This window comes from Megalops cyprinoides, chromosome 2, assembly GCF_013368585.1.
Source record: "Megalops cyprinoides isolate fMegCyp1 chromosome 2, fMegCyp1.pri, whole genome shotgun sequence".
In the NCBI taxonomy this organism is placed as follows: Eukaryota; Metazoa; Chordata; class Actinopteri; order Elopiformes; family Megalopidae; genus Megalops; species Megalops cyprinoides.
Genome location: NC_050584.1, coordinates 64,444,379 through 64,505,154, shown reverse-complemented (window position 1 = coordinate 64,505,154; position 60,776 = coordinate 64,444,379). Strand labels below are relative to the sequence as shown.

General features: G+C 42.7%; 1 protein-coding gene across 1 annotated transcript; it reads right to left on the bottom strand.

The window, feature by feature from the left end:
- Positions 1 to 5,709: 5,709 nt before the first annotated feature.
- On the bottom strand, positions 5,710 to 51,393 carry LOC118772160. The gene is made up of 13 exons (XM_036520453.1): positions 50,670 to 51,393; positions 47,922 to 48,632; positions 44,855 to 45,565; positions 42,107 to 42,817; positions 39,042 to 39,752; positions 36,943 to 37,429; positions 22,569 to 22,792; positions 16,823 to 17,530; positions 13,136 to 13,843; positions 10,548 to 11,258; positions 8,764 to 9,471; positions 6,904 to 7,668; positions 5,710 to 5,945 (listed from the first exon to the last, which is right to left on the bottom strand). Exons 1-13 carry the CDS (start codon positions 51,391 to 51,393, stop codon positions 5,710 to 5,712), a joined length of 8,115 nt encoding a protein of 2,704 aa, XP_036376346.1.
- Positions 51,394 to 60,776: the final 9,383 nt, after the last annotated feature.

Sequence of the window (60,776 nt, the reverse complement as noted above, 5' to 3'; positions counted from 1 at the left end):
AAGGTACATCAACTTTAATCTGAATATGAGCTTTAGCAATCTAGTGACTTTGGAGAGAAAATGACAGTAAAGGTTAAAGGACACTACAGTGGGAGGAAGCACATGTTCCATTGGCAGTAGGTGTGCTATAAGCTTGATGCGATTTTGAACATTTGAACACAGTTTCATTTTGGAATTCTTCAGAAATGCACTAAAAATTCAAAATCCAAAATTCAAAACATCTTGATTCCCTAGAAGGTCCTCAGTCAGTACACATATCAGTTGGAGGAGTAGGGACCCAGCAAAAGGTATTTGGTACATGGCCCTATACCAATCCCTCCCCCAGCTATGGGTGAAATAATGCTGCTGCCTTGCAGTTCGACCTAGTCAAAGGCTGGGGGGCTGCGCCAACAGAAAAGGGTAGCTGAAGGAGCTGCACCCTCAGTTTCACAAGAAAAACAATGTTGTGAGCTTCACAAAGCTGATATTTATGGTAGTTCTGCCATTCAGAAATTCATAACCTGGAGTGATGAGCACAAAACTTGGACTTTTGTGGAAGAAAGTAATGTGGTCTGATAGGTCATCTTTTACTCTTCTTCAGACATCTGGATGGGTTTTTATTTATAGACAACTAAAGGAAGCCTTCAACCCACTTTGCCTGTTCCCAGCTGTTAAACATGGTGATGGATCTGTTACATGCTAAGGCAGCCAGGTGCAAACATTGTTTCCCCAAGATGATCCCATATTCCAAGATGATAACACCCCAATACACACTCCTAAATGGATTCCTGATAAATGCTTTCATTTTCACCAGGATTAGAACTTATACGGCCTTCCCAAATACAAAATCTAAACATCATTGTACTTTCAAGGGAAGTTCAATCACAAAAGCTAATGTTCTTATAAAGGAGTATATTTCTACCTCCTTCAACTCTTAAAGAACTGGAGACTTTCCTTCCTCAGGAATGGCTGTATACAGTTTAGAATATATTTATATATATAAGTGATGAGTGTCTGGTAAAAATGTAATCATATGATTAGATAAAATTGGAACAGCCTTGAATTAACAATTGATTTACAATACTGATTGCAAATACTAAAGCCCATATTCTCTATTGTCTCATACTGTCTCAAACTTACCAAGTTGCGTGATGAATCCCTGTGCTCACTTCTCTCTCTGTACAAAACACAACTTCAGTTTCACAATTTCCTTTCAAATCCACATCAATAGGAAAGTGATACACACATTTTTAGAGATTTGTATCTATAAACATAATACAACTTGATTTGTTACTGGATCCTTATTTTTAAAAACAACAAAACCATTGATAAAAACAGACAGTAGCATTGCTCAGTATTTGCCTGCCATGTTTTCCTGTGATCAGACTGGCACATGCACATGAGAACCCAAACTTCCTGCTGACATGAAACTGAGCTGCCAGCCCACAAACTGTTGAAAAAAACTGCAAAAACATTTTCTCACCAAAGTGCTGATGCTGTCACTACTTTACTAATGTGATTCCTAAACCTGTACATCCCCAACCCTCTAAACAATCCCTCTTCTCAAACGGGTGCAAAGACAACCCTCTTCTCAAACAGGTGCAAAGACATGCCTTTTCATAGATCATGTTTCAACTTATCCGAAGAGTAAATTACCAGTTTAGAACACAAATGAATTAAGTAGGAAAGTGCAAAACATGCAAACATTTTTGATCATTTGTAACAAAATGGACAAATAAGATACAACTGGATTTATTACTGGATCTTTATTTTTAAAATGACATAACCTCTCACAAAAAGATGCACTAGCACTGCTCAGTGTTTGCCCCACTGTTTTTCGTTATCTTTCTGTGGTCAGGCTGGCACATATAGATAAGAACTCAAACACAGGGGACTTCCTGCTTAAAACAAACTTATTTAGTGAACTGCCAGGCCACAAAGTTCTGCAACAAAACTGCAAAACATCTTCCCATCAAAGTGCTGATGCTGTCACTGCTTTGCTCAATCTGATTCCCAAACCTGTGCATCTCCACCCCCCTCACAACCCCTCTTCTCAATCAGGCGCAAAGACATACCTTTTCATAGATCATGTTTCTATATATCATAAGACTAAATTAGAGTGAATGAAAGTGTAAATAAGATTTAAATGGCTGACAGTAATATCACCACTGGCCTCTCTGTATCACCCTTATACCAGCTTAGAGCACTAATGAATTAAAGAGAGGGTTTTTTTTTGCTGTAGATGTAGTGTGGTCCCAGTGTGGAAAAGGAGATCTGAGGTTCTCCTGCTCACTCTATGAGCACATGAAATGCAATACATTTCTATTTTCATGAGTGTGTTCTGATGTATTTAAAGCAGTGAAAATTTTCACAGAGAAAATGGTGCTATCAAGCACAATGCTGTGCTCTGAATGTCTCCTTCCTGTGTTGGTTACCCACTCTGTGGTCAGGCAGACTCACAAGTGCATGCACACTTATCAACAGGGGTATGTGCAAACAAGTTTCACTCAGCCATCACATGACAAAGTCATGGGAGTTTCAGAACATATTCTGACCTAATGTGTTTTTAATGTATGAGTACAGAACATATCCTGGCCTAATGTGTATTTATTAACTGTATGATAACAGAAAGATATTCTGATATGATCTAATTACTAATGACTGTATTATTAATACTTATTTTCTTTTACCCCTGATACAGCCAACCTGTACAGTAGTGTATGTACAGTGGCTGTAGAAAGTATTAACTCCTCTTGGATTTCACCACATTTTGTTCTGTTACAGCCTGAAATCTTGATAGATTTACATTTTTGGTCCGATCTACACGTAATGGTGGAACGAACTCCCTGTCTCGCTACGGACAGCTTCTTCACCCCATTCCTTCAGACGGGGCCTGAAGACGCACCTCTTCAGACTCTACCTGCGCCGTTTGAAGTTGTTGAAATCCGCCGTTTGAAAGTGTATCGTATTACTTCCCCTATAGGCTGTAATTGTACAAATCTAATAGTACTGTGTCAGTATCTAAATTTGTGCTCTTATAACAGATGAAGGACGGATGCAATAAGGTCTAGTGCAGTAGACTTAACGTGCTATTCCATTCTTGTTGATTTTAACATATTCTTGTGCTCAGAAGTTATGAACAAAATGTAAAACTTATAACACATTGTAGTGTAAACAATGTAATTGTTACCTGAATTGTGGTGGATAAGCATATGGGAACTACATTTACATTTATTCATTTGGCAGATGCTTTTATCAGAAGCAGAGTGATGCAGAGTACAACATAAGCAAAAAGCCACACAAGGAGTCAACAATATCAGAAGCACTGCATGACCAGGTTTCAATAGTGGCCAGACAAGGTACAAGCTAGCTGGTAGAGGCATGAGTACATGAAACCTTTAGTTTTGAATTTTTTTTTAAAGGAAAACAATGTTTAGGACATAAGAAATTGCTTAGGTGGTAGTGTTCCAAGGGATCAGGTGAGCGCAAAAGAGATATGTCAGGTCAAGTACAAATACCATTTTTTTAGATGATGTGTTTTCTGAGAGTGAACCTAAAACATTTTATATGTGGGTTCCTGTACAATCAGTCATGTCAGGGGCCTCGGGGCTGAAACACACAAGTTTTGAAAGTGTGCAGTGGTGGTCTAATTCACCACCACAGGACTCTGCAAGAATGTCTGAGTCAACCAGTGCCACCTACTGGCCATTGTTGCTACTGTACAAGAATGATCAGCTTCCATATGAGACAGTGGCGTTTGCATAGTGGCACAGTATGGCATCCAGAAAGCACACTATTGTTGACATATATGCAAGAAAACAGAGGTGTGGTCTGTTTCCATCAGCAGCTAGAGGCAAGCAAAACTTGAAAAAAAAATGAAATGATTGCAGAATCCAAGTACAATAGCAACTTAGCTAAATCTTTCCCAAATAATGTCAGCCTATTTTTTCCCTTCATGGGAACTAATACACATTCTGAAATGACTGCAGGTACCTATTGACATACATGTTTGTGTCCACTGTTGCTCCACAGTCACATGATACAGCAGGGTTGTGCAAGTTCCAAATGAATCTGGAGGAGTCCAGTGCTGATTGACATAAATGTTAATTAACAGCTACACTAAGATTTTCATTTATTTTTACATAAGAGGCATTTTTTCTTACAATTGAAAGTATTTAAAACTTGTTAAATGTTGAGTGAACGTGAATGTATGATCAGTAGGTTAAACAAATCTGACCCAAAATACATGGTTTTTAACTCCTGTAGTTCTTGATTAGCACACGGCCTGCTAGTCTCTGATCTCAGATCAGTGGAAGGTGAGGTTATGTTCTTCCTGAGGAACAGTCATTAGGTGGCTGAAGGAAGTCAGGTGATACGTCTGTACAAAGGAACTCAGGAAAACTCAGTAAAAGAGGAGCGTTATGTAGCCAACCAATCACCGCTCAGAACTAAACCATGTGATCTATGTGGTAAAAAAAAAAATAATAATTTTCTACATTTTCCTGTTGATCATTGAAAATGAGGGTACAGCAACACAACTTACACACCCAATATTTCACTTAAAGTATTAAACACATTTTCTGTTTCATTTTTTTATCTATTTAAATATTATGTCATTTTATCATACCACTCTCTCTCTCTCAGCTGTTACTGACCCCAGTGACTGCAGCCTGGCTGATGTGAGTATGAATCTGGCTTGGAGGAGAATGAGAGCTCACTCTGCCTGCTGTTCCTTAGGGAAACACTGTTGCCATCTGAGCTCTTCTGTTGCTCAGTCTGGTGACTTTTCTGACAGTGAGCAGGCCCTTTTCTCAGGGCTGATGTTGAGCTACTTCATACTGATGACTACAGACTGGAATGGTGCTTAACGCTGGGAGCGCCTCATTTCCAAATCCACAAATGAGAGCTTGAGGCTCCTGGAGTAACTTCTCATGTTGGAAATATTAACTTGATGCAGCACTAAGCCCATGTTTAAGATGTCACCACAAATGCAGTAGGAAAATATTATTTATTTCTACATTTAGCATTGCAAGAACAGTATATATTTATTTGTCCTCTCTCAATAAATGTGTTTGAACTGAAGGGTAAAAATTATTATCAGTGACAGCAATGATCAGGAAATGAGTCATTCCTACGTATTCCCATCCTACAGTATACAGATAATCAAAGAAGGAGTGGTAAAGACAGCAGCAAAGCTTTGGAAAAAGCTATACGTATTTAAAAATATCAAAGAAGTTCTCTTTGGACTAAAGGAGAATAAATCATAATAAATATCTGGCTACGGCTTGTCATTTGAAATGGTGAAGATAGGCAAAACAGTTTGAACCTTGTTGGTGTTAATACAGGCTTTTTAATCTTCATGCCTCGAAAAGTTGTGCTGGCATTCCCTTTGTCCTGTTGTCAGTATGTGAAATTACAAGCCACAGCCAAATATTTATTAGAATACAGATTAAGCTTCACAGACACTGACAATATTGCTGCATTTTGGATTAGCATGAAAATGTTTAAAAATTATTTATAAATTGTCATTTTAACACTTCATTATGACAATCCATACACACAATAAAAACAACTAGTAAAACAATGTATTCAAGCAGTCTGTCATTCTACATTCAAGGTAAAGTGGGATGGGTAGGTGTTGTAGGTAGTGTTGTATTTAATTTTTTTGTATTCTACAGTTTATGTATTAGTTATAAAATCTACCACATGGGGGGCATTGTAGAGCTGTGTTTAGTCTATGTCACCCTCCAGAGTGTCAGCATCACTGTTCTCTTCCGGTCTCATCTGGTCAGACGTCTCTGTCTCACTCAGTACAGAGCTCCCTGTTCCATATCCAGATGATACTGAGCTCTCTGGCTGATTCTTTCTCAGCCACCATGACACCTTCCCTCTGACCCGTTCATGAGCCAATTCTTCATCCCACACAGAGCTGCCTGCTTCAGAGGGGGCTGGAGTCCCTCCACTCACTGTAACACAACAACAGCAAACCGGTTACAGTGTTTTAAATATTTGCTCCAGACAGACTCCCTGTCCCCAGCTGTTACATTACATTTGATGTGCTTGAGCCTATTTTCAGCACAGTTCAGTATTTGTGGATGTCTCCTTTGTTTGGGATCTCAAGAACTTACCCTCACAAATACTGAGGGTCTCTTGTACTGATTAATTAATACATTTTGCACACACAGTATCCTGACATGATTAAGCCATCTTCATCGCAGAAAACTGTATATTGATGAAATGTGTTTCCCCATGAAGTATTTAGATATATCGTTTGTCTGTGGAGAAGCATGCCCAGAAATGGGAGGTAGAGGTGTGTGATATACCGATAAGCATCAACGTCTGTGTCACATCTTAGAAATATATGCATTAATCACAATGACACATTAGCTAGTCTGTTATGACCCTAAAAGGGGAAAACATGGCGGATGAGATAAGTAATGGAACTGAGCATGGATGCTCAGAGAGTCGTTTGAGGAATGAGTGTTTAAGTAGGGTAGTGAGGGCGAGAGTGCAGATCTGGGCATTTGACTTCTGCCAATAATAATACCTGAAGATGATAAGCAGCAAGCAAGAGAGGACGGCGGTGAGCAGAAAAAAAAACAAAATACACTTAAAAATGGATAAAAGCATATAAAGAGTACAAATAAACTGAATATTGTTTTGCTGCTTTGTGAATGCAATGAAAGGGAATCATGTTGCTGATGTAAAAAAGGGATTGTAACTGTAAATGTACAGTGGGAAGGTATTGAACCAAACTCACTGGAGGGTTGAGGTAAATCTACAACATTTAGGAAACAGAGACAGGAGTGAAAGTGAAAGTGTTAATAAATTGTTTTGCTGTTCATTCATTGCAAAGTGAGACTGTCAAAGTCCAGCTAAACTGTAAATGCTGTGAAAAGTGGGAAGGTAATGAACCAAACTCACAAGAAGGGGGATTATACTCCATGCTGTTCCTCCTCTTCCTGACTGGCAGAGTGGATCCCTCTGTCTCTGAGTCGACCACAAACTTTGACATCCTCTCTATCAGCTCCTCCTCTCTTCTGCTCCATTCCTCCTCAATGCTCTTTTCATTCTTTTTCTTAAACCACTGTGTCAAACTGAACCCTCTCTCCTGTATAGTGAAGTGTCCACCTCTGTTTCTGGTCACCATCTCCTCTATCTTCTCCAGCAGCTCTCTGACCTGAGTGCCATCAGCCCTCTTCTCAGTGTTGAGAACATGATACCTGTTCCCACATTTCTCTACAAGCCACTGAAGGGCCTTCCCTTCAGCCTCAATGTGCTGCTCAATGCTTGTGTCTCCCAGCCAGTCTCCCCTGGTGAACAGCACTATAGTGTGTCTCCACACTCTCTCACTGAGAAGCTCCAGGTGTTCCTCCACTGATCTCCTGGTTGTGTCTGTGAATGATTTGCTCACATTAATGACCACGAGGAGAGAATGGGGTCCTGGGGGACACAGAGACACACTGCGCACAATCTCCTGTTTATTTAGCTCTGAAGAGTTCTTCACTGAAGAATTCCTCCACCAGCCTGGTGTGTCGATCACAGTGAGCTGCCTCCCAGCTACTTCACCCTGTCTCTTCACACACTGTGCGGTTCTTATTCCAGACTCAAACTCCTCTCTGCCCAGGATGGTGTTTCCCGCTGAACTCTTCCCAGCATATCTCCCCCCGAGCAGCACAATCATCAGCTCTGAGAGACGGTGTTCCTCTCCTATCAGAGATAAAGAACATAATATATTCCTCATCAAAAGTCTTAACACACATTCAGGTCTGAGATGAGCTGCTCCCTGTAAGAGTGGAGCAGTGTGGTACAGTAGTGAATTCATGATTAACACTGTGGACTTCAGCCAGGAGGGCTGTGCATTTATGTCTGCAAGAAAAATGAACATTACTATAACAGGGGGCTGATTTTTCCATTGAGATTTATAAATTCTAAATGACCCCCCTAAGGAGTGATTCTGTAATCGTACTGTTGCTGTGTGTGCGTGACTCTGTTTGTATGTGTGTGTCTCCAGTAAAATCTGCTGTCCTATTACATGGGGGGGGGGGGGTTACAATTACAATTGGAAACATTCCTCATCTACCCTGGTGACATCATCACAATCCTAGGCAGAGTTCTCAACAAAAGCATGATCACAAAAAAAAAAAAAAAAAATCAACTTTGTCTCCTTAAACAACTCCATGACTAAACAGCTCATGGGCTGGCAAACACTTCATTAACTGTCATAACTGTCAGCTCAAATACATCCAGACATTATGGATTACCATATTTACACAGCACCTGCTCTAAAATGATAAATACTTTAAACAAACATGATTCATGAAACTAAGAGGCTACTCACAGGTGTGAAGGAAAAGGTTCTGAAAGTAAGTAAATGTACTCATCTTGCATACTCTTCTGTATAAGAGCATCTACTGCTACATGCAAATGTCTTGTTTATTTTACTCATCTCTTATATTAGCAGAATGCTCTGTCAGCTTGTTTGTTTAATTTCACTGTTTTCTCTGTTTTAGTGTATGTTGCATGTCTGTGTCACAGTCTAAACATCCAGGTATGTCATCAAGGTGAGGGGAAGCAAATTGAAATGCTTCTTCTCTCTAGATTTAACAGAGTCATAAAAATAGAGAAAAAAAAAAATCACAAAATGGAATCTTAGGGAGGTATTTGCACCTCCATACAGAAAGCAATAAAATTGAGGACAAAATAAGGACAGGAATATCTTTTTATAAACTTACATTTCACTGCAAATCATTCAAATTTAGTTTAAACAGGAAAGGAACTCACCTTTAAAAAGTGATCTGAGAGTCTTCCTCTGTTTCTGCACCTTCATCAGCCTCTGTTTCGCTCTTTCTTCCACTGCCCTCCTCTTCTCTTCCACCTCCTGTAAGAGCATTCTGTCCATTTCATAGTGACAGCCACCATGTCCTGCCACCATCTCCTCTATCTTCTCCAGCAGCTCTGTGACCTGAGTGCCATCAGCCCTGTTCTCAGTGTTGAGAACATGATACCTGTTCCCACATTTCTCTACAAGCCACTGGAGGGCCTTCCCTTCAGCCTCAATGTGCTGCTCAATGCTTGTGTCTCCCAGCCAGTCTCCCCAGGTGAACAGCACTATAGTGTGTCTCCAGACACTCTCACTGAGAAGCTCCAGGTGTTCCTCCACTGCTCTCCTGGCTGCGTCTGTGAATGATTTGCTCACATTAATGACCAGGAGGAGAGAATGGGGTCCTGGGGGACACAGAGACACACTGCGCACAATCTCCTGTTTATTTAGCTCTGAAGAGTTCTTCACTGAAGAATTCCTCCACCAGCCTGGTGTGTCGATTACAGTGAGCTGCCTCCCAGCTACTTCACCCTGTCTCTTCACACACTGTGCAGTTCTTATTCCAGACTGAAACTCCTCTCTGCCCAGGATGGTGTTTCCTGCTGAACTCTTCCCATCACATCTCCCCCCGAGCAGCACAATCATCAGCTCTGAGAGACGGTGTTCCTCTCCTATCAGAGATAAAGAACATAATATATTCCTCATCAGGAGTGTTAACACACATTCAGGTCTGAGATGAGCTGCTCCCTGTAAGAGTGGAGCAGTGTGATACAGTAGTGAATTCATGATTAACACTGTGGACTTCAGCCAGGAGGGCTGTGCATTTATGTCTGCAAGAAAAATGAACATTACTATAACAAGGGGCTGATTTTTCCATTGAGATTTATAAATTCTACATGACCCCCCTAAGGAGTGATTCTGTAATCGTACTGTTGATGTGTGTGCGTGACTCTGTTTGTATGTGTGTATCTCTAGTAAAATCTGCTGTCCTATTACACGCTGGGGGGGGGTTACAATTGGAAACATTCCTCATCTACCCTGGTGACATCATCACAATCCTAGGCAGAGTTCTCAACAAAAGCATGATCACAAAAAAAAAAAAAAAATCAACTTTGTCTCCTTAAACAACTCCATGACTAAACAGCTCACAGGCTGGCAAACACTTCATTAACTGTCATAACTGTCAGCTCAAATACATCCAGACATTATGGATTACCATATTTACACAGCACCTGCTCTAAAATGATAAATACTTTAAACAAACATGATTCATGAAACTCAGAGGCTACTCACAGGTGTGAAGGAAAAGGTTCTGAAAGTACATAAATGTACTCATCTTGCATACTCTTCTGTATAAGAGCATCGACTGCTACATGCAAATGTCTTGTTTAATGTCTGGTTTATTTTACTCATCTCTTATATTAGCAGAGTGCTCCGTCAGCTTGTTTGTTTAATTTCACTGTTTTCTCTGTTTTAGTGTGTGTTGCATGTCTGTGTCACAGTCTAAACATCCATGTATGTCAAGGTGAGGGGAACCAAATTGAAATGCTTCTTCTCTTTAGATTTAACAGAGTCACAAAAATAGAGAAAAAAAAAATCACAAAATGGAATCTTAGGGAGTTATTTGCACCTCCATATAGAAAGCAACAAAACTGAGGACAAAATAAGGACAGGAATATCTTTTTATAAACTTACATTTCACTGCAAATCATTCAAATTTAGTTTAAACAGGAAAGGAACCCACCTTTAAAAAGTGATCTGATAGTCTTCCTCCGTTCCTGCACCTTCATCAGCCTCTGTTTCGCTCTTTCTTCCACTGCCCTCCTCTTCTCTTCCACCTCCTGTAAGAGCATTCTGTCCATTTCATAGTGACAGCCACCATGTCCTGCCACCATCTCCTCTATCTTCTCCAGCAGCTCTGTGACCTGAGTACCATCAGCCCTGTTCTCATTGTTGAGAACATGATACCTGTTCCCACATTTCTCTACAAGCCACTGGAGGGCCTTCCCTTCAGCCTCAATGCGCTGCTCAATGCTTGTGTCTCCCAGCCAGTCTCCCCTGGTGAACAGCACTATAGTGTGACTCCACACTCTCTTACTGAGAAGCTCCAGGTGTTCCTCCACTGATATCCTGTGTGTCTCTGTGAATGATGAACTCACATCTATGACCACGAAGAGAGTGTAGGGTCCTGGGGGACACAGAGACACACTGTGCACAATCTCCTGTTTATCCAGCTGTTCAATGTCCAGTATAGAATTATTCCTCCACCAGCCTGGTGTGTCGATCACAGTGAGCTGCCTCCCAGCTACTTCACCCTGTCTCTTCACACACAGTTCAGTTCTTATTCCAGACTCAAACTCCTCTCTGCCCAGGATGGTGTTTCCTGCTGAACTCTTCCCAGCATATCTCCCCCCCAGCAGCACAATCGTCATCTCTGAGAGATGGTGTTCCTCTCCTTTCAGAGAAAAAAAAAATCACAATTTATTGTTCATTGGGAATGTTCATCTCTGAGGGGAGCTGCTCTCTATAAGTGTGGAGTGGTTTTCAATAGCAATGAAGTTGTCAGGGAATGATGATCTTCACAATTAGCAGTGCAAATGTGCTTGCTTTGCACTAATTATGATTGCACTTTCTTAGGTCTATCTACATATGTTTGACATTTAACATTTTCCTGGTAACAACTGAAAAAATACCCCCATAATTTAATTTGTCAGGTTTAATTTTTGGAATATAAATGCTAAAGCAAGGAAACATGTGGTACAGCATTTCAAACAAGCATTATGAATTTCATTATAAAATGCATATTGCTTTACCCTGTGCTGAAGGGTGATAGTTAGTGGTCAACCATTGTTGCAGTGGGTTTTAGGGGTGCAATAGTAGCATTTGGCACAGTACATGTGACAGTTTTGCATTTGCGTTTATGCTCCTTGTGTCCTAGCAGAAATCGTGCAGTAGCTTTTGCCCTAACAATATAAGAAAATAACAAAAATTTAAGAAAAAAATGGTAAATAATCAAAGTCGCCCGAATAGACACCAAAATTTAATTCACACTGTGTAAGGAATATTGGCCACGTGATTTTCTCAGTGTCCCTATATGTTATTGTAATTCAAACCAGTTTACAGACGATGGAAACTGCAGGAATTTCTTTCTACAGGAAACCATATGGTCCATACATTAACATAACAGTGACACACTCAAGTCATATGAGAGTGAGTCAAATTATCAGCCTTTTTGTTCCTGAACTGTGGGTGGGCTATCATGGTGGGCGATCCTGTGAGGTATAAACACACTCAGTCTGTTACATTTCTGGCCTTGCAGTGCTAGGTGTGCCTGTACATCAAGATCATCATTTATTCTCTTCAATAAACCACAGCTGGCTGGGATCTGTCTGAGCTCAGAGATATTACACAAGTGGTGATTCTTACAATTCTTAATCATTTCAACTACCCCATTACTTGCCTTTGAACTGGTGTTTGAAAATCTAAACTAAATGTAATCAGCCCCCAACCAGGCAGAATGAATAAAACAATGTTACAAACCATTGATGAGAGCAGTTTTCTCTACAGAAGAATTATGGATAACTGCTCTCATCAATGGTTTGAAGCATTGTTTTATTCATTCTGCCTCCTGTATGAACAGTGATAATAAATCCAAAAAAACACTCAAATACTAAAGCACGGAAAACCAAGAGCAGTATAAACAAGGTTCAGGTAAACAGGCCTCCCAACCACACTGAGAAAGAGAAAACCACCAATGCAATGGATGGAACAGACAATCAAATAAGAATCAACTGTGACTTAAACATGGCTAAAGACATCTCAGTTTCTCAGGGGATTTCAGCTGTATCCTTAATATTTAACCCATACCCATTTTGACCACTTGTTTCTGTAAAGGTGACAGACATCTTGTCATTACATAGCACTTGGTAATTCCAGCACATCGTGGGTTAGGCCTGCTTCCCAGTCAGCTGTCAGTTCTGCTCTCTGTGAGTTCACAATAACGTCACCCACAGCACCATGTAGGCAACACTGTCAATCACTGTCGATCAATGCACAGGGACTCTACCACAGGAACAACATACATGTTCTAATGATGGGAATAGTATGTAACAGATTCCTTCCATTTAAGCTGACAAACAGTAGAAGTTCTGAGTAGAAACCCCAACAGCACCAGGATGAAGCTAAAAAAGCAGAGAACTGTGTGATACTTCCATTCCCAGTACTAATCAAGCCCAACTTAAAATAGTCTAAATTGCCCTTATAACAGTAGCTGGATGTAGTAAATATATTTGATGGTAAATCATTGAAATTCAATGTTAAAAATGAACCCACCTTTGTAAAGTGCTCTGAGAACATTCCTCCGTTCCTGCACCTTCATCAGCCTCTGTTTCGCTCTTTCTTCCACTGCCCTCCTCTTCTCTTCCACCTCCTGTAAGAGCATTCTGTCCATTTCATAGTGACAGCCACCATGTCCTGCCACCATCTCCTCTATCTTCTCCAGCAGCTCTGTGACCTGAGTGCCATCAGCCCTGTTCTCAGTGTTGAGAACATGATACCTGTTCCCACATTTCTCTACAAGCCACTGGAGGGCCTTCCCTTCAGCCTCAATGCGCTGCTCAATGCTTGTGTCTCCCAGCCAGTCTCCCTTGGTGAAGAGCACTATAGTGTGTCTCCAGACTCTCTTACTGAGAAGCTCCAGGTGTTCCTGCGCTGATCTCCTGTGTGTCTCTGTGAATGATGAGTTCACATTAATCACCAGGAAGAGAGCGTAGGGTTCTGGGGGACAGAGAGACACACTGCGCACAATCTCCTGTTTATCCAGCTCTGGAGTGTCCTTTGCAGAATAATTCCTCCACCAGCCTGGTGTGTCGATCACAGTGAGCTGCCTCCCAGCTACTTCACCCTGTCTCTTCACACACTGTGCAGTTCGTATTCCAGGCTCAAACTCCTCTCTGCCCAGGATGGTGTTTCCTGCTGAACTCTTCCCAGCACATCTCCCCCCCAGCAGCACAATCCTCAGCTCTGAGAGACGGTGTTCCTCTCCTGTCAGTGAGAAAGAACATAAATCAGGAGTGGTAATATATATTCACCTCTGAGATGAGTCTGTAAGTATGGAGTGGTGTGGAGTAGTAGTGAAGTCGTGGGGGGGTAATCATGACCTTTACTTTGAGCAGTGCAGATCTTGGCTTTCCAAATGCTGGTGCTTGGTCCTAATTATGAGAGCAGTTTGTGTGGTCTATGATTAGGGCTTACCTGTGGTTTACTGAAAAATGCCAGCTTAATTTAATCCATCAATTTTTCATTTTTTTATAATAATAAATTCTAAAGTAGAGCAATACATGGTGCAGCATTTCAAAAATGGATTACAAATTCAGTTCCAAAAGGCACTTTGCCCTGCATGGAAAAGTATTGGGTAGTGAACTGATTTTGCTGGTGGTTGTGAATATTTGGGGCACAGTGGCACCTCACATAAAATATGGAAGTAGAAAAAAAAAAAAGTTACTTTTTAGTTACTTTACAGCTCAAGCCAAGAGCCGGTACTTGGTCAGTGCCACAGACAAAATTGAATGCTCCCCAGACCCCCACAGCAGCATTCTGCTACACACACAACCCAAACCTACTGCAACAGGTAAGGCTGTTACCCAGTCATGGTATTGTACATTACATTACATTATTGGCATTTAGCAGACGCTGTTATCCAGAGTGACTTACATAGCTTACTGTACAATGTTATCCATTTATACAGCTGGATATTTACTGAGGCAATTGTGGGGTAAGTACCTTGCCCAAGGGTACTACAGCAGTGCCCCAGCAGGGAATCGAACTGGCAACCTTTCAGTCACGAGTCCTGCTCCTTAACCACTATGCTACACTGCCGCACACAAAGATTTTCTCACAAAGACAATTACACTGAGAATAACCATTAAGCTTGCTGTAGGACTACACATGGAATCTTCACTGCTACATTTAAACATGTTTAAAGTCAGTACAGTGTTTGTGGGGGTAGGGGAAGGTTAATACTGCACATCCCCCTCCTCTTCTTGAAATTTGTAGCTTTTGACAGCTGTGCATTTATGTGAAGTGTCCACACGTGTCCAGGTCCTGAACTCTGTTTCCTTTCTTTAAAAATTAATGGTTTAACGCACTTTGTGTTTCTACCAGCTGGCTTGTACCTTGTCTGGCCGACTATTGTTACTTGGTCATGCAGCACTACAGCACTGTGTATTATTCTTTGCCTCACTTGTAAGCCACTTTGGATAAAAGCATCTGCCAAATGAATAAAAGTAAATCTAACTGTAAAGCTCCCGAGACTGCAGCACAGGAAAGCATCCTCCTTGGACTCCAGGCTTTTCCCCTTTTACCACACAAACCGCTCCTTTTCTACCAGCACCTCTGCAGCTTCCGAGTACCTACAAGCTCCTCCCACCCCAAGGCTTCTCCGAACGGTCCTTTTCAAGTCCTGTTCAATCCACAATGGTTGCAATAGTTTGCCCATTAATAAAGCTTGTCTATAACTATCATTTGACAAAGTATTTGGCAAAATAGCATCAACACATCTTAAAATCCCCTCTTGTTCAGTTCAAGTCAACCCACAGAATCTATACTTCCCATTGAAACAGACTAGAAAAATGGATCTCAAAAATGTCTCTGACTCAGACTGGAGGATCATAACATCATGATTCTCCGAGAATTTAGCCCTGTCTGGAACCCTGGCTTCACGTCTACTTATGCAAAGCTTGGTCTGCAGGGGAGTTAACACAGGACCTCATGATGTCCAAAGGATTTTGCCCACATTCAGACTCCTTATACCCAAGTAATCACACCTTCTGATGGATACATCTCATCACTTTTTCCCCTAGTACAAGGTTTGTACATGCATAGTGAACTGAGGTGACCACTAAATAATAGGACGCAAGAATGGTTTATCTAGACAGTGGAGTTAAAATATTTGTTTTATTGTTGTTAAGTTGGAGGATCTAAAAATTTGTGTATGTTGTCAAGGGTTTATTTTTTTGGTTTATACAATTACAGTTTAATTCTGTTGACAAACTTAACTGCTAGCTTTGCTAAATAGTACTTAGCTAGCTCACTATTTTGACTAGCATGCTAACAAGAGTTAGCTAATTGCCAACATTTCCCACATGGTTGCAATGGAGAACATTGTGGACCAGATTTTACACAAATCATTTCAATCCTTTAGTTACAAAGACATATGAACATATCAGTGTAGAACTCAAAACCTGATAATGATTTGGTTCAAAACTTCATGTTTTCACTTATTCTGATATGAGAAGGTAGAGTGGCTTACTGGTAGTATGGTGGCTAAGACAATGTACCGCTGGCCCAGAATATACCACAACAACTCAGAATACTCTTGCTTCAGTTTTGTCTATGGTATTCCAGGATATTAAAATCAAAGTGGACATGGCTCCTTTTTTGCATGGCAGATATCTGAAATTAATGACATTGCCTGTCACACCCAGGTCACCGTCATCCTACATTATGCAGATATTATGGGAATAATTCAAAAGCATTCTTTTTTATTGGACATTTGCTTTTTTCCTGATATTTAGTCAGTGCTTACCTTTCTGGATTCTTTGACCTATTTGTTATTATTGGCAGCAGGAAGTAGGCAGTGAGAGGACAGTTTTCAGTTCAGCAGAGACACAATTCTTATACGAACATGAGACAAGGGACATGATTGACATCAGTTTGCAGATGTAATTCTGATAGTCATACCATTCCTCCAGGTATGCAATACAGCAGGCTCTCTCTACCTCCTCTCATCTATATTTTTGCATGTATATTATCAAATTTGTCTATAATAACCTATGGGAATAGAATGTTTGCCTAGTCACCATCTCTAATATTTTGTAAGAGGAAAACAGTATACCCATGTCAGACCTACCCTAACCACATAGTATAGAACACATAGTATTCAGATATAAATGATGATTCACAAGTGAAAAAAATAATGAAAAGAATAAAAGAATAGAATAAAATGGTACATGAACTCACTTTTGAAAAGTGCTTTGAGAGTCTTCCTCTGTTTCTGCACCTTCATCAGCCTCTGTTTCACTCTTTCTTCCACTGCCCTCCTCTTCTCTTCCACCTCCTGTAAGAGCTTTCTGTCCATTTCATAGTGACAGCCACCATGTCCTGCCACCATCTCCTCTATCTTCTCCAGCAGCTCTGTGACCTGAGTACCATCAGCCCTGTTCTCAGTGTTGAGAACATGATACCTGTTCCCACATTTCTCTACAAGCCACTGGAGGGCCTTCCCTTCAGCCTCAATGTGCTGCTCAATGCTTGTGTCTCCCAGCCAGTCTCCCCTGGTGAACAGCACTATAGTGTGTCTCCACACTCTCTCACTGAGAAGCTCCAGGTGTTCCTCCATTGATCTTCTTTCAATCTCTCTGAAAGATGTGCTTAGACCAATAACCAGGAAAAAAGCGTAGGGTCCTGGGGGACACAGAGACACACTGCGCACAATCTCCTGCTTATCCAACTCTGCAGTGTCCTTCACAGACATGTACCACCAGCCTGGTGTGTCGATCACAGTGAGCTGCCTCCCAGCTACCTCACCCTGTCTCTTCACACACTGTGCAGTTCTTATTCCAGACTGAAACTCCTCTCTGCCCAGGATGGTGTTTCCTGCTGAACTCTTCCCACTCTTTCTCCACCCCAGCAACACAATCTTCAGCTCTGAGAGACGGTGTTCCTCTCCTGGTAAAGAGAAAGAACACAATTTATTCCTCATCAGAAGTATTAACATAACTACAGAATGGTGTAGAATGGTAGTGAAGTCGCAGTTACTCTTATTTATTAGTCTCATTTGGAGTAAAAATAGATACTGGATTTGATTTATTTCTGTAATACTATTCCGTCACACTTCATAACATGCATATGCACATAATGTATGGAAATTTGCATAGTAAACTGAACAATATGATGTACAACTAATATGTGGATGTTTTAGGTTGGAGACAAATAAACTTTAAAATGTTTATCTTTGTCCCTTTCCTTTATTAATTCCTTTTTGTATCTTGGAAACTTGACTGACGATAAGGTGCCAGTTCTTCTAAGTCTGTGTCTTGGGAGAATCAAATGTACAACATCTACCTGAAACCTGAAAACTCAAAAGTCGAGTCAAAAAAGAGTCCAACTGCTTATCACAAAGTTTTTGTCATGTCCAGTATTTGGCAAAACGAGCACTGTTATTCAAAAGAAGTCGCTATAAGGTGATTTTGAGAATAAATATTTTGAGAACAAAATAACCTGCTCCTTGCTATATGGGGTTGTTCATCCCTCTGTAACAGAAAGAGTCCAGACTGCTCTCACACTCAGGGCTCTGATCAATGTCTCTCAACAGAGGCCGATCTAAACACAGTGAGTGTTTAAAGTGAACGGCAGGGCCTCCATGGACTACATGTTAGTGTAGATTTCTTTTCTTATTCATCTTATTCATCCATCAAAGCAGTCACTACTTTGTTGTTGGGAATTTTCATGCACACTATCCAACCAAAAGTCATGGGACTCTGCATCTGTTTGCGGGTAAACCAGTGTGAATAAAGGTGTGACTACATGTGGTTTCACAAGAATAACATCAGAACATTGCAGCGGCCAGCTCATAACCCCAAACTCAATCAGACTGAACATCTTTGGGTTGAACTGGAATACTCAGGGAAAGGCCAATATAACCTTCTTCAGTAGAGGAGCTTATAAATACTTTAAATAAAGAGTGGAAGGAGGTTGTTTTAGATTAGAGATGTGCCTTCTCATCTGCCTGATCATACTGTATTAACTAAGTTAATTCAATGATGCATACCATAGCACTAAAGAATTTTCAAGGTATATACAACCGTTTAGATGCAGATTTGACTTGCTGGTCTGCTCTTCCAATATCCTTGTAAGCCTGGATTTCAGTAATTAAGATGTATGTACTACCCTGTGTTAATTTCTTCTCCTCCATTGACAATTGGGACAAACTACAGGCTATGGTTTCCAAATTTGTATGGAGAGGAAAACATCCTTGCGTCAAATTCTCAACCATCCAGCATAGTAAGCAAGCCAGTGGCCTTTCATTGCCAGATTTTAAGCTTTATCACTGGGCATTTGTCTTGCGTCCTCTTACAGTATGGTTTCATCCTCGTGCTGCCTTCTCCTGGCGACCAATTGAAGAACATCTAAATTGTAGTTTAAAAAGACCCAAACTACGCTTGGGCTTTCTGTATGGTACTCGGTAGGAAAATACTCCCATACTGAACATAAATGGCATACTCACTCTCCAATATTCCATAATTATTCATTTCTCACTGATAATAATGTCAGGACTGCGGCTTCTTAGCCGGGTTTGTTTTTGTTTTCCCTGTCCATGTGCTCTTGCCTGTTTTTCTCTACGATCTCTATGTCTTGGATTTTGAATTTTGGTTTTTGATTTGAATGTTCGCTGTGTTTTTCTGGTTCTGGACTTTGCGTGTTTTGACCCTGTTTTTGGATTGGATTTAATAAACCCTACGAGTTCCAGTCTTCCCTGTCTGCGCTTGAGTCCCTGCCCGAGTTCTGACAAATAAACCCTTTTCACTTCCAGACTGGAGTAAGAGAGGTATCCACACATTACCAGATGTGTATGGGGACAGTAGCCTTCGAGCCTTCAGAGACTTACGTGCTGAATACAATTTACCAGGGTCATCTTATTTCTTTAAATTATGCCTAAGATCTGTCATGTGTGCGTATGGAGTTCCTGGGGCTCAGCTATCCCTTCCCACCCATTGCCCATAATGTTAAATACAGCAGGTCACACAGGGGGCATGGTGTCTCCTTTGTATTTATTCTTTTTGGAGGCTTCTTATAGATGTTGGATGTATGGTGTAGAGACTTATCCGCTGCAGGAAATGAGGAAAGTAATGTTTGCCTGGACACAGTGTGGATCAATCTTAGGTACACTTCAAAAATTCGGATCTCCAGTTAATTCAGTATGAATTTGTTCATAAGATGTACCCCAAGAAAACGCCATTTAATGAAGCTTGCTCCATCCCCTACTTGTGACCCGTGCTCCCTGGGCTCTATAGGCACCTTCAAACTCATGTTCTGGGATTGTCCTGATGTGAAGAGGTTTTGGAAGCATGTTTCATCCACATTAAGTGGCATTGTTGGCACTTGCATTCAACACTGCCCCAGACTCTTAATGTTTAATGATGATTCCTCCCTTAATCTCTCAGTACAACAGAAACAATTGCTGTTTTCTAGACTCATTGCTGCAAAAAATGCTTGCTGTGCACTGGCACCCCCGCATTTTCTTGCCTGGACACACTGGATGTACTCATTTCTTGTACATTGTACATATGGGACTGTCAGTGGCTAGAATACATGGGGCTATTCCAAAGACTCATGCAGTGGTGTTGTTACTGTCTATCATGTATTTTGTCAAAATCAATAAAAAATTTGGTAGAAAAAAGTTAATTGAATGAAATAAAAACCCAGTTTGCCTTTTAAAGCCATTGCTAAATTAATTAATATACACTTGGTACCAGTATTTTAACTGTCCCCTGAATGACAACAGGTATGATTTTATAACCTTTTATAACAGAAAAAAGAACAAATAAAAGGCAGTAAATTAAGTTACTCTCTTGCTTCTAACTGTATATCTGTTACCTCCCATAAAGCAGCTCAGAATCTAGAGTCTTTCTCTCCTATTGAGCCAAAAAAACTCAAGATTGATGACATCATCTAAACAATCAACTAATTCATTCAACCCAATATCAACCAATCTTTCTTCCTGCACATTTTGGTGAAAATCATAGCATAACAGTTTTTGGCATTCCTCAATTTAAAACAATATTTTTGCCATCTTTCAATCAAGGTTTTCGACATCATTGTAGCACACTGCTAGTTGTCATTAAGGTTTGTAACAACCAATACTGAAATAACACTGTATGATATAACTTCTTATAATAAATTTTGCATTCATAATGTAGTAAAACCAGATAATGCAATAACTTGTAATAAACCTGTATGGGTAACATCATAATAAGTTATAAGGTGAGTACAATTTTTTTCTTGACTAATATGATAACTACAATGAATAATGTAGTAACTTAAAACGGTCACGGTCATTATGTCCTCTTGGTCACTTTAAGGGAACATACACAGACACACACAAGCCCACATACCTAAAAGCATTCACACACAGAAACACTTGCACAGATGCATGCAGGTACACGCACACTACAACCACTACAACTCGAGGAACATTTTTGTAACAATAAGAGAGGAATGAAGGCCTGGATTGTGCTTGGACAAACAGATTACAGGCTACAGCAGCTTGGCATTCTGTCTCATCTCAATTGCGTTAAGAACACTTTTAGATTTGGAAGTGGACAAGTTGATTGCTATCGGGCTATAGGGTTTGTTTTTATTTCAATTCTATTTCATTCTCAAGAGTCTAACTTCTACATGTGGCCTTAGGCTCCAAGTCAATGGAATGCAATATTTAGACAATTGCCCGACTACACCACCCAAGGACTTGCACCTTAGGAATAACAGGCTTAAAAAGGTTACCCAGTATACGGGCATGACTTGTAATAAATGGCAGAGAAGCGTATTCGCGTTGGATGGGCAATTTGGTTGATAAATATTGAAGTAAAAGCCTAAAACAAAGCATTAAAGACATTCACTTTCTGTAAATAAACAACCATTAAAAGCTCCAATAAAACAGGGCTAAAACAAGCAGAACAGGATAAGACAGGGTACTGGCTGTCAAGGAGAGACAATCCTACAAATGGAGTGCGCCAACCATATGGAGCGGTTAACTGAAATGGGGGGGGGGGGGGGGGGTGTGTATGCGTGTGTGTGAGCGTGTGTGTGAGCGTGTGTGTGTGTGTGCGTGTGTGTGTGTGTGTGTGTGTGTGTGTGTGTGTGTGTGTGTGTGTGTGTGCATGCGTGTGTGTGTGTGTGTGTGTGTGTCTGTTCTGTCTCCCCTTCATTTCACCCATCTTACTCCCTCTCTCTCTTTCTCTCTTCTTCATGCACCTGCAGACCAGCGCCCAGCTACCCAGAGGTACCATTGTGCAGCATTAACCTGCATCACAGTACCACCCTGCACCACTGGATAGGGAGAAGGGTCATGCACTGGAATAGACTGGAAAACCCTCAATATCCACACCCTGGCTACTGCTGTAATGGAAGCCCTCACAGCCTGCCAGAGCCCAACTAACTAACTGATGGATATTTTTATGCACTTGTCTTAAAAGATTCTTTTTCATTGTTTGTTTTATTTTGCATAAATCTCTTGACTGCCTTTTCCTGAGGTCAGGACATAGTTTTATAGTTCTTCCCTTAGTGGCTCAGGCTTTTCCATATTTTGATTTCCTCTTGCAAACACACTATGTCCAACTATTCGTGATAGTACAATATATATACAAATATACTATATATATACAAATATATACAAATCTGCTATAACAAATGCAATTTGATGTATTTGATTGAATGAATAAGTGTCTGTGCTGTATCTGTAAAACATAGACACAAGGTTGATGCTCCTGGGACCAAAGTCTCTGTACTTCAGTGTACAAAACAATGGAAATTAAGCAAAAAGGGACAGATATATGTCTATGTGCAACTACACACAAATTGTTATGTTGTCAATAACTCTTCAAGGATGAACACTAAACATACCATAAAGTAGTAATATGCAATACGAATACATGATTGAAGTTACATGAAGTGAAATGCAAATTTAGAATACAAAAAATGAACCCACCTTTATAAAGCTCTCTGAGAGTCTTCCGCTGTTTCTGCACCTTCATCAGCCTCTGTTTCGCTCTTTCTTCCACTGCCCTCCTCTTCTCTTCCACCTCCTGTAAGAGCATTCTGTCCATTTCATAGTGACAGCCACCATGTCCTGCCACCATCTCTTCTATCTTCTCCAGTAGCTCAGCGACCTGAGTGCCATCACCCCTCTTCTCATTGTTGAGAACATGATACCTGTTCCCACATTTCTCTACAAGCCACTGGAGGGCCTTCCCTTCAGCCTCAATGTGCTGCTCAATGGTTGTGTCTCCCAGCCAGTCTCCCCAGGTGAACAGCACTATAGTGTGTCTCCAGACTCTCTTACTGAGAAGCTCCATGTGTTCCTCCACTGATCTCCTGTGAGTTCCTGTGAATAATTTGCTTACATCTATGACCAGGAAGAGAGCGTAGGGTCCTGGGGGACACAGAGACACACTGCGCACAATCTCCTGTTTATCCAACTCTGAAGAGAACCTCAAGATACTATCCTTCCACCAGCCTGGTGTCTCGATCACAGTGAGCTGCCTCCCAGCTACTTCACCCTGTCTCTTCACACACTGTGCAGTTCTTATTCCAGACTGAAACTCCTCTCTGCCCAGGATGGTGTTTCCTGCTGAACTCTTCCCAGTTCGTTGCCCCCCCAGCAGCACAATCCTCAGGTCTGAGAGACAGTGTTTCTCTCCTATTAGAGAAAAATAGACATAATTTATTCATTATCGGGATGTTTGTTTACAATTGGCTGTGAAACTTTATACTCCAAAACTAAACTCTGACAGGAGCTCAATGAAGGATCAACACATCGGATTTTGCACTGGTGAGTATTACCACTGGTATTCCTAATGTTGAAGGAATTGCACTTGAGGTTTTAATGTTTTTTGTTCGAGTCAGGTCAGAAAGAAAACCATGGAAGGACTCACTGTGAATGGAGGTCACACCACTAACTGCCATCTCTGTGCTTCTTTGTTCTTCTCTTTGTCCACAGAGCCCTCTTCTTTCTCTGTGATCATAATAATTATAACATTAATCATCATTACTCAGACAAGTAATCAACATTATCATCATTTTTTTCATTTTGAAAATCAGCTCCTTGCTGTCTGTTAGATATGTACAGCCATTTTCCTCTCCTGTGTCAATACACAGAAATACAATGGATGTTTGAAGTGATCACACTTTGCAGGTGTAGTGGGAACAATGTATGATAACACTAAGGCAACATGTCTTATGCAGTGTTGTACTTTAGAGAGGGTGTGGAGGAAGACACACAGATAAGGCTCCAGGTCAATCAAGTTTTCATCTGATATTCAGTTTTGTATTAATAATTCATGTCTCCTCATGAGGCAAATTGATTGTTAAATGTTGAGTGAATGTGTTTTAAGTAAAGCGGTGGGGTGAAAACAGTCATAACCAGAATTTTCTTGTTATTATTTGAGAGAGCTGTTTACTTGCTGAGACTGTTGAACAGCATGACAGCAGATACTGTATCTTGTCTGGCACCTTGAGGAATAAAACCTGAGTGGACGTGCCAAGACAAGCCAAAGTGTGCTGCCACGGTATGCAAAATCAACAAAGAGACAAGTTGCAGAACAAACAAAACCACCTCTTATCAGCATGGAAGAACCTGCATAAAAGAAGGAGAGAGGAGGATTTCACTGCAGCTGTAATACTCACATCAGTAATGCCTGAAAAGAAATATTATTTATCGTATTTATCACAAACAATGTAAAGCAGACAATATTCAGATACATTATTTTTTAGGCAGTACTGCAGTGCAGCAGGGAGAGACTCCGAGTCCGCTGCAGACCTCTGTACGGGATGGAGGCAGTGGCACCCAGCAGGGTGCTAAAAAGACACTGAAACTTACCTCTTCAGGAAGAGCTTGCAGAACTCATGTGCAAGACTCTCAGAAGTTGTCTGAGCTCTAATTAAATTATTTCAGCTACTGTTGGTCAGTCACTCTGGCAGCACTGACACACATTGTCCCAAGCATTGGCATTGTGTCCTGTGCTTCACAGAGTGCCAGTATGACTGCCAGTTTGTGCCTTATTTTTTGGTGAAACAATTCAAGTCAAAGTGATAGCTGTAAGCACATGAAATCTTGCTTCATATTTATACAGGTTTAATTACATAAAGATAAGTTTAATTTTTAGAGGAGACTTGGCTTACTAATATACCTCCATACCTGCTTCAGCACTAATAGCAGCACCAGTCCGGTCTGTAGCCTGTTATTTACAGTGACAGCAAACCTCTCCCTTTCATACTGTGCAAGCAAATGGTCTGTGGTCTCTGCAATTCTGAGAAACCCTTAAGTGTGGCAGTTTCAATTACCTTTCAGGTGGTGGCTGCCTGGTGTCACCTTCCAGAATTTGCGTGTGATGCAAACTGAAACCACAGTCATACTGAGCATTACAGTAAGCAGGGATCAGCACTGAGCCTGAAAGCTGTTTGACTTACTCCTGTTATTCTGGTTCATGTCGTTAAACACTCTCTTCCTGAATATGCAAATAAATTCTTTCTCCCCGTTTGTCATGGGTTGATCTCACTCTCACAGATTAATGAGTATGTTTAATGATTCAGTGACGCAGACGTCATATGTATTTTTCTCTTCCCTCACTAACCACCGTCATCATTCACAGTGAGAATGAAAACACAAAATTGTAAGAAATGAAAACACAAAAAATGAGAATGTAGATCATTTTATTGCTTTGCAGTATATATGTATAGTACTGATGAGGAAAAAGCGGATTACTTTCATGAGGTCACATTTTACAGTCTGTCTGCCAGAGTGTATTTCTACTGCTGTTTGATTACAGTTTAGAGAAAGATACAGAGTTTCCACACCTACCTGGCTGAAACAGCACCTCTCTCCCTGGTCTCAGTCTTCCCAGAATCCAGCAGCTCTCTGTAGAAGCACTGCAGTCTGTAACACTCACAGACAATCCCACAGAATGGAGCCTCTTCAGGTAGATTCTGAGTGTCTTCGCTTGTAGCAGCATGTAGTTTTAGGGACTTTTGTTCTTTTCCAGTTAGACCAGTATTCTGTACTTACAGGTCTACTACAGAGAAGTAGGTGTGAGTATGACACACCCACACACACCAGGACTGAACCGCAAAGGCACAGTGTACAAATAAAAGAAACAGAAGGATCCCATGGCTCTACTCTGAATTAACAACTTAAGTGGCCTGTGTGGGAGATGTGTGGTTGAGGTGGACTTTTATAATGGAATAAAATCACTTGTTAAATTATCAGGTTGTCTTCACCAATAGCACTGGTTTAGATTACACTGCTAGCTCTTTGTTACCAGTACAGCCCCCACCAGGTTACGTTACATTCATTTAACAGACACTCTTACCCAGAGCAACTTCCAGCACAAGAGAACAAAGTGCATCCTCTCAGGTTAAATGCGCCTGAGAGTGTCAGACCAGGCTAAGAACACTCACAGACCAGTGAGTGTGAGCAAAACACCATTCAACAAAACTAGTCAAGCACTACCACAAGTTAACCGGTGCTAACCTGAAAATAGACAACCTAGAAAACTAAAGGAAGTGAAGTGCATACAATACATATCACACAGTCACTAAATCACAGTATCCATAACACATTGCCATTTTTAGTAGATTCTGTTTAGTAGATGCTCTTGCCCAAGTGTACAGCAGCTCTGCCCCAGTGCGGAATTGAATCAGCAACCTTTCAGTTATGAGCCCTGCACCTTAACACTACACTGCTACACTGCAATTCTACAAGGTAATCACACATTATTTTTCTGGCCTAGAATACATTTACTTGGATTATAAATTTTTTCTATATGTATGTATGTTTGCTCAGCAACCTTTGCACTCACAAAAGTGGAATAAAAACTAAACCACAGTGGTGATTGAGTGTCACAGAATAACTCGTCTGACAGGCTGCTGGCAGCTAAAATAAAAATAGACTCTTGTGAATCCTGCAGGACTGCGGGGTTTCACAACTCCAGTAAATGATTTAATGAAGTATAATTTCAAATTTTTAGATTCCTAGTAAGATGCTTTCAAACATACTTCATGTCTTCATTTTTATAAGCCATTGTACATGCATGTATGGCTTTTCCTCTTCCCAGAAACCAACTGCTACAGAAGAGTGGTGGTCAGTTCTGTCTGGTGATGAAAATCCAGCCCAGCACTGCAACCTCTTTAGAGAACCTTCTCTCAGCTGCAGTGAGAGCAGAGAGGTTAAGAATATGGAATTTGTGGTTCATTTTTAACTGCTTTGTGCAGTACATAAAAAGGCATTCATATAGAAATACTAAGTTGATTGTTAAATGTTGAGTGAATGTGTTTTAAGTAAAGCGGTGGGGTGAAAACAGTCATAACCAGAATTTTCTTGTTATTATTTGAGAGAGCTGTTTACTTGCTGAGACTGTTGAACAGCATGACAGCAGATACTGTATCTTGTCTGGCACCTTGAGGAATAAAACCTGAGTGGACGTGCCAAGACAAGCCAAAGTGTGCTGCCACGGTATGCAAAATCAACAAAGAGACAAGTTGCAGAACAAACAAAACCACCTCTTATCAGCATGGAAGAACCTGCATAAAAGAAGGAGAGAGGAGGATTTCACTGCAGCTGTAATACTCACATCAGTAATGCCTGAAAAGAAATATTATTTATCGTATTTATCACAAACAATGTAAAGCAGACAATATTCAGATACATTATTTTTTAGGCAGTACTGCAGTGCAGCAGGGAGAGACTCCGAGTCCGCTGCAGACCTCTGTACGGGATGGAGGCAGTGGCACCCAGCAGGGTGCTAAAAAGACACTGAAACTTACCTCTTCAGGAAGAGCTTGCTGAACTGATGTGCAAGACTCTCAGAAGTGATCTGAGCTCTAATTAAATTATTTCAGCTACTGTTGGTCAGTCACTCTGGCAGCACTGACACACATTGTCCCAAGCATTGGCATTGTGTCCTGTGCTTCACAGAGTGCCAGTATGACTGCCAGTTTGTGCCTTCTTTTTTGGTGAAACAATTCAAGTCAAAGCGATAGCTGTAAGCACATGAAATTTTGCTTCATATTTATACAGGTTTAATTACATAAAGATAAGTTTAATTTTTAGAGGAGACTTGGCTTCCCTTGCCTCTACCACTGCTCATGCATATTCATACTTTACAACATAACATAAAATAAATAACATCTCTTCCTCTCCCTTTAACTCTTCTTCCTCATCCTCCTTTTTCTTCATTGTAATCTCCTCTTCTGCATCTATCTTCATCACCTCCTCCTCCTCTGTCTTTACCTCCTCTTCATCCTCATCGTCTGATCATCCTCTTCCTCAGCTGCCTCCCTCTCCTCCTCTTCTACTGCCTTCATCTCTTCCTCTTCCTCACCGTCACCCTCTCACTCTGCACTTCACACATATGCTCCTGCGCTGTGACCACAGTGACACGGGAAGATCAGTGCAGCACAATGTATTAATTGATGCAAAGTTATGTTTTTTTGTCAGACTTTACTCGTATGTGTATTGCCTTATGTAAACTGATGTTATAATTTTTTATTGTTAAACTGTCTATATGATTTTCAACATTCCAACAAACAATCTAGCTAATCTATATGGCAAAACAATTTTCCCTGTTTATCACCTAAACCTGTTAATCAATTCAGCTCACCTGGCAGTGTGGTACTCACTCTGACGATTAGGCGGTAGTAAATACTGAAGCAATATGACTGAGCAGCTCCTCAAGAGCTGTTAGTGTGATTTGAATGTTTTAATGTCAAGGTTTATTATGGAATTCTTCAGGTATACACACACACACACACACACACACACACAAACAAACAAAAATACACACAAAGACACATAAAGACACACACACACACACACACACACATATACACACACACACACACACACACACACACACACACACACACACACACACACCTCTGTAACTATCCAGTATGAATGTATGAATGGATAACATGTCAAAACTGTACATCTCTCTGGATAAGACTATCACATATTCCCCTCTGTCAATCTCACAACAAAGTTTCTACTGTCTGTGTTCAATGCCATGCTGTCCTCTGTAGCTGCTTACTGAATATTCCAGTGTGTCAGTTGACATCAGAACAGGTTCATTTGCATAAGTCTTTAATGCTATAATATGCTCATGGTCAAAGGTTTTATAACAGACTTTAGTTTATTTGGCAATAAAGTATTTGATTTTATGGCTTAGCTTCTTGTTGCTCCTGACTGTAGTAGTTCGCATTGTTAACACTCCGTAGGGCCACATATGGTCTATACTTTATGTGTTATAAATCTAAAGTGGTCAGACTGGTAAGTACCTGTGTACAGGTGATCACAATCTGTAGAAAATGATATGACTCATTGAAGACATAATTACATGGAGGTGGGACAAAAACAGTTACCAAGACAATGCTAAGATTATAAAACATATGAAATTAAAATGTTGTAAAAAACATGTTTTTGGTTTCATTAAAATACCAGATGCAACTTATTAAGTAAACTGAATTCTGGAGACTTTTACGATAATATATTTTGGGGCAACGTTGCCAAAACTCTGAAGTAGCCATTAAAAGGACCCGTGGCACTTATACATGTGTGGTTTTTAAGATGTACTCTTGATTGATCTCTATTTCAAATGCTGCACCACTCAAGAATGAAGCTGGAAAGCGAGAAACTGATGAGGAAAAACAAATGATGAGTGAAGAAACCATGAGAAAAAGCAGAAAGAAATGAAACTCCTCTGTTTCAAACACCAGAGCTGCAGTGAGAGTCACTGAACACTGATGGAGACTAGGCATGTGATGATTTATATGTAGCTCATTCAGTGCTGTGTATCTGACACTCATCTGTGACTCTGCTGCTATATTCATCTATGCCATCACACTACAGCAGCCTTGCAAAAACACGCTTCCACATGCCAGTTCAGGGAGAAGTACTGAGGTAAACAGAAAAATACTGGAGCTTCTTGGGAGGGAGGAAAAACTAAATATTTCCACCTGATTTGGGAATATCCCTCATCTTCTCTGCAGGTTATGATTTAGTAAGTGAGTGTATTGACTACCTCTGTTTTATAGGAACAGGTTAAGACCTGTATGGAGCTGTGGGACAACATAGTCTCCTCTTCTGAGTGTGTGAAACACATTAAACCAGTTTGGGCTTCTCCCTGAGCTACACACCCTCAGTGGCTCCCAGCCAGACCCCTGACCTGCCTCCTATATCCCTCTTTGTCTGCTCCTCCCTTCTTGGCCTTTGTCCCATCTTCCTCATTGACTCTTAGCTTGTTAACTCTTCTTCTACCTTTAACTCATCTTCCTCATCCTCCTCTGTCACCATTGTAATTCTTCATTCCTTCTCCACCCCTCTTCTTCCTCTTTCTTCACCTCCTCTTCCTCAGCAGCCTCCCTCTCTTCTTCTACTGCCTTCATCCCTTCCTCTTCCTCACCATTACCCTCTCACTCTGCACTTCACACATATGCTCCTGCGCTGTGACCACAGTGACATGGGGAAACCAGTACAGGAACATTTATTCATGAATGGAAAGCAGCATTCAGTTTATTTTATTTATTTATTATTATTTATTTTATTTTATTTTATTTATTTTATTTATTTTATTTATTTTATTTATTTTATTTATTTTATTTATTTTATTTATTTATTATTATTTATAAAACTATTCAGATTTTATTCATACATGTATGATGGAGTTATGTAAACCTATGGAATAATGTATGTTTGTTAAAAAGACCAAGATGGTCTGGACTGGATTTTCAACATCCTGATGAACCATTTAGCTAATTTAAACAGCAAAATGATCCTCCCCACTGGTCAGTTTGACTTCTCCACCAGTGCAGCAAAACTGGTAGTGTGTGCTATGTAGCTGACCAATAGGAGTGAGAAGCAGATACACAACCTTACACTTGATTTGAGTTTTTTTGTAATTCTTCAGCAACAAAAAAGCACTGAAAATAGAAACAAGAGACCCAAAACAAAAAAAAGACAATAATCTTGTTTCTCTGAAAGGTTCTTAATCAGTACACACATCAGTGGCGCTTAAAAGTCAAACTGGCAGTAAAGCAAAGCTGAACTGCCACCGAGACAAACAGCAGAACAAAGTCAATACTGACAGGCACCTGCAGAGAGGCGGAGGACTGTGACTGTAACTAATACACACATCAGTAACACATACAAAAAAAGCCACTGATTTATCAAAACAGTGGAAAGCCTACAATATTGAGATACATTGTTTTTGAGGAGATAGAGTCCCTCCATGTTCAGGCAGTACTGCAGCGCAGCAGGGAGAGACTCTGAGACACTGAGTCCACTGCAGACCTCTGTACAGGATGGAGGCAGTGGCACCTGGCAGGGTTACTAATCCTCCTGCTAAAAAGACACTGAAACTTACCTCTTCAGGAAGAGCTTGCTGAACTGATGTGCAAGACTCTCAGAAGTGTGCTGAGCTCTAATTAAATTATTTCAGCTACTGTTGGTCAGTCACTCTGGCAGCACTGACACACATTGTCCCAAGCATTGGCATTGTGTCCTGTGCTTCACCGAGTGCCAGTATGACTGCCAGTTTGTGCCTTTTTTTTTTGGTGAAACATTTCAAGTCAAAGTGATAGCTGTAAGCACATGAAATTTTGCTTCATATTTATACAGGTTTAATTACATAAAGATAAAAGGTGGAACATTTTAAAAAATATATTTTTTGATTAACTTTTAGAGGAGACTTGACTTCCCTTGCCTCTACCACTGCTCATGCATATTCATACCTAACATAAAATTAATAACATATCCTCTCCAATTTATTGGAAGAACAAAAATGGCACAGACCGGAACCCAGAATTATAGGGTTAATCTGTACAGGCTGTAAAGCCTATTCAGAAATGCTCTCTGTAGTAACTGATTCCATGTTCGCACAGGAAATTATTTATTTTGTAACCGAATGCTCACGCGAACAAATGACAGCCTACAGCCATTTATTTCCTTACCCAAGTTCTTCACTCTACACACTAACAAAAAACTCACCAACCCGAACTACTGGCGCCATCTAGTGGATACGCAACCTTGCAAATAAACCCACTTTACTACATCTCCCCCCTCTTAAGCATAAATATATTCTTAAGTCTTAAAGCATTATGCTGACGTAACCATAGATAATTGTACCTTTTTTTTTTTAGTCCATCTCAAAGTCTCAAATGCGGGTGGACTTCTCAAGCGTGATGAGTGTCTTCCCACCACATGAGGTCTCTCCTTCTCCTCCCCAGAAGTCGCTTGGTTCTCCCCTCCATGTGGCACTGGCTCTGACATTAAGTTCTGCTCTGGAGAAACTGGCCCTGTTGGAGGTGCTGACGGAGCTGTGACTGGACTAGGTGAGGCACAGCCCCCCACGTCTACGTCAGGGATCTCTTTAGGTGACTCTGTCCGTGAATGGATTTGGACTGACTATTCTGCCATCTGCCAGCATCACCTTGTAGGAGACAGGTCCAGTCACTGCCATTTTTTTTCTAGGCACCCACCTCGGCCCAGGACCAAAGTTCCTGGTGAGGACAGGATCATCTTCTGCAAAACTGCGTTCCTTTGCCTACCGGTCATGGTTTCCTTTCAGTCTCCTGTTTTTCTTGTACTCTCTGTTTCAGGTCAGGATGTACCAAATCCAGAGTGCAGCGAAGTTTACGACCCACCCAGTAGTGGTCTGAGCAGTTGTTCTGTAGCTGAATAAAACCCTTGCCACTTTTGTGTTTAATGATCCGTCTGGACACTTTCTCATCATCTCTTTAAAAATTTGCACAGCCCGCTCAGCCAAGCCATTGCTAGAGGCATGGTAGGGTGCTGAGGTCACATGCCGTATTCCATTTTTTCTTAGGAACTCCTCAAACTCCCTGCTCATGAAACAAGTGCCATTATCTGAGACTAAAATTTTGGGTAACCCATGGTTACTGAAACTAATGCTTAGGCACTCAGTTGTGGTGGTTGAGGTGGCAGAATTTACAGGATATACATCCATCCACTTTGAGTGTGCATCAATTAGAATGAAAAACATTTTTCCCATGAAGGGCCCCGCGTAATCTACATGCAGCCTTTGCCAGGGTCAGTCTGGCCAGTCCCAGGGATGCAGTGGGGCTGCTGGCGGATTATGCCTCTGCTCCTGGCATGTGCTGCAGACTTTGACCATGTTCTCCACATCATGATCCAGCTTTGGTCACCATACATAACTCCGCGCTAACGCCTTCATACGGGACACCCCAGGATGGCACTGGTGTAGCTGTTTCAAAACATCTCTCCAGCCTGGTTTAGGTACAATGACTCGTGCTCCCCAAACCGTTCTGCACACTCAATTCATGCTTCCTTACATTGTATGGCTTAAACTCATTTCCCTCTAATTCGTGAGACCACCCTTTCTGTACCATGTCTCTCACTCTAGCCAGCACTGAATCTCTGTTTGTCCATGATCGCACCTGGTCTGCTGACACTAGTGTTACGTCTGAGTTCTCCAGCATGAGTACTCTCTCTTCTGGCGCCTCTGTTTTTGGTCCTTCTGGTAACGGCAGTCGGCTGAGAGCGTCGGCATTCTCATGATGCTTCCCTGGTCTGTAAATGATCTCATATTCATATGCCCCTAAGGTCACTGCCCACCTCTGGATTCGCGGAGAGGCCATCTGTGGCACTGCCTTCAATTCATTGAATTGTGACAGCAGAGGTTTGTGATCAGTGACAACTGTAAATTTATGGCCATAAATGTATTTGTGGAACCTCTGAACTCCGAAAATTACTGCTAGGCCCTCTCTGTCCAATTGGGAGTAATTTCTTTCTGCTCTGCTTAGAGTGCGGGACAGGAACCCTATTGGTCTCTCTGCTCCGTTTGGCATTTTGTGAGATAGAACCGCTCCTACACCATATGGAGAGGCATCACATGACAGTATGATCTCTTTTCCAGGGTCATAATGGACTAAGACCTCTGCAGACTGCAACAGCTCGGCCTCCACTTTTGCTCTCATTGCATATGGGACTGGTCTTGGTTTAAAAAATCTGGGTGCTGTTTCTTTATCCACATAAATCTTTGCTGGTGGTCCCCTCAGCTTACCTAGTTCTTCTTTAAAGACCTCCTCCTTTTGCATCAGTACCTCTTGTAATGTTTTCCGGTGCCCGGTACTACCACTAGCGGTAAGCCTTTCACCGTTTTCTTGTGCTTCACAGCAACGGTCACAGTTCCCAGTATGTCCACTTTCTGTCCGGTATGTTTTCAGTTTTATGGGGCACTTTTTTAATTCTGGCCTAATCTCACTAGTCCACAGCTTTTTAAAGTCTGAATCATTCATTACTGCCACCCCGCAGCCTGTGTCCACTTCAAATTTTGTTTTTGTTTCATTCACTGTCAATGTCATAGTGAGAGGTGCTGCTTTTGGAATCACAGTGTCCTCTATGCTATGCATCACAAACATGACCTCTTCCTCCTCTGATTCATGTTCCTCTCTCCCACTAACATGATGTGTTCTCTGGGTTTGCCCCCATTTCCTAGTCTTTAGTTTTTCTTCACCTCTTCCCTGTGATGTCCCCAGTGAGACTCTAGATCTGCACATTTTCTGAATATGCCCCGCACTTATGGCATTTTTCCGCAATGAACCGACACTCATTTGAGATGTGTTGTTCACTACCGCACCTGTAGCATGCTCTGTGGCGCTCACCACTCGTCTCTGATCGTGCAGCAGCCAGCTTGTGCACCTCCTGGTTACTTGCAGACAGAGAGGCCTCCGAAAAATGAGTTTGTAATTCCTGCACATTCTTTGTTTGCTGCTTCCGTTGCCTGCGCTATTTTTAGGGCCTTGTCAAAAATCAGCTCGGGTTCTGATAATAATCGGCGTTGTATCCGGTCATCTCCAATCCCACATACCCGTCTATCCCTCAGCATTTCCGTCAGTTTGTCTCCATAATTGCAGTCGTGCGCCAATTTTCTCAACGTGGCAACGTAGTCCAACACAGTCTCCCCTGGTTTCCTGGTCCTGGAGTTGAATTTGAAACGCTGAACAGTTTCACTGGGTTTTGGATTGAAGTGTTCGTTCAAGAGTTTAACAAGTTCGTCATAGGTTTTTGCGCCAGGTTTGGCAGGGCTAAGTAGATTTCGGATCAAGCTGTACATCTGACTTCCCACTGAACTTAACAAAATGGCCCTCTTTCTCTCTGCTTCCTTTATGCTGTTTGCATAAAAAAAATGCTGTAGAACTTCACAATATTCTTCCCAGGTCTGTTCCTGACAAATGAATGGCACCGTGCTTCCTACCAAACTCGCCATGCTGCTCCCTGCAGTACTTCTCATTGTTCACAAGTTCCATCTCTCAACGAAAACTTCAGGAGATCACTTTTCTTACTCCGCTTTAATCCCCGTCGCCATATGTAGTAACTGGTTCCATGTTCATGTTTACTACACTCTCCTTTACCATTAAGTAAAAAAAGCAAGCTTGGGTAATTCATTTAGTTATGTTTATGCTATGTATCAAAGTGCATAGTTTCCAAACCACATCTTATCTAGCTGATTCTGGTACTATGGTATGCTGTTGGTCATCAGAACAACTATGTTGGTGTTCACAGAATTACTGAATATTTACCATGTTTCAACATTTGAGGTCACCTATGAACAGTCCTCAGATTTGGACAACAACAAATACAGTAAGCAACACAGAATAATAGTAACAAGCATAACAATTTATTCAAGAAATTTGCCACTCCTTGTTCAAAGCAAAGCGATGCGGGACAATGTGCTTTAAAGTTGGGAGTTTAGGCTTGGGTAAAGGCTTAAACCAACCAGTAAACCTCAGTCTCATGTGATGTACAATTACACAATGCGCCCAAATCAATTTGACAAGGTAAATCAATTTGACTAGTTCACTTCACAACTCCTCTTATAGCAATGAAAAATAAAATAAAATTATGGGCATGCATATCTTTTCCTAAGGACAGGTAATATTAGTTTCGGTCCATCACAGAGAGAGGGGCGTGGCTAATTAATCTTGGGAACCATATAACTACACCCTTTACTTGCATACTGGTAACTGGCATTACCTTATATTTTCTAATGATCAAAATGTGTGAAAACGTAGTAAATAGTCACAGATGTAGAATGCCGCTACTATCAACTGAATGAATTAGTTTGGGTTGCTTAACAGCCATTGTCTTCCATTAATTAATCTTCTCACTCAAAAATTGTACTGACGGTACCTATTGCAGGTACCTATTGACACGCATGTGTCCACTGTTGTTCCACAGTTACAGGATACAGTCCAGTGTTGATAGACTTCAATGTTAGTTAGTAGCCACACTATACTTTTTATGGTTGTGTTTCAATTTACAAGCCATAGCTCCATTTTTATTAGAAAACAGATTAACTTTCACAGACACTGACAAGCTAACATGATTTTGGATCAGCGTGTCATGTTTAAAATTTATTTATACATTTCCATTTTTAACACTTAATAATGAAAGTATGAAAATGCATATATAAAATAAAAAGAACCAGCAAAACAATGTATTCAAGCAATCTGGAAGTCTCTATTCAAGGTAAAGTGTGGTCTTGAGGGTGGGGGTTATAGTTAGGTTTATTTCAAGTTTTTGTACTCTGCAGTTTATGTAGTAATTTTAAAGATCACCACATGGTGGCAGTGCAGAGCTGTGTTTAATCCATGTCACCTTCCAGAGTGTCAGCATCACTGTCCGCTTCCAGTCTCATCCGGTCAAACATCCCTTTCCTCTGTACTCGGTATAGAACTACTTGTTCCATATGCAGACGATACTGAGCTCTCTGGCTGATTCTTTTTCTGCCACCATGACACCTTCCCTCTGACCCGTTTATGAGCCAATTCTTCATCACACACAGAGCTGCCTGCTTCAGAGGGGGCTGGAGTCCCTCCACTCACTGCAACACGACAACAGCAACAACAAGCCCTGTTACACTGCACTGCAAATTCTGTGAGACAATGAATCATTTTGTAAATCACCATACAGGAGGCCTCTCTCACACACACAAGCCATAATCATACACTTCTGTATAATTTAGAAAAATGCACAAAAATTAAAGTGACAAATTAGTTCAAGCGTTAATAAATTATAAATTATTGTGCTATTTACTCAATGCAAAGTAAGGGAGGAGTAATCTGTCTGGTGTTGTCCTGTAAACTGTAAATGCTATAGGAGGGTAAATGAACAAAACTCACTAGAAGGGGGATCATGCTCCATGCTGCTCCTCCTCTTCCTGACTGGCAGAGTGGATCCCTCTGTCGCCACCATCTCCTCTACCTTCTTCAGCAGCTCTCTGACCTGAGTGCCATCAGCCCTCTTCTCATTGTTGGTAACATGATACCTGTTCCCACATTTCTCTACAAGCCACTGGAGGGCCCTCCCTTCAGCCTCAATGTGCTGCTCAATGCTTGTGTCTCCCAGCAAGTCTCCCCTGGTGAACAGCACTATAGTGTGTCTCCACACTCTCTCACCAAGAAGCTCCAGGTGTTCCTGCGCTGCTCTCCTGTGTCTCTGTGTGAATGACTCACTCACACGAATGACCAGGAAGAGAGCGTAGGGTCCTGGGGGACACAGAGACACACTGCGAACAATCTCCTGTTTATCCAGCTCTGGAGTGTCCTTCACAGAATAATTCCTCCACCAGCCTGGTGTGTCGATTACAGTGAGCTGCCTCCCAGCTACTTCACCCTGTCTCTTCACACACTGTGCAGTTCTTATCCCAGACTCAAACTCCTCTCCTCTCAGGATGGTGTTTCCTGCTGAACTCTTCCCTGCACTTCTGTACCCCAGCAGCACGATGCTCAGCTCTGAGAGATGATGCTGTTCTCCTGTCAGACAGAGAGAAAGAAAATAATTCATTCCTCAGCAGAAGTATTCACCTCTCGGTAAGTATGGAATTGTGTGACATTATGTTGAAGTTGTTATTATTACTGTGGACTTCAGACAGGAGTGCTGTGGGTTCATGTTTACAAGAGAACATCAGCATAGTATGAGATGTATTATCCCATCCATTCTTCCTGAATTATAACCCAGCTGAGTGAGTGTATCTCACCTGGGTGTAGCATGTATTTAACTTACATGTACTAGAAAGTATTAAAGAATACATAGAAATGCATTCAATGCAAGTTTTTCACAGGTAAATGTTTGAAATATAATGCATTTGATTAAAAAGATGGATTTGATACTTTCCACTTTTTTCGAGAACAAACACATCAGCATTTACACATCTCTGTGAATAAAAAGAAATGTGATGTGCCCACCCCCCACCCCACCAAATTCAGATTTTTGTAAGCACCAGTGTTTCAAAAACAGCAGTGTTTAAAAGACAATGTCTGAAGGTGAGCAGAGACTGAAGATTGTACTTTGGGAAAACTACACTTGAAAAACATTTGCTAATTGTTCTGGGTGTAACTTTGAAAGCAACTTTGGAAACTGAGATGTAATTCATATGTTTCAGAACAGTATTATACATGTATTGAAAATATGTTTCTAATGAAACACAAGTAGTGGAACACCTTAGATACAAAACCCCTTGTTGAGTATTGTTCATGAAAATTCTTCCAACACAACAACTAAAAAATCCAAACGAAAATTCAGAAATATATATCTGTTTTATTAACGATTGTTCTATGTGTGTATATGTGTGTTTGTGTATCAAAGACTGGTGTCCTGCACTGCATGTGGTCCCACTTTGGATGCTCTGCCTACAACACTCAGCTCTGGCTCACTGCTGCCCTCTACAGGGTAAAGTAGTTACTGAAGGTGGATGGGTGGGTTGAAATCACCGAGGTTTAATGTCACATATGCTTTAGTTAAATAGATGGCAGATGGGAGATGAAAAGAAAGGTTCAGTCTCATGAAAGTGGAGGCGGAAGTTCAAATATTAAATTACACACATCTAACTAAACACAGGTAACATTCACAAATATACTCGAAACATCATAGTAATCCAAGGTTTTCTTTCTAAGACCTCATATACCCCACCAGTGCAGTCCCACCCCCAGCTGTTCTCTCTGGCTGCCCAGTTCACAGTGAGTGGGGGGGGGGGGCTGTTCATCCCTCTGTAACAGAGAGAGTCCAGGCTGCTCTCACACTCAGGGATCTGATCAGTGTCTCTCAACAGAGGCTGTTCTAAACACAGTGAGTGTTTAAAGTGAACAGCAGGGCCTCCCTGGAGTGTCTGTGCTGTAACTGTGTAGGACACAGACACTCAGGGCTGATGCTACCGGGACCACAATTTCTGTGCCTCAGTATACAGCACAATGGAAATGCAGGAGAATAGAAGAACAGATACAAGATTTTGTGAACCTGCTGTATTGAAACAGTAGCTTACACTTCAGAACTAATCTGTAAACAAAGTATAGAATCAAAGTGTTTAAAACTTGTCAACATTTCACACCAAACTTTTCAGATTTAGTATTACAGAGACAATGAACCCACCTTCAAAAAGCTCTCTGAGAGTCTTCCTCTGTTCCTGCACCTTCATCAGCCTCTGTTTCGCTCTTTCTTCCACTGCCCTCCTCTTCTCTTCCACCTCCTGTAAGAGCATTCTGTCCATTTCATAGTGACAGCCACCATGTCCTGCCACCATCTCCTCTATCTTCTCCAGCAGCTCTCTGACCTGAGTGCCATCAGCCCTCTTCTCATTGTTGAGAACATGATACCTGTTCCCACATTTCTCTACAAGCCACTGGAGGGCCTTCCCTTCAGCCTCAATGCGCTGCTCAATGGTTGTGTCTCCCAGCCAGTCTCCCCTGGTGAACAGCACTATAGTGTGTCTCCACACTCTCTCACTGAGAAGCTCCAGGTGTTCCTCCACTGATCTCCTGCATGTCTCTGTGAATGATGAGCTCACATTAATGACCAGAAAGAGAGTGTAGGGTCCTGGGGGACACAGAGACACACTGCGCACAATCTCCTGTTTATCCAGCTCTGGAGTGTCCTGTACAAAATAATCAGTCCACCAGCCTGGTGTGTCGATCACAGTGAGCTGCCTCCCAGCTACTTCACCCTGACTCTTCACACACTGTGCAGTTCTTATTTCAGACTCAAACTCCTCTCTGCCCAGGATGGTGTTTCCTGCTGAACTCTTCCCACTCTTTCTCCCCCCCAGCAGCACAATCCGTAGCTCTGAGAGACGGTGTTCCTCTCCTGTCAGGTACAAGAAAAGATAATAATTCACTCTTCATCAGGAGTATTCACATCTCTGTAAGTGTTGAATGCTGTGAAGTAGTTTATAGTAGTGAGTCTATATTTACAGGAGAACATTGACAGGATGTAAGACTCATCATCCTATCGGCCTTTCGGAATTATACCCCAAGTGAGTGACTGCATCTAGCCTGGGTGCAGTACATAATTAATTTACATGCACCTGAAGGTACCATAGAATGCATACACATGCATTGAACGAAAGTACTTCACAAACAATACTTGCTTTAAAGAATGGAATCGATACATCAATATTTATACATTTCTCTCAATAGAGAGCATAAGAGAGGTTTTATCCCCACATTTAAATTTATGCAAGTCATTGCAAAACCATGGCAGCCACGTTCAACTCTAAAAATAGCACCGTCTCAAAAAAAGTCTCTGGAGGTGAGCAGACAATGTTGATTGTACTTTGGGTAAACTAGACATGAAAAATATTTGCTAATTGTTTTGGGTATAACTTTGAACTCATCTTTGGAAACGTAGATGCGATTCATGTGTATTTGAAAATTGTTAGAAATATATTGAAAATGTTTTCATAATTAAGAAATAAGTATTAGAATACCTTCATTACAAACCACATTGTTCAGTATCGTTTATGAAAATTCTTCCAACACAACAACAACAAAAAAAATCCAAAAGTAAATACAGAAATATGTATTTATGTTACTAATGATGGCTCTTTGTGTGTGCATGTGTGTGTGTGCGTGTGTGTGTGTGCGTGTGTGTGTGTGTGTGTGTATATGTGTGTGTATGTGTGTGTGTTTGTTTGTGTGTGTGTGTGTGTGTGTGTGTATCTATAAAAGGCTAGTGCCCTGCACTACATGTGGTCCCACTTTGGATGCTCTTCCTTCAACACCCAGCTCTGGCTCACTGCTGCCCTCTACAGGGTAAAGTAGGTACTGAAAATGGATCAGTGGGATGAAATGACAAGTTCAATATCTCACATTTTTTAGTTATATAGATATCATGTGGAAACTGAAAAGAAAAGCAAAATTGTACAAAGGTGCAGGCAACTGTACAAATATTAAGCTACATGCATCTGTCAGGGCTCCGCCCCCTTAGATGTGGTGTTTTTGTTTTTCCTGTCCATGTGCTTTTGTTTTCCTTGTGTTCTAGCCCTGCCCCGCTCCCCGCCCGGTCTCCCACCGCCTGCCTGCCTGCACACCTGCTTCCCATTCCCTCGTTAGCCCTGCTCTGTATCTTCCCCGTGTGTCCCTGTCCTGTTGCTAGTTCGTAGCAGCTTGTGTTCACCTGTTTTGTCCCCGCCATTTTTCGTCTGAGCGCTATTCTCGTTTTTTGACCCGTCTGTTATTCGACCTGATTCCTGCCTGCCGCTCTGGCCTGATCGCCCGATTGTTCTGCCTGCCTGGTGTTTGACCCTGCCTGCTCCTGTTTCCCTGAACCTGGATTGCCCTCGGACTGCCTCTCTGGTTTTGACCCTGCTTGTTTTTCGTTTACGATCTTGCCTGTGATTAAATAAACCGCCTGGAATTCGATGCTCCGGTGGTCTGCGATTGACTCTTTGCCTGAACCGTGACAGCATCTAACTAAAAATGGGGAACATTCACAACAATACTGGAAACATCATACTTTTATAAGGTTATCTTTCCAAGAGCTCATATGCCCACCCAGTGCAGTGACCCCCCAGTTGTTCACAGTGAATTGAAGAGCAGTTCATCTCTCTGTAACAGGGAGTGAAAACTGCTCTCACATTCAGGGTTGTGATCATTACATTGCAGACAGTTAGCAGACATTCTTTTCCAGAGCAACTTACATCATTTACAGGTTTTGACAATGTTATCCATTTATACAGCTGGATATTTACTGGGGCAATTGTGAATTAAGTACTTTGCCCAAGGGTACAGCAGCAGAGTGCCTGTGGGGAATCAACCCAGCAACCTTTCGGTTACAAGTCCTGCTGCTTAACCACTATGCTACACTGCCGCTCCATACCCCCATAATCAGTGTCTCTCAACAGAGGCTGATCTAAACACAGTGAGTGTTTAAAGTGAATAGCAGGGCCTCCCTGGAGTGTCTGTGCTGTAACTGTGTAGGACACAGACACTCAGGGCTGATGTTCCAGGGATCAGAGTTTCTGTATCTCCGTATACAGCTCAATGGGAAAGCAGGAGAAAGGAAGAACAGATATATCACAATGTGACACTGCAGAATTCAATATTAACTCAAACTTCAAAATTAATCTGTGAAAAGAATACTGAATCATAACACTCAAAACATTTTGGTGTTTCACAATAAGTAATTTAGCTCTAGTCATTCAGAGAAAATAAACGTACCTTTGAAAAGTGCTCGAAGAGACTTCCTCTGTTTCTGCACCTTCATCAGCCTCTGTTGTGCTCTTTCTTCCACTGCCCTCCTCTTCTCTTCCACCTTCTGTAAGAGCATTCTGTCCATTTCATAGTGACAGCCACCAAGTCCTGCCACCATCTCCTCTATCTTCTCCAGCAGCTCTGTGACCTGAGTGGCATCAGCCCTGTTCTTATTGTTGAGAACATGATACCTGTTCCCACACTTCTCTACAAGCCACTGGAAGGCCGTCCCTTCAGTCTCAATGTGCTGCTCAATGGTTGTGTCTCCCAGCCAGTGTCCCCAGGTGAACAGCACTATAGTGTGTCTCCACACTCTCTCACTGAGAAGCTCCAGGTGTTCCTCCACTGCTCTCCTGTGTGTCTCTGTGAATGATTTGCTCACATCAAACACCAGGAGGAGAGCGTAGGGTCCTGGGGGACACAGAGACACACTGCGCACAATCTCCTGTTTATCCAGCTCTGGAGTTTTTGTTACAGAAAAACTGATCCACCAGCCTGGTGTGTCGATCACAGTGAGCTGCCTCCCAGCTACTTCACCCTGTCTCTTCACACACTGTGCAGTTCTTATTTCAGACTCAAACTCCTCTCTGCCCAGGATGGTGTTTCCTGCTGAACTCTTCCCACTCTTTCTCCCCCCCAGCAGCACAATCCGTAGCTCTGAGAGACGGTGTTCCTCTCCTGTCAGGTACAAGAAAAGATAATAATTCACTCTTCATCAGGAGTATTCACATCTCTGTAAGTGTTGAATGCTGTGAAGTAGTTTATAGTAGTGAGTCTATATTTACAAGAGAACATTGACAGGATGTAAGACTCATCATCCTATCGGCCTTTCGGAATTATACCCCAAGTGAGTGACTGCATCTAGCCTGGGTGCAGTACATAATTAATTTACATGCACCTGAAGGTACCATAGAATGCATACACATGCATTGAACGAAAGTACTTCACAAACAATACTTGCTTTAAAGAATGGAATCGATACATCAATATTTATACATTTCTCTCAATAGAGAGCATAAGAGAGGTTTTATCCCCACATTTAAATTTATGCAAGTCATTGCAAAACCATGGCAGCCACGTTCAACTCTAAAAATAGCACCGTCTCAAAAAAAGTCTCTGGAGGTGAGCAGACAATGTTGATTGTACTTTGGGTAAACTAGACATGAAAAATATTTGCTAATTGTTTTGGGTATAACTTTGAACTCATCTTTGGAAACGTAGATGCGATTCATGTGTATTTGAAAATTGTTAGAAATATATTGAAAATGTTTTCATAATTAAGAAATAAGTATTAGAATACCTTCATTACAAACCACATTGTTCAGTATCGTTTATGAAAATTCTTCCAACACAACAACAACAAAAAAAATCCAAAAGTAAATACAGAAATATGTATTTATGTTACTAATGATGGCTCTTTGTGTGTGCATGTGTGTGTGTGCGTGTGTGTGTGTGCGTGTGTGTGTGTGTGTGTGTATATGTGTGTGTATGTGTGTGTGTTTGTTTGTGTGTGTGTGTGTGTGTGTGTGTGTATCTATAAAAGGCTAGTGCCCTGCACTACATGTGGTCCCACTTTGGATGCTCTTCCTTCAACACCCAGCTCTGGCTCACTGCTGCCCTCTACAGGGTAAAGTAGTTACTGAAAATGGATCAGTGGGATGAAATGACAAGTTCAATATCTCACATTTTTTAGTTATATAGATATCATGTGGAAGTTGCTGAGGATCTGTGGTGACATGCTGAGGAGGCTGAGGAAATTCGGCATGTCACCACAGATCCTCAGCAACTTCTACAGCTGCATCATTGAAAGCATCTTGACCAGCTGCATTATGGTGTGGTATGGGAGTACCACTGAATAAATAAATAAATAAATAAATAAACATAAATAAACTAAATAAATAAACCGCCTGGAATTGGACGCTCCTGTGGTCTGCGATTGACTCTTTGCCTGAACCGTGACAGCATCTAACTAAAAATGAGGAATATTCACAACAATACTGGAAACATCATTCTTTTATAAGGTTGTCTTTCCAAGAGCTCATATGCCCACCCAGTGCAGTGACCCCCCACTTGTTCACAGTGAATTGAAGAGCAGTTCATCTCTCTGTAACAGGGAGTGAAGACTGCTCTCACATTCAGGGCTCTGATCATTACATTACAGACAGTTAGCAGACACTCTTTTTTAGAGCGACTTACATCAATTACAGGTTTTGACAATGTTATCCATTATACAGCTGGATATTTACTGGGGCAATTGTGAATTAAGTACCTCGCCCAAGGGTACAGCAGCAGAGTGCCCGTGGGGAATCAACCCAGCAACCGTTCGGTTACAAGTCCTGCTGCTTAACCACTATGCTACACTGCCGCTCCATACCCCCATAATCAGTGCCTCTCAATAGAGGCTAATCTAAACACAGTGAGCATTTAAAGTGAATAGCAGGGCCTCCCTGGAGTGTCTGTGCTGTAACTGTGTAGGACATAGACACTCAGGGCTGATGCTCCTGGGACCATAGTTTCTGTATCTCCGTATACAGCTCAATGGGAAAGCAGGAGAAAGGAAGAACAGATATATGACAATGTGAAACTGCAGAATTCAGTAGTAACTCAAACTTCAAAATTAATCTGTGAAAAGAATACTGAATCATAACGCTCAAAATATTTTGGTGTTTCACAATAAGTAATTTAGCTCTAGTCATACAGAGAAAATAAACGTACCTTTGAAAAGTGCTCGAAGAGACTTCCTCTGTTTCTGCACCTTCATCAGCCTCTGTTGTGCTCTTTCTTCCACTGCCCTCCTCTTCTCTTCCACCTTCTGTAAGAGCATTCTGTCCATTTCATAGTGACAGCCACCAAGTCCTGCCACCATCTCCTCTATCTTCTCCAGCAGCTCTGTGACCTGAGTGGCATCAGCCCTGTTCTTATTGTTGAGAACATGATACCTGTTCCCACACTTCTCTACAAGCCACTGGAAGGCCGTCCCTTCAGTCTCAATGTGCTGCTCAATGGTTGTGTCTCCCAGCCAGTGTCCCCAGGTGAACAGCACTATAGTGTGTCTCCACACTCTCTCACTGAGAAGCTCCAGGTGTTCCTCCACTGCTCTCCTGTGTGTCTCTGTGAATGATTTGCTCACATCAAACACCAGGAGGAGAGCGTAGGGTCCTGGGGGACACAGAGACACACTGCGCACAATCTCCTGTTTATCCAGCTCTGGAGTTTTTGTTACAGAAAAACTGATCCACCAGCCTGGTGTGTCGATCACAGTGAGCTGCCTCCCAGCTACTTCACCCTGTCTCTTCACACACTGTGCAGTTCTTATTTCAGACTCAAACTCCTCTCTGCCCAGGATGGTGTTTCCTGCTGAACTCTTCCCACTCTTTCTCCCCCCCAGCAGCACAATCCATAGCTCTGAGAGACGGTGTTCCTCTCCTGTCAGGTACAAGAAAAGATAATAATTCACTCTTCATCAGGAGTATTCACATCTCTGTAAGTGTTGAATGCTGTGAAGTAGTTTATAGTAGTGAGTCTATATTTACAAGAGAACATTGACAGGATGTAAGACTCATCATCCTATCGGCCTTTCGGAATTATACCCCAAGTGAGTGACTGCATCTAGCCTGGGTGCAGTACATAATTAATTTACATGCACCTGAAGGTACCATAGAATGCATACACATGCATTGAACGAAAGTACTTCACAAACAATACTTGCTTTAAAGAATGGAATCGATACATCAATATTTATACATTTCTCTCAATAGAGAGCATAAGAGAGGTTTTATCCCCACATTTAAATTTATGCAAGTCATTGCAAAACCATGGCAGCCACGTTCAACTCTAAAAATAGCACCGTCTCAAAAAAAGTCTCTGGAGGTGAGCAGACAATGTTGATTGTACTTTGGGTAAACTAGACATGAAAAATATTTGCTAATTGTTTTGGGTATAACTTTGAACTCATCTTTGGAAACGTAGATGCGATTCATGTGTATTTGAAAATTGTTAGAAATATATTGAAAATGTTTTCATAATTAAGAAATAAGTATTAGAATACCTTCATTACAAACCACATTGTTCAGTATCGTTTATGAAAATTCTTCCAACACAACAACAACAAAAAAAATCCAAAAGTAAATACAGAAATATGTATTTATGTTACTAATGATGGCTCTTTGTGTGTGCATGTGTGTGTGTGCGTGTGTGTGTGTGCGTGTGTGTGTGTGTGTGTGTATATGTGTGTGTATGTGTGTGTGTTTGTTTGTGTGTGTGTGTGTGTGTGTGTGTGTATCTATAAAAGGCTAGTGCCCTGCACTACATGTGGTCCCACTTTGGATGCTCTTCCTTCAACACCCAGCTCTGGCTCACTGCTGCCCTCTACAGGGTAAAGTAGTTACTGAAAATGGATCAGTGGGATGAAATGACAAGTTCAATATCTCACATTTTTTAGTTATATAGATATCATGTGGAAACTGAAAAGAAAAGCAAAATTGTACAAAGGTGCAGGCAACTGTACAAATATTAAGCTACATGCATCTGTCAGGGCTCCGCCCCCTTAGATGTGGTGTTTTTGTTTTTCCTGTCCATGTGCTTTTGTTTTCCTTGTGTTCTAGCCCTGCCCCGCTCCCCGCCCGGTCTCCCACCGCCTGCCTGCCTGCACACCTGCTTCCCATTCCCTCGTTAGCCCTGCTCTGTATCTTCCCCGTGTGTCCCTGTCCTGTTGCTAGTTCGTAGCAGCTTGTGTTCACCTGTTTTGTCCCCGCCATTTTTCGTCTGAGCGCTATTCTCGTTTTTTGACCCGTCTGTTATTCGACCTGATTCCTGCCTGCCGCTCTGGCCTGATCGCCCGATTGTTCTGCCTGCCTGGTGTTTGACCCTGCCTGCTCCTGTTTCCCTGAACCTGGATTGCCCTCGGACTGCCTCTCTGGTTTTGACCCTGCTTGTTTTTCGTTTACGATCTTGCCTGTGATTAAATAAACCGCCTGGAATTCGATGCTCCGGTGGTCTGCGATTGACTCTTTGCCTGAACCGTGACAGCATCTAACTAAAAATGGGGAACATTCACAACAATACTGGAAACATCATACTTTTATAAGGTTATCTTTCCAAGAGCTCATATGCCCACCCAGTGCAGTGACCCCCCAGTTGTTCACAGTGAATTGAAGAGCAGTTCATCTCTCTGTAACAGGGAGTGAAAACTGCTCTCACATTCAGGGTTGTGATCATTACATTGCAGACAGTTAGCAGACATTCTTTTCCAGAGCAACTTACATCATTTACAGGTTTTGACAATGTTATCCATTTATACAGCTGGATATTTACTGGGGCAATTGTGAATTAAGTACTTTGCCCAAGGGTACAGCAGCAGAGTGCCTGTGGGGAATCAACCCAGCAACCTTTCGGTTACAAGTCCTGCTGCTTAACCACTATGCTACACTGCCGCTCCATACCCCCATAATCAGTGTCTCTCAACAGAGGCTGATCTAAACACAGTGAGTGTTTAAAGTGAACAGCAGGGCCTCCCTGGAGTGTCTGTGCTGTAACTGTGTAGGACACAGACACTCAGGGCTGATGCTCCAGGGATCAGAGTTTCTGTATCTCCGTATACAGCTCAATGGGAAAGCAGGAGAAAGGAAGAACAGATATATCACAATGTGACACTGCAGAATTCAATATTAACTCAAACTTCAAAATTAATCTGTGAAAAGAATACTGAATCATAACACTCAAAACATTTTGGTGTTTCACAATAAGTAATTTAGCTCTAGTCATTCAGAGAAAATAAACGTACCTTTGAAAAGTGCTCGAAGAGACTTCCTCTGTTTCTGCACCTTCATCAGCCTCTGTTGTGCTCTTTCTTCCACTGCCCTCCTCTTCTCTTCCACCTTCTGTAAGAGCATTCTGTCCATTTCATAGTGACAGCCACCAAGTCCTGCCACCATCTCCTCTATCTTCTCCAGCAGCTCTGTGACCTGAGTGGCATCAGCCCTGTTCTTATTGTTGAGAACATGATACCTGTTCCCACACTTCTCTACAAGCCACTGGAAGGCCGTCCCTTCAGTCTCAATGTGCTGCTCAATGGTTGTGTCTCCCAGCCAGTGTCCCCAGGTGAACAGCACTATAGTGTGTCTCCACACTCTCTCACTGAGAAGCTCCAGGTGTTCCTCCACTGCTCTCCTGTGTGTCTCTGTGAATGATTTGCTCACATCAAACACCAGGAGGAGAGCGTAGGGTCCTGGGGGACACAGAGACACACTGCGCACAATCTCCTGTTTATCCAGCTCTGGAGTTTTTGTTACAGAAAAACTGATCCACCAGCCTGGTGTGTCGATCACAGTGAGCTGCCTCCCAGCTACTTCACCCTGTCTCTTCACACACTGTGCAGTTCTTATTTCAGACTCAAACTCCTCTCTGCCCAGGATGGTGTTTCCTGCTGAACTCTTCCCACTCTTTCTCCCCCCCAGCAGCACAATCCGTAGCTCTGAGAGACGGTGTTCCTCTCCTGTCAGGTACAAGAAAAGATAATAATTCACTCTTCATCAGGAGTATTCACATCTCTGTAAGTGTTGAATGCTGTGAAGTAGTTTATAGTAGTGAGTCTATATTTACAAGAGAACATTGACAGGATGTAAGACTCATCATCCTATCGGCCTTTCGGAATTATACCCCAAGTGAGTGACTGCATCTAGCCTGGGTGCAGTACATAATTAATTTACATGCACCTGAAGGTACCATAGAATGCATACACATGCATTGAACGAAAGTACTTCACAAACAATACTTGCTTTAAAGAATGGAATCGATACATCAATATTTATACATTTCTCTCAATAGAGAGCATAAGAGAGGTTTTATCCCCACATTTAAATTTATGCAAGTCATTGCAAAACCATGGCAGCCACGTTCAACTCTAAAAATAGCACCGTCTCAAAAAAAGTCTCTGGAGGTGAGCAGACAATGTTGATTGTACTTTGGGTAAACTAGACATGAAAAATATTTGCTAATTGTTTTGGGTATAACTTTGAACTCATCTTTGGAAACGTAGATGCGATTCATGTGTATTTGAAAATTGTTAGAAATATATTGAAAATGTTTTCATAATTAAGAAATAAGTATTAGAATACCTTCATTACAAACCACATTGTTCAGTATCGTTTATGAAAATTCTTCCAACACAACAACAACAAAAAAAATCCAAAAGTAAATACAGAAATATGTATTTATGTTACTAATGATGGCTCTTTGTGTGTGCATGTGTGTGTGTGCGTGTGTGTGTGTGCGTGTGTGTGTGTGTGTGTGTATATGTGTGTGTATGTGTGTGTGTTTGTTTGTGTGTGTGTGTGTGTGTGTGTGTGTATCTATAAAAGGCTAGTGCCCTGCACTACATGTGGTCCCACTTTGGATGCTCTTCCTTCAACACCCAGCTCTGGCTCACTGCTGCCCTCTACAGGGTAAAGTAGTTACTGAAAATGGATCAGTGGGATGAAATGACAAGTTCAATATCTCACATTTTTTAGTTATATAGATATCATGTGGAAGTTGCTGAGGATCTGTGGTGACATGCTGAGGAGGCTGAGGAAATTCGGCATGTCACCACAGATCCTCAGCAACTTCTACAGCTGCATCATTGAAAGCATCTTGACCAGCTGCATTATGGTGTGGTATGGGAGTACCACTGAATAAATAAATAAATAAATAAATAAACATAAATAAACTAAATAAATAAACCGCCTGGAATTGGACGCTCCTGTGGTCTGCGATTGACTCTTTGCCTGAACCGTGACAGCATCTAACTAAAAATGAGGAATATTCACAACAATACTGGAAACATCATTCTTTTATAAGGTTGTCTTTCCAAGAGCTCATATGCCCACCCAGTGCAGTGACCCCCCACTTGTTCACAGTGAATTGAAGAGCAGTTCATCTCTCTGTAACAGGGAGTGAAGACTGCTCTCACATTCAGGGCTCTGATCATTACATTACAGACAGTTAGCAGACACTCTTTTTTAGAGCGACTTACATCAATTACAGGTTTTGACAATGTTATCCATTATACAGCTGGATATTTACTGGGGCAATTGTGAATTAAGTACCTCGCCCAAGGGTACAGCAGCAGAGTGCCCGTGGGGAATCAACCCAGCAACCGTTCGGTTACAAGTCCTGCTGCTTAACCACTATGCTACACTGCCGCTCCATACCCCCATAATCAGTGCCTCTCAACAAAGGCTGATCTAAACACAGTGAGCGTTTAAAGTGAATAGCAGGGCCTCCCTGGAGTGTCTGTGCTGTAACTGTGTAGGACATAGACACTCAGGGCTGATACTCCTGGGACCATAGTTTCTGTATCTCCGTATACAGCTCAATGGGAAAGCAGGAGAAAGGAAGAACAGATATATGACAATGTGAAACTGCAGAATTCAGTAGTAACTCAAACTTCAAAATTAATCTGTGAAAAGAATACTGAATCATAACGCTCAAAATATTTTGGTGTTTCACAATAAGTAATTTAGCTCTAGTCATACAGAGAAAATAAACGTACCTTTGAAAAGTGCTCGAAGAGACTTCCTCTGTTTCTGCACCTTCATCAGCCTCTGTCTCGCTCTTTCTTCCACTGCCCTCCTCTTCTCTTCCACCTTCTGTAAGAGCATTCTGTCCATTTCATAGTGACAGCCACCATTTCCTGCCACCATCTCCTCTACCTTCTCCAGCAGCTCTGTGACCTGAGTGCCACCAGCCTTGTTCTTATTGTTGAGAACATGAAACCTGTTCCCACATTTCTCTACAAGCCACTGGAGGGCCTTCCCTTCAGTCTCAATGTGCTGCTCAATGGTTGTGTCTCTCAGCAAGTCTCCCCTGGTGAACAGCAGTATAGTGTGTCTCCACACTCTATCACTGAGAAGCTCCATGTGTTCCTCCACTGATCTCCTGTGTGTCTCAGTGAATGATTTGCTCACATTAATGACCAGGAAGAGAGCGTAGGGTCCCGGGGGACTCAGAGACACACTGCGCACAATCTCCTGTTTATCCAGCTCTGAAGTTTTTGTTGCAGAATAACTGATCCACCAGCCTGGTGTGTCGATCACAGTGAGCTGCCTCCCAGCTACTTCACCCTGTCTCTTCACACACTGTGCAGTTCTGATCACAGTGTCAAACTCCTTTCTGCCCAGGATGGTGTTTCCTGATGAACTCTTCCCACTCTTTCTCCCCCCCAGAAGCACAATCCTCAGCTCTGAGAGACAATGTTCCTCTCCTGTCAGAAACATATAGTTTATTCCATATCAGGGATGTTTACACACATTGTGATCTAACAGTCCAGAACTGAACTGTGAAACAAGCTGAATGAAGGATTAATATAGCAGTGATGGTACTGTTACACATTAGCAAATACATTAAGTAATAATTTCCCCCAAGGTTTAAGATTAAAGTTTAACGACTGATTTAGTCAGAAAGAATTGACAGACTCACTCTGAAGGGAGGTTACACCACCAGCCGCCATCGCTTTCCCTCTCTGTTCCTTTCCTTGTCTACAAGTCGTCTGTAATAATGAAAACATAATTATAATTATTATGGTTGCTTAAAAAAATGTAGTTGTTCATTTCTTGTTGGTTTAGCGTGTTCCCTTTGTCATTTCTGAATGTATACTGCTGTGCTTGTTTTTAACTGAAGACTGAGAGAACACAAATATACATGAAATGGAACAATAATAAATTATTGATTATTTATTGACTGTAACAGCCTCCCTTCTCCATTTATTTGGACAGCCTGGGTTTAGGTCATTATCCATCCAATAGCCTAAAAAAAAAACTACCTAGGGCATTCTTGTAATTTGGGGTGTATATTCCTGTTACATTTGGCGTCGCGAACAGGATCTCAGTGGAGGCTGTTCAGTGGTGTATGTTTTTGTTTTTCTTTACTTTCATTATTTAGAATTGTTACTTTGGCTGGTATTTTTTTTCTTTTCCATTTTACTTTATGGGGAAAACACTGGTCGAAGACCCAGTGTGGCGGACGACTGACTGAGCTCGTGCTGGATGGCAGTGTGAAGATTCCCGCATCCTCTCACCCACTGCTATTGCTGCCTTATATTGTCGTTGTGCTTTGTTTTCCCCTCTTTGTTTTGTTTGTTTATTTCCCTTTCCCACCCCCCCCCCCCTCTCGGAGGCCATCATGGAGGGTGACATGGCTGCTCAGTTGAAGGCCCTGACAGAATTAGTGCAGCAATTGCAGGCCGATAACCAGCGGTTAAGAGAGGAGATGGCACAGAGACCACCCTCTCGATCTGAAAATGGTGAATCTTCAGGTCAGTCTCGTAGCTCAGATAATGGGGCAGTTCCCGCACAGTCCGATACGCCTAGTCTGTCAGATAATGGTAATGCTAATTCCACCTCATCAGGGGTAGTAGACCGCTATGTATACATTCCACGGGAGCGTAAATGCCCAAGGTTCTCGGGGAAAGCCTCTCATGATTCTTTGACTGTTGAGGAGTGGGTAGAGGAGGCTCGTTGACATATATCTTTACGTCCCATGCCCCTTGTTGAACAATTTTTGACTTGCTCGATGGTGAGGCAAAATCAGAGGTCAAGTTTCGTCCTGCTGGTGAGCGTGACAGTCCAACCAAGATATTTGATATACTGATTAACATATATGGGTGCACTCAGTCCTGCGTCAGCCTCCAAAAGCAGTTTTTTCAGCGACGACAGCTTGAAGGGGAGTCTCTGACAGAGTATTCCCATGCTCTCATGCACACGCTACAGGCAATTAAGTTAAAAGACCCTTCCTGTTTTGCTAATCCCAACGTGGTGTTACGTGATCAATTCATTGAACATGTTCGAGATGTTATGCTGAAGAGAGAGTTGCGACGTCAAGTCCGGCTCGACCCTACCATTACTTTCTTTGACATTCGCAGTGAAGCTCTTAGATGGGTGGAGGAGGGTGAACATGCTAGCCATAGACCCCGTGCCCATTCTTTTAGTGCTCAGGCCGTTGCAGCCTGTGATGTAGACTCTAACGCTGTATCAGTTACTCCCGTTAACGAGTTAGTTGAGTTGAAAGAGTCGCTTCACAAACAGCAGGCTCAGCTGGAGGCCATTATGAAACGCCTTGACTCTCCCCCGCTTGTGGCACCTTCTAGTTCTAGGCCACAGTTACGAGGCCTACGGTTCCGTTTCCAACCTGATGGCACACCCATCTGCTTACGATGCAACCAGCCTGGTCATGTTGCACGTCTGTGTTCACTCACGCCCAGTACCAATTCTAGAGCAGAGCTAACTTCCAACTCCCGCCCCCAGCAGCAGGGAAACTAGCGCCCCCTGGCGTCATGGCCCAGGCGTCAGGTGGGGAATTTCCGGGCTTTTGTTCTGTTGGTGCATCTCAGCTTATCGGTAAATGCCCTGTAGTAGAGGTTCAGATGGGGGGAGTGGGTGTGACTTGCTTGCTGGATACGGGCTCCATGGTGACCACCATCACCCAGACGTTCTTTGAACAGCAGTTGCAACCATATCTTCAACTTCAACTGCACCCTTGCACTTGGCTCAAGTTAAAGGCAGCAAACGGCCTGGAGATACCCTATCTTGGGTACCTGGAACTGGATGTGCATCTTTTTGGCCGAACTTTCCAGCAGATGGGCGTCCTGGTGGTCAGAAACCCCAGTGATTCCAACACTCAAATACACAAACAGTCCGTTCCCGGCCTGCTGGGAATGAACATCATTCGCCACTGCTATCAGGAGTTGTTTGTTGATCATGGCAATTCCCTTTTCCAATCGTCGGCCGTTCGTCAGGCAGGCAAAGCATGGCGTCAAGCTCTGTCGGAGTGTCAGCACTTGGAAAAGGTGTTAGAGACTGGCTATGTAGGACCAGTGCGAGTGCAGTCTGGCCGAGCCGTATGCATACCTGCAGGGTCCATGAAGTTAGTTCCTGCCTCTTGCCATCAGGGACTAGGGCCTACTCTGGCATCAGCTTTATTGGAGCCCATCCCATTCACCGATGGACACCTACTGGGGAATCTGCTTATACCTACAGCATATCTTCCAGTCACTGGTGGCAGTGTCAAGGTGCCTGTGGTTAATATTGGGGATCAAGATCAGTGGCTTTGGCCTAAGCTGCGCCTGGGTGAGTTGTACGTGGCGGCACCGCCTGCCTCCGGTCCATCTGTCCACTTCGAGATTGTGGGAGGAGGCAATGAGCAAGTAGTTTATATACAGTCCACTCAAGCAGAGAGTAGTGCCCCCCTCGACTTTGCCCACCTTGCATGGCCCTCTTTGTCGGCCCAAGAACAACAGGATGCTCGTGCACTATTGGAAAAATACAGAGGGACCTTTAGTCAAAATGACGGAGACCTAGGATGCGCGACCCTGGTTCAACACACCATCCCTTTGCTTGATACAGCCCCGGTGCGACAGCGTTACCGCCGACTCCCGCCCTCTCAATATGATACTGTTAAAAAGCATGTGCAAGAGTTGTTAGACCATAACATCATTAGGCCCAGTTGTAGTCCATATGCATCACCCATTGTGGTAGTGCAGAAAAAGGATAAATCGATCCGCTTGTGTGTGGACTACCGCCAACTTAATTCAAAAACACGGAAAGATGCATTCCCCCTACCCCGGATCGAAGAGACCCTGGATGCACTGACTGGGGCTAAGTGGTTTAGTACTTTGGACTTAGCGAGTGGCTATAACCAGGTTTTAGTTCATGACAGGATCGTGAAAAGACAGCATTTTGCACACCCTTTGGTCTGTTCAAATTCAACAGGATGCCATTTGGGTTGTGTAACGCCCCCGGAACCTTCCAGCGCTTGATGGAACGGATTTTCGGGGACCAAAGCTTTCACGCCCTGCTTCTGTACCTGGACGATGTGGTCATTTTTTCCACTACTTTCCAACAACATCTGGAGCGTCTAGAAATGGTACTATGCCGATTACAACAGCACAACCTAAAATTGAAGTTGAAGAAGTGCAAGTTTTTCCAGTCTGAGGTCAGCTATCTGGGCCACGTAATTTCAGCATCAGGAGTGGCCACTGACCCTGACAAAATCCGAGCCGTGGCAGAGTGGAAGAAACCCTCGACAGTCAAGGAACTTCGTTCTTTCCTTGGATTTGCCTCATACTATCGGCGGTTTGTGGCGGGCTTTGCGACGTATGCCGCGCCACTGCACAAGTTGGTGGGGGCGTTGGAAGGAACCCAGAAGGGGTCAAGGCCTCGGCTGCGTGGGTCTATTGATCAGTACTGGAGTCCAGACTGTGAAGAAGCTTTCCAAGCACTGAAAGATAGATTGGTCCGGGCCCCTGTGCTAGGGTATGCCGATTTCACTCGCCCATTCATTTTAGAAATTGATGCAAGTCACGCTGGGTTGGGGGCAGTATTGTCCCAAGATCAAGATGGACAGAGACGGCCCATTGCGTATGCTAGCCGAGGGTTGCGCCCTAGTGAACGGAATATGTCCAACTACAGTGCCATGAAGCTGGAGCTCTTGGGTTTGAAGTGGGCGGTAACTGAAAAATTTCGAGACTACCTCCTTGGCCACAAGTTCACAGTGTATACTGATAACAATCCCCTCAGCTATTTACAATCTGCAAAGCTAGCAGCAGTCGGACAACGGTGGGTGTCCCAACTCGCGCTGTTCGACTATGACATCAAGTACCGGCCCGGCACAGCCAATTGTAATGCGGATGCCCTCTCCCGCCTGCCAGCAGCCACCAACCCAGACCTCGTGATTCCCATCCCCACATTGCCCCCTAGCTCCTCGATAGGGAAGACTTTGGAGCTTGGCCCCCCGAGAATCACCACCCAAGAAACCCGCATTGGCGCACTCTCAGCGTCCGTCCTTCAACAAGGCCTCCTATTGGTGGAGCCCCCCGACTGGGCCCCGGGGAGTCAGGATCTCCTTCTAGGGAGACGACCTCAGGCCATTGCTTTAAACCACCACTCCTGGGGGGGGAGGAGATCCCTGGGTTGGGCCTCCAGAGTATGGAACACCTTCCTGGTAAGATTTTTAGCTTTGGCATTCAGGTGCCAGCTTGCGCACGAAGTAAAATGGCCCCCAGGCTGGGCCCCTGGGTGGCGGAGGTAAATGAAGTGGGGGCTTCAGTGTCCCGAAGTAAGCATGACCCTCAAGTGCTGCAAGCAGCAGATCCCTGCCTCGCTATTTTTCTGCAGTTTTGGAAGAGGGGCCGTCCCCCAAGGGTGGCTGAGTTGAGGGGGTCACCAGGCGGAGTGCGAGGGCTGGTCAAACAGTGGCGCAGAATTAAGGAAAAGGAAGGGTTGTTATACCGCGAAGTACAACTTCCCCCATCCAGAGCCACAGTCATGCAACTTCTGTTGCCAGCGACCTTACGGACAGAAGTGCTCACCAACTTGCATAATGCCCATGGCCATCAGGGAGTGGACAGAACCACAAGCTTGGTCCGCCAGCGATGCTACTGGCCCGGAATGAGTCATGACATCAAGAAATGGTGTGAGGAATGTGAGCGGTGTGTGGTGGCAAAGGCTAACCAGCCCAGGATCCGAACCTTCCGGGGAAATCTAGCCACCCGGCCCTTGGAAATAGTAGCCATCGATTTTACCATCCTTGAGCGTGCAAGCAGTGGCCATGAGAATGTTCTGGTGGTCACAGATGTATTCTCAAAGTTTACACAGGCATATCCAACAAGGGACCAAAAGGCTAGGTCCGTTGTAAAGGTGCTAACTGAGAAATGGTTCTATGCTTACGGGGTGCCTCAACGCATCCATTCAGACTAAGGCCGATGTTTTGAAAGCGAATTGTTACATCAGCTTTGCCCATTGTATGGCGTCCGGAAGAGCAGAACCACCCCCTATCACCCGGAAGGGAACGGACAGTGTGAGCGGTTCAACCGCACCCTTCACGATCTCCTCAGAACGCTGCCCGTAGAACAAAAAAGAAAATGGCCACAACTGCTCCCACAGCTGCTATTTGCATATAACACCACCGAACATCAATCTACAGGTTTCTCGCCGTACGAATTAATGTTTGGCCAAAAACCCCGACTTCCTGTGGACCAGCTGCTGGGCGCAACTGTTACAGACCCACCTGACATTAACCTGGGGGACTGGATGGATCAACATAGAGAACATCTGTCAATAGTTTATGGGCATGCTCGTAACCACTTGGAAGCCGCTGCAGTCCGACGAAACAAAGACCATGCAGAGCCAGCCTCTATTTTCCCTCCGGGCACGTTAGTGTACTGCAAAAATCACCATCATGGCAGACACAAGATTCAAGATATCTGGAGCTCGGAAGTCCATAAGGTAATGGAATGCCTTGACCAAGTAGGGACTCTTTACAGAATCAAACTGCTTGGTGAAGATGGCCCTGGAAGGGTGTGGCACCGCACCGAGATAAAACTCGTGCCCAAAGGTATGGCGGTCAAACGACAGAATGTTATTCCCGCTTCCCCAAAAGCCGTTGGAGGGGCTTGCATCACACGCCCTGCTGCCTATGTAGTCCAACGTCAAAACCCACGTAGCCCTGGGCCCCCTAGTCCGGATGGGACTGAGGAAACAGACCTTTGGAGAGTGCCCACTTCTCTGAACCCCCCCCAAGGGGATGGTGCACCCTGTACTCCATTCATTGCTCATACAGCTCCACACCCAGTTCTAGCCAGCTCAGAGTCATCTCATCCGCAGAGACCAGAAGAAGGAGACGCGGAGAGAGCATCTGTTCCACCTGCCTTAACAAGCAATGACCAAGATGCCACAAGCCCACTGTTACCTGAAGTTAAGTTTCAGAACAATGGTCCATCACCATCCAGTAGTGCAAGCCCACTCGCTTCTTCCATAATACCGCCAACTTCACTTCCTATACAGGGCAGGCCCCAATCCCCAGAGCCATCTGTCAGTGAGTTCCCCTCTCTGCTAACGTCTGAGGTCGTACCATCATCAAATTTATCCGGGTTCCCCCTTAGGCGCTCTAGTCGTAACACAGCCGGTCAGCATTCTAACCCCTACAATCTACCCCGTTCGGCTTTGCGCAATCTTGATTCTGTGACTGGACCAGTAGATGCCCCACCCTCTAGCTTTGCTTTAGGGCCTGTTCACCGAGACGGTGAACATTAGTGGCTGGGGTGAGTGTAGCCGGTTGAGCCCCGGTAGTGATCAAATTGATTAGGTTCACCTGGTGCGACGGCACGTAATGTGCACGTAACCTCCTCGAGTGTAGCCGGTTGAGCCCCGGTAGTGATCAAATTGATTAGGTTCACCTGGTGCGACGGCACGTAATATGCACGTAACCTCCTCCGGTATTTAGAAGTGCCTCGGGATTGTTTGAAACTCTTGCGGGCGTCCCTGAAAAGCTGTTTGTTGTGGGTAGCTGTGCCGTTGTCCATGGAAGCTTGTGGGGTTTATTCCAGCCGAGTTTGAGGTAACTGCTTTCATCTTGTTCCCAATTCACTACGCTTGTGAGTTTTAATGTTATCACTCGCCACTTGGTAGTAACATTCACCTGTTGTACCGTAGTGCACCGAGAGCTCCGGGCTTCTTTTTCTTCCCTGGGTCATCAGTAGCATTTACCCCTGAGAGTAAAGGTAGGCATGGCAGTCTCATATATACATACATCTCCTGTCGTTTATCATTTTGATCTATACGGGTATAGGCATCCAGGCTGTTGGGATATTAAGATCTGCTCTTTCCCGCGACAGATTTTGTTGTGGCTGTGGACCTGGATTTGATCACTGTTTTCCCCGTTTTTCTTTTATTGTTGTTTTGGCTTAGTGTCACAGCCAGCTTTATGTTCTACAGTCTTGTGTTTTTTTTTTTTGTATTGTGTGCGTGAGTGTGTTTGGTGCGTGTACGCGTTGTACTGACTGAGGCTGCGTACGCAGTGGTTAGCGTAGTCCAATCAATGCCGGTCGAGTAGCGTCAGTGTTTGTTTGACCGAGTCTACCGGCTGCAGAGTATAGCCCCTCATTAGTTTGCCCCCCTTCCCTCCCCTTCTTAGCTTTCCCTGCCGCCACGGGTTCACCTGTGTCGATTCAGCGGCTCGCCTGTGTGCGGCTGCTGCGTATCTGATTCTCTGTTCTGTTTTTTTGTTTTTTTTGAACGATTTTTTTCTTTATTGATTTATTTTTTCTTGCCCCTTTACTGCCCTCTTCTATATGATCTGTGGCCTGACTGTAACTGATCCTGTTGGCCAAAGTTCACATAGCAGTATTGTGTGGACACGCCCTAGTGGCAAGAGTGTGGGTTGCACCTTCTGTGTGCTTGCTGTGCAGTGTAGCGTGATGCTTGATAGCTCTTAACTATTGTGTGTACACATAATATAATCTGTCACGGAGTTTTTTTAATACTGCTTAGCTCAGGGCACAACTGTGCTTCAGTTAAGTGGGCACAGGCTCTCAGTGAGGGAATTCTTGGTGTCTGCATCTTCGTCCGTGTGCCGCTTGTTGGTTTAGCGTGTTCCCTTTGTCATTTCTGAATGTATACTGCTGTGCTTGTTTTTAACTGAAGACTGAGAGAACACAAATATACATGAAATGGAACAATAATAAATTATTGATTATTTATTGACTGTAACAGCCTCCCTTCTCCATTTATTTGGACAGCCTGGGTTTAGGTCATTATCCATCCAATAGCCTAAAAAAAAAAACTACCTAGGGCATTCTTGTAATTTGGGGTGTATATTCCTGTTACAGATACATTGATGAATCTGCACATCTGATTTTCAACCAAAGAGGGTTCATATTACAGTTGTCTTTGTTTTGTTGTACCCTGGTGAGGCAAGGTACCAAATTGCCTCAATAGATATCCAGCTGTGTAAATTTATAGCATGTAAAACTTGTATACCGTGTAGGTTGTTCTGTATGAGAATGTCTGCTTAGTGAAATATATTCTTATGACTAAATATGAGCAGTTATTTTTTTAAGTAGATAGGAACATAAGTAATATTTAATTAATACTTAGTTTACAATATTGATTGCTAACATTTCATAACATATTCTCTATTGTCTCATATTGTCTCAAACTTACCAACCTGTGTGATGAATTCCTGTCCTCACTTCTCTGTATTCAGCTTCAGTTTCACATCTTCCTTTCAAATCCACATCAGTAGGAAACTGCAAAACATACAACTATTTTTGATAACGAAACTGACAAACAAGATACAACTGGATACGTTACTTGATCCTTACTTTTAAAACAACAAAGCCTCTGAAAATGAAATTCTGTCACTGAGCTGTCAGCTCAAAAAGTTCTGCAAAGAAACTGCAACACATTTTCTCGCAAAAGTGAGGTTCACAGATGCCATCACTGCTTTACTAAATGTGATTCCCAAACCTGTGCATCTCTGACAACCTTCACAACCCCTCTTCTCAAACAGGTGCAAAGACACTTCTTTTCATAGGTCATGTTTCTACTTAAAAAAAGACTAAATTAGGCTGAATGTGGAATGAATGAAAGTAGAAATAAGATTAAAAGGCTGATAATATTCTGGCCACTGGCCTCTGCATTACCCTGTCTGCTTCCTGTTTAGGTTACCCCTCTGTGGTCAGGTAGACATGCTTGCAAACATGTCGACAGTGTTTTCGAAGACCAAACAAGTTTCACTTGGCCATCATACAGTTTCAGGCCACACAGTGCACCAGGAGACAAATGCTGTCAGGATATACACATCCACCTGATGCTATCTGAGACCT

Bases quoted from the DNA above. Each gene is read 5' to 3' on its own strand.
- LOC118772160 (XM_036520453.1), bottom strand. From the start codon at position 51,393: ATGTTTCTGACAGGAGAGGAACATTGTCTCTCAGAGCTGAGGATTGTG. The intron at 45,566-47,921 runs GTACGTTTATTT...TGTACCTGACAG, and splicing joins TCTTCGAGCACTTTTCAAAG to GAGAGGAACACCGTCTCTCA. The intron at 5,946-6,903 runs GTGAGTTTGGTT...GTTGTGTTACAG, and splicing joins GGAGTATAATCCCCCTTCTT to TGAGTGGAGGGACTCCAGCC.